General features: G+C 50.5%; 1 protein-coding gene across 3 annotated transcripts; it reads left to right on the top strand.

Annotated features, from left to right (window-relative positions):
* Positions 1–13,706: 13,706 nt before the first annotated feature.
* Positions 13,707–54,569, top strand: TENT4A (terminal nucleotidyltransferase 4A). 3 transcript variants are annotated; one of them, XM_081289306.1, is made up of 13 exons: positions 13,707–14,434; positions 36,438–36,561; positions 37,527–37,573; positions 38,772–38,892; positions 40,409–40,516; positions 41,184–41,312; positions 43,722–43,935; positions 45,884–46,010; positions 47,010–47,110; positions 47,970–48,142; positions 48,844–49,002; positions 50,735–50,899; positions 52,402–54,569. In XM_081289306.1, exons 1-13 carry the CDS (start codon positions 13,728–13,730, stop codon positions 52,591–52,593), a joined length of 2,367 nt encoding a protein of 788 aa, XP_081145432.1. In that variant the 5' UTR covers positions 13,707–13,727; the 3' UTR covers positions 52,594–54,569. The 3 variants fall into 3 exon arrangements, with proteins under 3 accessions (XP_081145432.1, XP_081145431.1, XP_081145433.1); XM_081289305.1 differs by having other exon boundaries at positions 52,399–54,569; XM_081289307.1 differs by lacking the exon at positions 50,735–50,899 and having other exon boundaries at positions 52,399–54,569.
* The last annotated feature ends 15,678 nt before the right edge of the window (positions 54,570–70,247 follow it).

The raw sequence follows: 70,247 nt of genomic DNA, 5'->3' as shown, positions 1-70,247 counted from the left end.
ACACACACAAAAAAAATACATTTAAAAGGCTTTAACATTTTCAATGTAAAAATACAAAAAATAGATATTGGAAATGAATTAGATATTTGGGTGAGAAAATAGTAAGCATGACTTAAGTTAGAAAAAACTAACCTATGAATAGTTCTTCCTTTCAACTTGGTTGATCCTTAAAGTATCATACTATAAAAGCTTCCAGAATCAAAATGTCACTTGTGTCAACTTTAACAGAAAATGAATAAAGTTAAGAGGTTATGAAGGAAAGTTCTTCACAGTTGCCAACAATGACTGTCTGGAAAGTTTCTACCAGAGCCACAGAAATGCACAAAGTCCCTGTAGCCCTGCACAGAGCCCGCCTGCCAGGATGCCTGTCCAGCCACTGTCCAGCCACTGCCATGGACTGGCATCCCCCTTGGGCTTGATCCTTGAGGTCAAGGAGGATTGCATCGGAATGTCTCATGCTGTCGTCCTGGATTTTCCTTGACAGCTTCCCCTTGCCTCAACCTCTTTGAACGTGCCGCTCACCATGGCACTGTGTTCTGGCTGCAATGGACCCTGGATGAACTTGATTCTCCTTGGAGAGTCTCTCTGCCTGTTACTTAGTTTGACAATACTAACCCGTGATCCACCAGTCGGAAACAGTATAAATTGTGCCCCTAAATCATTCTTTTGTAAGAAAAACTCACAAAAGCAGAAGATTTTTCTTATAATTTGTATATATTAACATATAATGTATATTATATTTACGTATAATTTATTTACCATAAATTTCATTTTTTTCTCCCATAAAATATGTCAAATTTTAGACATTGGGAGACAAGATTGGAACTTGAATTTAAACTTGTCTGTTTTTTAAAACCTGTATCAGAATATAAGTGAGTGTCAGTGTTGGCATTATTGTTCACAGTTATTTTGAAAGTCTGAATTCTGGAAATGCCTTTCCCGAGGCAGCATGTTTTGTTTCCTTTGGGCATTTTGCAAATATGTGCCTTTGGAGCAGAGTGTCCCATCACCCCCTGAAATACTATGAGAACATCCCATGGTTGGTCATCTCATTGTTTAGACTGGAGATGCATGTATCTGTCTGTCACTCATCGAGTCTTCATTAACTAACAATGCCGTCACAGCATCTGTGCATACATTTCCTCTGACACTCAGAACTTCCCAAACTCCTTGGAAATCCCTGGCCAAAGAAAGAGGCGAGAATTCCTCCTTTCTCCCTTCTACTGCCCGCGCCTCTGGCAAACGCATGCTCTGTGACCCATGTCTCAGAAACACGCTCAGAGCATTGTCCTGAAGAGCCACCTTCTCCAAAGAAACTCAGCCAAGATCACTCTTTTTTTTTTTTTAGTTGTTGATAGACATTTATTTTTCTTATTTATTTTTATGTGGTGCTGAGGATCGAACACAGTGCCTCACAAATGCTAGGCAAGCCCCCTGCTACTGAGCCACAACCCCAACCCCCAAGATCACTCTTTGTAACTGGATGATAGCAAATAGTGTTTCAGTTGAACTCCATGTTTTCCACTGCAAGAGGAACCGAGTGGACCTTGGAATGAGTATGTGATGGTGCTGGAGATGAAGACAAAATAAAACGAGAGTATCTGTTTTTACTCTAAGTGAAAGCTTCCTTGAAAGTTTTTTGGGTATGGGGATTTAACCCAGGAGCACTTTACCACGGAACCACATCCCCAACCCTTTTTTATTTTATTTTGAGACAGGATCAAACTAAATTGCTGAGGCTGGCTTTGAATTTGGGATCCTCCTGTCTCAGCCTCCCAAGTCACTGGAATTACTGGTGTGTACCACTGGCCCCGGCCCTTGAAAGTTTGAAGCTCATGAACACTACTTTGCCAAATAAGCAACCCATTTCAATCTTTTGATTTTTCCTTAATAACCACAAATGGGTGCAAACACCTGTGCCTCTCATCCCCTCATTCTTCCTGGCAGTGGGCTGGCTCAGGACTGGCACCCAGTTTTGAGTGGTTACTCCTTAAATATTTACAGACTCGAATGCTTTTCTGGTCCTCAGCCTCAACCTTCTGTTATTTGGAGCATTTGCAAAGGAATAAGGTCTCTTCCATTCTAGTTTAGGACTTGCCTAGTTTTTTCAAAGGCCTAATTGCTGTTAGGAAATGTTCCCCTCTGGGAAAGCTGGGATGCCTGCTGCAATCCCAGGAGGCGTCCGCCCACCCCTGAATCCCAAAGGAGCCAAGAAGCACTGGGGCAAATCCAAGCCACACTAACCTTCACTAATTGACTACAGGCCACAAAACTGGGGACAGCAAGGGCTTAGACTCCCAGAGGCAAGGCTCCTGCTGTGACAACTCCTGCAGTCTACTTGGGATAGTGAACAAAAAAGTGAAATATTCACTAGAGTCATGATTTAATTGCACTGTTAATTAAATCATTTGTTTGCAATGAGAGAACAAGTTAATGTAATTCAAGGCAATAAGAGAAGCCCTATCATTCATTTCCCAAGTCACCACAGACATTGTGACACTCACTGTAAATCTCTACCTCCTGATGTCATCTCTTTGGGTGGATGTGGCCAGGAAAGATTTGCAAAGGTTTTGGTTGACCTGGGTCTGGAAGGCTTGAGCTGTATCAGGAGAGGCAAAGACAATATTAGGGAGGCTTCCAGAAAATGGGGCACCTGAACCACAAGTCAGAGAGAGGAAAGCCTGTGGCTTCAAGGCAGGAGTGGCCAGAGCATCAGGAGTAACCAACCAAATGCCCACAGAGTTCAGGCTGCAGCAAGTATGCCAGTGGCTGGAGTCAGCCTGGTCTAGTTTGAGGTCCAATTGGGGAGGATCTCAAATGCCAGGTTTTTTACTCCATGGACAATCATGTATTGGGCATAGCTCTCCACCAGGGCCTCTGCACAGCTGGGACACAGAAGAGTGGACAAGGTGGGCACTGTCCATCTCCTCTGGTGCAGGCAGCCAGTGCAGAAATGTGTGTGAGTAGCCCACGACAAACTGACCATTTACCAAAGGAGCAGGGACCAAGAAGAGGGCTTGAGGATGGCTGAGCCATGGGTGAGTGAGAAGGGGGAGCTGAGTGGCTTATGGATGGCTTTGCCAGGCAGGGGGGACAAGGCTCAGGGCCTGCCTAGTAGAAGCTGAAGGAGTTCAGGGGACCACAGCCGCGTGCCAAAGATGGTGGCAAATCCAGAAGCGAGGAGGGAGGAGGGGGTGGGGGGTGGGGGTGAGGGACCCACAATGTCTGCAGTCAGAGGCTGGACAGCAGCAGTGAGGAAGGAGCTGCGAAGGGAGACACACCCTGCCCTGAAAGAAAGCTGGGTTTACACAGTGTGAAGGCCAGTGTGTGCCGGCGGGTCTGCTTTGCTTTGCTATTTCTACTCTTTAGAAACTCTTACACAGGGCAATTGATGAAGCATGGGAGGTGCAGTCCTCTGAGATGGTTTGCATCCTATTCATTGTGCACATTGTGGGCAGCACTGCAACTTATCACTCAGAACAGTTAGCACCTGTTGGGTAAGGTTTGCCCTTGTGCCTGTCACAGGTACAGGAATGGTGCTGGGACCACTCCTGTCGCTGAGTCCTCATTCCCACACTCTGATGGCAGGTGCCAGAGGGGCCCATTGCTGGGCATCCAGTACCCACCACAAGAGAATTTCACATAGATTTGTTGAGTGAATAATAAGAACAAGAATGGATGCGTTCATCTAACAACCAAGAGGGTGGACCACGAGGACAAGGCAACATTGGGACAGTTTCGACTTGTTCTTGTTTGCAGGTATCTTGAAGTAAAAAATCTGCAAGTCTTAACATTTTTATGATGAAAAGCAATGAGCTTGTTCATGGCTGTTAGCTAGACTGAGGCAAGAAACAGCACTCCATTTATTAACTCAGTGGCTGAAGTGAGAGTACCAGCTCTGACCCTGTGTGTGGACTGGTCAGAGATGAGGTATAGCATCACAGGGACCAGGGCACGGGAGAGGCATCCTTTGCTCACAGACATTGTGGGAGATGCCGCTGGGGTTCCCAGTTGCTCCCTTTGGTCCCTGTTATCTTCTGGCAGAGGACCACACACCCCACCCTCTGCCACACTGCTTGCAGTGCCTCCATAGCTTCGCTGTCACTGATGAGATGCGGTTTGACGTGGCATCCACACAATCCAGCAAAATCTGGAGGGCCACTGTGGGCTTTCAACACAACTCTTTCCCTTGCCGTGTGACTGAGATGGAAGACAGGCGGTGGAGTGGCGTGGGAGGGAAGAGCCCTCAATGTGTTCCTCGTCCTTTCTATCAGCCTCTGAGACCTGGGTGTGGTTTGTTTCTGCAGCAAGTCTGGGCAGAGGCTAACTTAGGAAGAGAGTGATATTTAGAACGTTTAAGCAACATTAAATGGGTGAAACAAAGCATGCCTCGGGCCAGGCATGTCTATGAAATGTGCCATTCACCCTCCCCCCTCCAGAAAGGCTAATGTGACCTGCGCTGCTAGGTGGGCTGCCCCACGCCCCTCCCCCCAGAGGGCCATCCCCCTTCCAGCTGTCTGTGCAGGGAGAGGCCAGTGGAACAGGGGGAGCCCTGGCAGCCCCAGTCCTCCTTCAGGCCCTTTGTGAGGAGACTCGATTTTCCTGGCTACTTTCCTAGAACACCGAGATCTTGCAGTGCACCTGCAGACCAGAGCTCAGACGTGGAACTGAGGCCTCAAACTCCTCCCATGGAATCACTGGGGACTTGCGCTGAGCCAAGGCACGTCACAGCTAGCATCCAACACTCCACCCATCAAGCCAGAGTGTGGACAAGAGCCGCCCACACTGCACTCCCCTGGTGCTTCCTGAACACCGCCCTTGGTCATTCTCTGCTGGCAGTGTGACCACTGGAGTCCTCCGAAGCAGAGTCCTGGGGTCGCTCACTCACTGACAGGCTGCCACCCATGTTCAGGATGTCAGTCCTTGTTCTCCCACCCACCATTTCTTTGTCTCTTGCTGTCCTTCCTGATGTGCGGTTCTAGGCTCCATCTGCATAATGACTGAAATATTCAGAAAAAGGATGGAATTCGGAAGGAAAAACCCAGAAGGAGGCACTTACAGCAAACCGCCCGCTGGCGGACTGGTGGGAGGGAGCACCCTCATCGCCTAGTTCTGGCACATAGAATTCCCTGGAACCGTTGGGCCCAAGGCTCCGTGTCCAGCCTTGTCAGTGGGCCTCTGGAAGGCGGTCCTGCACTCCAGGCTGCCAGCCGGCGGCAGAGGGCGGAGGGGCACAGTCAGGGGAAAAGAATCTGCAGGTCCGTGAACTTGCTATTTTTAGGCCTTGGCGTACTCCTGCTCGCTTCCCCAGTGTCGTGACAGCCACATATTTTATAGAATAGCGCATAGAAATTATAACACGCGTTGGAAACCTGCTTGAAATTTAAACAGGCTTAAAATGTCATGCAGCTAATACACAGAGACGAATGACACCCCTCCCCCACTGCCCTGCCCACCCTGAGGCTGGTCCCACTGCTGCTCTGCCATCCTGGTCCACACCAGCCCCATGTGCTCAGCTCACCCAGGGCCACACTGTCCCCTACCAGCCACGCTGTGTCTGCTCCTGGCCAGGCCTGTGCAGACCAGCTGCTCTTCCAAAGGCAAGTCTGTGCGTGAGCCCCCTCCTGAGACCTCCCGGGGATGCCCAATGGACACCTCACGTGAGGGGATGCTTCCTGCCCCACATGGTGTCCCCCAAACCAGGAAATGAGGCTGTGGTCTGCTGCTCAGGCTTCCCACCTGGATGGGCCTTGGCTCCTCTCTTTTACTCCTCCACGACTCCCAAGGCTCTGCTTCAAAATCCATGGTGCCTCTGACCACTGCTCCGCACCCCCGCCCCTTGAGCTCACCATGGAACTGCCTTGGCCTTTTGACTGGTTCTCCCTCCTGTTCCCTTTCCCCACTACTTGTAGAATACTCCACAGAATGCCCTGGCACTGCCTGGCTCCCAGGGCTCCAGATCTTCACCCCTGAATGGTGCAGGGAAGGCCTGGCCTGTGAAGCAGACACACAAGCTGTGGGTGGCCTCCCCCTGGAGGCCCGGGAGGCTGCTCTCAGCTCTGGTGTTTGGCATCCTGGGTAGAAGCTAATAACTCATGTGAATGGTGTAGCAATGACTGGAAATGGGAGGCCTCCAGCCCACCCCCTAAGTCCAAGCTTGAACATAGGACAGACACAATGGGCTGGGCAGGGACAGAGAACAGTTAGAAAAAACAAAAATAATCAGTTCTTTAGAGCTGGTGAGGCAGGAGAGCTCTTCTCCTCCATTAATGGAAAAGCAGGAACCTAAACCAAGAGCAGAAAGCAGGGAGCAGTCCAGTGACTGCCTTTTGGCTCAATCAGAGGGGGGGGGGGGGAGAGGGGGGAAGGGGGAGGGAGGGAGAGGGAGAGAGAGAGAGTAGGAGAAACTTGGAAGACTTGGAGAAAGTTCACCTTCTTAAAGAATCACAGAGAAATTACAGGTTCTAACACCAGATGATGCTACCGCTACCGCCGTCCTCACTTAATGCTAAGAATGAGTTACAAGCATCACCCCATCCTGAAGATGAGGAATGATAGGCTCACTCATTTGCTGTCAGCCAGGAAATGTCACAGTGATTAACATCAGGTCAGTTGACACCATGGCCCCTGTTCTTAGCAGAAAAACAGGGCTGGGTTTGAGAATGTGCTACATGGCCTGTTATAGACTTGAAAACAGAGGAAGTTCCACAGACTTTCCCTGAGATGGACGAGCTGGTTTGTGCACCCAGCTCTGCTCACCTGTCACCTGTCCTCTGTGCAGAGCCACAGCCTTACTCCCTGAGCTGTAAGAATGGGCCAGTACTGGCACGATGACCCCAGCCAGGGACAGCAGCAAACTTGGCACACTTCTCTGCAGGAAGCACCCAGGGGCTGTGGTGTCTTCAGCAGCTGAGGAGCAGCCCAGTAATTGCTTCCTGTTGTCACCTCAGACCAAAGCCAGAGTGAGGACAGATGAAGAAAGGGAGGTGTCTTCACAGGATGAGGAAGAAATATTGAAAATAGGTATTTTCCTGCTTGCATTCAAGTTATTTTTATGTTTATGTTGTAGATTATAGCCACTTAAAAAAATAAAAGGAGGCATTTCTCCTATGAATGGTGAGCAGATCACACAGTAAAACCAACAGAGAATGCCAAGTGTCCCATGATGCTATAACGGTGACCCATGGCCCTGCTGGGGCGGTGGTTCCTGTGCCCCCCATTGGAGCCATCCCGTCCCACCCTCCTCAGTGGAAACCCGGAAGTGCTCAGAGTCCCTCTCTTTCCACCACACGGGATCAATCATGGAGTACAGGTGATTTCACTTTCCTGAACGTCTGGTGGTGAAGTCAGTGCAGTGTGCTGGCCAGATCCAGTGCCTTTTGTTCTGGGCTCTCAGCTGGACCACGTTTTCCAGCTTCTCTTGGGTTGGATGGAAGCTGTGCCTGAGTTTTGGGGGCACAGGATGTGCTGGCACCGCTAGACTTGGACCCTAAGCCTCCTGAAGGACCCCTCTTCCTACTTTTTTATCCCCAGCTGGTCCTCAGCAGAGAACCAGCAGAGGACCCCAGGCCCTGGGGAATGGCAGAACTTCTTCATGAAAGCACCTGAATGGATCCCCACGACTGTGTCGAGGCCCCTGTCCTGCCCCACACCCAGATGTCATCACAGACCCGCTCTGTGTCACACCACTGTTATCTGATATCAGCTACAACCCTAATTTATCTCCTAATCCTTTCCATGCCTAACCTGGTCTTACTACTAGTTTTCTGCTTCTGTTAGCCTTTATCCCCACCTTCAGTCCTGCCTCTCAACTCCAGCTGTTAAGGCAGAGTGGACTTCTTAAAACAGAGTCCTACCCCTCCTCAGTGGAAATGTTCAAATGGGATCCCCAGAGTGCTGTGATGGGACACCCAGTCTCCCTGTGCCTGACCAGCATCACCCACCTTGTTAGATTTCTGCTGCCATACATGAGCCCTGGATGCAGAGAACCCTGGGCCATTCTGTCCTCAGTTCTCTCACCTGGTATTTAAGTTACCTTTTGTGTCACTGTGATCAACATACCCCCAAATAACCAACAAGAACAACTTAGAGGAAGAAAGTTTACTGAGGACACTGGTTTCAGAGGTCTGTCCATAGATGGCGGACTCCATTGCTCTGCGCCAGAGGTGAGGTAGTCCATCATGGTGGAAGGGTCCAGCTTAGGAAAATTACTCAGTTCATGGTGGTGTCAGGAAGCAGGGTGGGGGGAGTAGGGGCTGCTGGTGCACCCTTCCAGGGTAGGCTCCAGTGACCCACCTCCCCCAGCCATGCCCCACTCATGGGTCCATTCAAACTAGGAGGGACTGATTAGGTCACAGCTCTCACAATCTAATACTTCTACCTCTGAATATTCCTTCATTAACAGGGTTAGGGTACACCTCATATTCAAACTTTAACACCTGAAATGTCCTTCCTCTATCAGATGACTTCTCTGCATCTTCTAGCATCTGTCTGGCAACACCTTCTGGTTCCTTTTTCTTTTGTGCTCCCAGTCACCACATGTTCCCACAAAAAAACACCGTGTCTTCTACACTTCATCCATAGGCACCTGAAACACAGCAATGAGCAAACTCTAGTTCTAATGATCAAGAATGTTTCTAGACATTATCAAGCCCAGTGGGATTAATCAGCCCAACAGAAATCCTGCTTTGGAGTGATGTGGGAGAGGAGGCCCTCTGGCTGTCCTAACAAGAAATCACAGGGCACATGATGGTGGGGACACCCTGTTCAAGGTCAACCTTAAAACTGGGTTTTGGTAGAGCAGGCTCTGGGGAGGAGACTGGTGGCAGACCTCACATCTACAGGATGCCCACCATGAGTGTTTTCAGTTTGTCTTTCAACATGGCCCATGAATGAACAGAGGTGTACAGCTGGCTTCTGCCTCTTTTCCCAGCCTCTCTTGCAGTTAGGAGTGGCATCAGAGCTAGTTCTGGTCAAGGATATTTAAGGAGAAATCTGGAGGGTTCTTGGAAAGGTCTCCCTTTTCCTATCAAAAGGGTCACATACAATGGACACTGTCCACCCTGTTTCCCCTTCCTACTTGAGTGTGGATGTGAGCACTGGGGCAGGGCAGCCATGGGGCAAAGGCCAGATGACCGACAGGTCAGCTTGGACAGTCCAGAGCACTGGACCTCTATTTCTGAATTTCTTACAAGGTGAGCTAAATGACCCTCTGCTTTTGTTTAGGCTTTGGTAGTAGGTTGAATGGTGTCCTCCCCAAAATCAAGTCCAGCCACGATCTCAGAATATGACTTTATTTGGAAATGGGAGTCTTTCCAGATGCAATAAGTTAAAGATCTTAAGATGAAATCATCCTGGTTTTTGGTTGGACCCTAAATCCAATGACTGGCATCCTTACAAGAGGAGAAGACCCAGAGACACGCTGGAAAAATGCCTTATGAAGACAGAGGTTTGGACAATGCAGCCCCAGTTATTCCCTGTCCAGTTTCCCATGCCCCATGCAGTTTCTTCAGTCAGGACATGGAGGCTATTTCCACACCCCATGGCTCTCTTATCAAGGCCTTGCCTCTCACTTGGGCTCAGGGAATGTTGAGGAAGTGAGGGATACCAGCTCTGAGCCTGTGCACATCTGCTTGTTTCTGGAGACCATGTTCAGCCAGGCTAAGAACAAGCTGGGGCTAGCCTTGGGCCCGTCGAACCTGACACCCTAGCTGCCAGCCAGCCATCTGCCAGCCATGTGAGAGTGTGGTAGCTCTAGGGCAGCCCTCTTCTGCGGCCCTGCCAGATGACTGCAACCATGGCCTTGTCCAATCTGAGCAGTAGAACAACTCAGGTGACTGAGGTTGTCTTTGAGAAACAGTAAAGCCATTGCATTTGAGGGTGGCTTGTTACTCAGTAGTAACTAATACACACACACTTTGATTTTTTTCAGATACTTACATTACTGAGTTTGGGAATACTGGTTAAGGCAGAAGTTTTTAAACTTCACTGTACTTAAGAGTCGCTCAGGGAATTTGCTTAAGCTAGACTCCTGAGCTTGCTCCTAACAAGAGTTTTGGTAGATTTTTGGTAGATTGGGTGAACTCCAGACATCTGCATTTTGACCAGTTCGGCTGATTCTGGCATGGGTAGTCCATGGAATATACATTGCAAACCATTTTTCCATGGTAAAAAAATCTCAAAAACCATAGTGTAATGTCTAATCTTATCCTTCCTCCAAAATCAGAGGGAGGGAGGAAGAGAGAGAGAAAGTGTGTGTGTGTGTGTGTGTGTGTGTGTGTGTATTAGCCCTAAGGGCAAACTGCTGGGCTTCTCTGTAGATATTGATAAGCAAAGACCCTTGATCTGGGTCTCAAGAACTGCATTTTACTCTCAATATTGTTTCTTGATTTGCATTCAGAAATATATTGCTCCTTTTACATAAAAAGACTTGTGATTAAATATATAAATAATAAAACTCTGACTATAAATATAAAAAGTTGTCTGGTGGCTGAAGAATCAAATCAAAGGGGTAGGCTGAAGGAAAACTGCAAAGACAGTGCACGAGACAGCAGGGAAGAAGCGCCCAACGTTGGACAAGTGACAATGAGAACCTGTGCAACAGACCCCGGGAGCTTTGTAAGGGCGGCTGCCCGCAGTCATGCCCAGTGGTCCAGCTGGCTGATTGCACCTGGGTATATGGAGGACCTAACCACATGTGCCAGGCAGTCCTGGAGCTGGCACACAGCAGAGAAGGGGAGAAACATTTCTTTTTTGTGGCCCTCACATTTTATTGGAGTTCAGGGAACATAGATAATACATATGATAATAAACTACGAGTTAGTCTCATGGATAGAATTGTATGTCCCCAAAGATATGTTGAAATCCTTAGGCTTGGTGGCTGTGAATGCTTATTTGGAAAAAGGGTCTTCCCATGTGTTATTGGTTAAGATGATGTCATTCTGGTGTGTCCTAATCTAATACAAATGGTGTTCTTAAAAGACAGAGCTGGGGAAAACACGATGCCATGAAGGAGGCAGGGATTGGAATGATGTATCTACAAGCCAAGGAGTGCCATGCTTAGCCAACAACACCAGAGGCTAAGGGGAAAGCATGAACAGATACTTCTATAGAAACTTCAGAAAGTGTGGTCTTGCTGTCACCTTGATTGCAGACTTGTAGTCTCCAGAACTGTGAGGGAACAAATTCATTCTTTTATGCCACTCAATTTGTTTAAGTAGTCCCAGGAAACCAATGGAGATAAATGCTAAGAGAAAAATACAGCAGGAAAGGGAAATAGGAGATGTTAAGTGTGCAGTTTAAATAGAACCACTTGGAAGCCATTATGCTAGAGGGAAGGGAGGGACCCTGAGGATGTCTGGGGAGAACAGCCAGGCAGGGAGAACAGCAAGTGTAATGGCCCTGTAATGGCAGCAGTATGCCCAGCTCGTGACTTCAGGACTGAGTCAGGGAAAGAGCTGGGAGGGGAGGGACCACAGCACAATGTTGCATAGGTAGCAGGAAGACTGTTATATTTTGCTGAGAAAGCAAGCCATGAAAAGGTTTGGAATAGACTTGGGTGATCCAATTTTTAAAAAGAAACACTTTTTCACTCAGGTCCTTGTGTGGGTAAATGCTGAAGTGAGCAAGAATGTAATGTGGGAAATCAGCTGGGAGACACTGTTTTAACACAGGCTACACACAGTGGTAGTTGAAATGGGGAGAGAAGCGGGAGGATAGCAGTTTGGTACTGGATGTTTCTGGCCAGTGGAAGAGTGTGTTGGTTATCAACAGACAAACCAGGTATGACTTCAAGGATTTTGGTTGAAGCTACTGGAAGCAGAGTTCAAAACTAACAAGGAATTTACTGGGTTTCCTGTAGTTCATTTAACTCACATATTTTCCACATGTACAATATGCAGTTGCTTAAAAACTGTCTAAACCGAAACATTCATTTTTAGTAGTAAATAACACCACTCGCCTAAAGTCCTTAGTACCAATACATGGACTTCACGTTGGTGCAATATTTAAAGCGTCCAGCAATTAATAATATCTGTTCATCTGTGATGCAGACAAGGAGGAGAGCTTTTAAGATTTGTTTTTTAAAACGGCCTTACTCCATTATGCTTCCAAAGGATGGAGCCAGGCGCTGTGGGGCCAAGGCAGAGTCAGGGCCCCAGTAGGGGCCCCCTTAGAGGATCTGCGTTGGTGGGAGACCAGGGCCCTTGCGCTCTCTAGGCTTGTCTGCCTGCCACAGCAAATACCAACAGTGACTGGCGTGTGCTTCAGACCTCACAGAACGCATGGTCAGCGTTGCATTCCAAACAATGCCACTGTCAACCTCGCTACCCTCACTCTGGACACCCGCATCACCCGGGAGGCAAACGATGGGGGCAGTTCCCTAAAGAGTGCTGCCAACTCGGTGCTGGCCGGTGTGACCAACTACCGGGTTGGACGCCCAGGCAGGCCCAGGAGTTGCATCTCCAATGCCGAGCACTGTCCACACTGCCTGGGGAACTGACTCGCAAGTTTATTTTTGCACAGTAAAGAATTTTTAAAGGGAATTAAACACCTGCAACAGACCTGCCGGGAAGGCGGCTTGTGCCGCAGCCCTTCTGAGGCGCGTCCCTTCCTGCAGCTCAGCGCACAGGCACTTGCCGGCCAGTCCCGTCGCGGGGTGCACGTGGGAGGGGGCGCCGACAACACTGACCGCAGCGCGACCACCCTGACGGCCCTCTAACGCACACAGGCGGGTAGCCGGGTGATTTCGTTCTTTCCTAGAGGGGACTGGCACTCATTGAGATGATCCACCCGCCACAGGAAAAGCCGAGACTGCATCTGCAGCCCGTGCCCGGCTGCAAAGAACTTCCAGCAGGCGGCGGCGGTCATGCGCACGCGCGGCGCGGCCCACGGCTGCCGGAACCACATTCCTATGCGCGCATGTCCGCACGCCTAGCCTGCGCGCTGCGGCAGCCGTGGCCTCCTCTCCAGCCCAACCCTTCCCCTTCCCCGTCTGGAAGCGACCCGCCGCCGCCGCCGCCCTCCAGCCCTCAGCTCCGCCCAGTCGCGCAGCCTTCCGTCGCCGGCCTCCCTGCCGGGCGGCGGGCGCTCAGTGCGCAGGCGCGGTAACCAAGGCGGCGCTGTCTAGTGAGGATTTGAAATCGGCCGCGCGTGCGCACTGCGCCGCGGCCCGGCGAGGGAGGCTCGCTCCTGCCGCCGCCCCCGCCCCCTCCCCGCCCCTCATTGGAGCGGAGGCGGCGGCCCCCTCCTTCCCCCACGCCGTGTCGCCGCCGACAGTGTCTTTTCGCCGCCGCCGCCGCCGCCGCTGCAGGAGCACCAAGCGCGCGGCGCGGGCGTGACCGAGGGCCCGGCGCTCGGGCGGCGGCGCCTCCGCGGGTCCCGCCGCGGGGCCTGGGCCCGCCCCCTCGGCCGGTCGCCGCCCCTCCGATGGCCTCTCCCCGCGGCCCGAGCGCGACGCCGCCACCGCCGCCGCCGCCGCCGCGGCCCCCGCGCCCGTCCCGCGCCGTGTGAGCGGGAGCCAGAGCCGCAGCCGTCCGCGGCCGCGCTGAACGCCGAGCGCCGCGCCTGTCCGGCCGCCGCCGCACCCGCGGGAGCGCGCCCCAAGCCGGGCCCGCGCGCTCCGAGGCCCGTCCGTCTGTCCGTCCATCCGTCCGCGCGCGGCCCGGGGCGCGGCGGGGGCGGGGCCGCGGCGGCGGCGGCGGCGCGGGCCCCGCGGGGGCGGCGCGTGGATGGATCCGCGCGTGGCCTGGATCCAGCCGGAGCAGAAGGGGCCGGCCAATGCCCTGTGGATGCAGATCTGGGAGACCTCGCAGGGCGTGGGCCGCGGCGGCGCGGGCTTCGCGTCCTACTTCTGCCTCAACTCGCCGGCGCTGGACACGGCGGCCGCGCCGGGGGCGGCCGGGCGGGGCGGCGGCCTGGGCCCCGCTCTGTCCGCCGCGTCGCCCCCGCCGCCGGCGCCCGGGCCCGCCGCTCTGCCCCCTGCACTGCTGACGGCGCTCGGGCCCGCGGCCGAGGGCGCGCGGCGCCTGCACAAGTCGCCGTCGCTGTCGTCCTCGTCCTCGTCCTCGTCCAACGCGGAGTCGGGCACCGAGAGCCCCGGCTGCTCGTCGTCGTCCTCCAGCAGCGCCTCGCTGGGCCGGGCGGGCGGCGGCCGCGGCGGCGCCTTCTTTGGCTTCGCCGACGGCGCGCCCAGCGCTCCCGGCGCGGCTAACGGGCACTCCGGGCCGCGCGGCCCCGCGCCCGCAGGCTCCCCACCGCAGCACCAGTTCCATCCCGGCCGCCGGAAACGCGAGAACAAGGCCAGCACCTACGGCCTCAACTACCTGCTGTCGGGCAGCCGCGCGGCCGCGCTGAGCGGAGGGGGCGGCCCGGGGGCCCAGGCGCCGCGGCCCGGCACGCCGTGGAAGAGCCGCGCGTACAGCCCCGGCATCCAGGGGTGAGTGCGGCCGCCGCGCTGCGTTTCCGGGATGGGGTTGAAGGCCAAGGCCCTGCGGTGCTCTAAAGGCTTTTTAGATTCCCTTAGGAAGGAGTGGCCTGCTGGCCCGGGGCTGTCAGTGCTGGAAAGGGGCTGACTCCCGTGGTGCTGAAGTTTCACTCCTCTGCCCCCAACAGTGGAAGGGGTAACTGGCACTTTCTCATTCTTTTTCCCAGCAGGAAAGTTAGGGACCCTTTGTCCAAGTGGGGCTAGATAGGTTTGGGGTTTCAAGTGAGTTCAATGTTTTAGTATTGTCGGGAAGGTAAATACTTAATTTTTTTTTTTTTCTCTTTTGAGAAAGCTCTTTTAAAGGATGAGGCTTTTGTACTGATGCAATTTAGCCAAAAGTGACTTTAGAAGTGATTTGGGTAGGTGGTGGTGGTGAGATGAAGTTGCAAGTTATGTTTTAATTCTGTGTAGAAATTAACGTAAAGAGTATCATCTGAAGCATTTAAATGCTGGCTACTGGTGGAAAAAAAAAAGGGAAAGAAACGAAAAAAAATGACTTGCTCTGTATACTTGTTCTTTGGAAGATGCTGTCTTTATTTTGAACACCTCACGTCAGCCCAAGAGGGCCTTGAAAGGTCTCTGCAAGTTCAGTGCACCTAAAAACAGCAAGGTGTGGAACAGATCTAAATGAGGGGTACGTGGGCTGGACTCCTCCCAGGTGAAGTTGTTCAGGTGTGATGCTGTTCACCCGGCCACTTTGCCTTGTTTTACTTTCCCAGGTTTCTAGAAACAAAATATTTGTACATACAGTTTTGTGTCTGTGTTTCAAGACTTAAACCGTGAGCTTTGCTGTAACGGTTTCTGCTGATTTAAAATGACTGAAGGATTTCTCAGGGTGTTAGGGTTGTTAGGGATAGTAGAGCCTTATACAAGACACTCATAAATTCTAGGCTTTGGGATTCTTTCTTAAAATGTTTCTTCTTACAGCTCAGTGTATTTCCCACTTGGAGTATGTTGGAAACACCAGTAGATACTACTTTAAAGGGTGGTGTATGCTACATAGTAATAGCTTCACATTCTGCAAATTGTTTCACCTGGTTTGGGCTAGAAATGTTACTTTCTTAAAATTCCTGAAGCTTGAGCATGCACTTTAGACCAAAGTGGAGCCCAGTCTTCTCTGCTTATGCCCCTTCACTTCCTTGTCTTAGAACTCTGAGTATAGTGGTTGTGGCAGGCTCTTCTTGCTGAGGGCAGTAAACCTAGGGTCTCATGTTGGGGGCCTTTGGGTTTCCAGCCTATTACTTCTTTGAAGTAGAAAGTGTTGGAAGACATTGTCTTTGGTTGAAGAGCATGTTTTGGCCCCTTACGGTGTTGCACATATGTCCTTTACAAGCATTGGTGGCATCATGTCATTGTGTGTATTGCCCATGCTCTTAGAGTTTTCTTACTGGTAACCTATAGGCTTCTAGGTGTGTGTGTGGTATTGTTGCTTTCATTGGATGATGAGCCATGTCGGCCAGGTGCCATGCTAAGATCTGGTGTTTGTAACACCCACCCTTATGATCTTGAACCCCAAACTGGGCCCTCTTCTGAGTGCCCCCTGCCTAGTGCATATCAGCACTGGCTGTCCGGCTTTTGCAGATCTGGCTTCTCTCAACCCTGTTGCCCCCCACGTCCAGTCATTGATCAGATGCTGTCTGTTTGGCTCCACTCTCTCTCCATACCTCATCCTCTTTGCCCTCCAGCCACTGTGGTGGAGACTTCCCAAGCAACCCATGGCTGGTGTCTTCCATGCACCAGGCTTGGGCTCTTTCCCCACACTGCCAGTGGGTTGAGATACTCTGTCAGCTGGTGTGATCAGATTCCCTAACCTCCCAGTCCTCTTCTGAATCCTCTTTCCACCCTCACTCCCAGGCTAAATACCAAGGCCGGAAGCTCAGCAATCTACTTGCCCTGCTACCCAGCTTTTCAGCTCAGTTCAGAGACAACATGGTGTAGGGTTTAAGAGTGGGCTCTAAAGCCAGTAGGAGGGCTGGTTTGATTCCCACCTAGGTTGATGCTACCATCATGTGCTATGAAGCTATGAATCCTCCTTTCTCCTTTGCCTGGGGACTCTTCCTTTCCTGTCTCTGGTGGTATGTGCCACGTCCACAGTAGGAATTTTGGAGGTGAATACACTTTCTACCATGTCTGCCTAGAGAAGCCTGCCAGCACTGCATGCCAGGTGCCGAGGAGGGTGGGGTGCTCTCCACTAGGTTGCCTGCTCCAGGCGCCTTTCAGAAGGGACAGGAGAGGAAGTAGTAAATCAAAGCAGTGGTGGGGCCCAGCCTGTGGTCAGAGGAAAGGAGGTAGCACTAGTGATTGTTTCCGTATGGCCTGTTGGTCTTAAGTGAAACAACCTGTGGTGTCAAGATAGAGCCGTGTCTGGTACTTGGCCCTGGACAAGACCAGTACCAGGTCTTCCCTTGTTACTTAGAAAGGAAAAAAAGTGATGTCAGGGTGTGTCTAGCTGTCAAACAGAGAAGGACCTTGTTGATGAGGAGCTGTGTAGAGTTTCTTTGGTTCCAGGGTATGCATTTCTGGAAAGACAGTGTCTGCAGTTCAAGAAAGGAGAAGCCATGGCCTGTGGTAGGAGTCTGAGTAGCACTACTTGGCCCATGTGGGTCTTGGTTTGGTGGCCCACATAGCAATCTGCTCCATTCATCCTTTGCTTGGGAGGAGTTTTATGCCTTGGAAACTTTGTTGTTGACTGGGCTTGTGAGACTGCCAGATTGCTTTCAGCCTCTACTAGGGTGAAGGAGCCGGTGAGAAGACAGGGATTAGTGCAGTTACGTCTCCAGTGAAGAAAGGGTGGTCCTGGTTTAGGAGTTGGCCATTGCCTCTGGTTGTTATCCCATTTCTCTTTGAACACTCAAGAGCCTTTGTTTTGGGAATTAGGTGCATAGTGCAAGACATGCCAGCTTTTTGATTTTCTGGTCTGGAGACATGAAAGGAGTGTGGACTCCAGCCTCTGGCTGCTGCCACTTTTGTGCAGTGCTTTTAGCTGTTACTTCTTTGCACTGGTCAGTCCCAGTAACTTTAGAAGCCTCAGGTTAGTGGTAAAGAAATGTTCTCCATAAGTGAGGTGAGAGAGTGGCCTTCAGATACCTGGCTTCTTCCTCACTAGAATGTTGCAAAGCCCCAGGAAGGTTGCGGGTGGATGACCCAGCAGACACCTATGGATCAGCACTCTGACCAGCTGCACTTCAGTTTGGCATCTGAAGGCTGGCTTACTCAGATGGACAGCGGTTGTACATAGCTTCCTGTGCAGGTCCCTTGACAGTAGTTGGTCTTTTAATGTCTTCTGTACTCCTAACACAAATTCTGTTCCTTGTCTGAAGTCTGTGAGAAGCTGACCAGTGTTGGCATGTATTAGATGTGCCTCCAGGCCCTGGCTGGCTCCTTCCAGCTCCGTGCATGCTCCCTTGGCTCTGTTCTCCTGAGGGAGTCAGTACGTGGTGAGGCAACTGGAATCCCTCTTTTGCCTCCATGACTGTAACCTGATTTTACAGGATGTCCAGTAGAGCCGTGGGACCTCTCGCAGAACATCCCTGGGAGGCCTGAGTGGGAGGCAAGGTGAAGGCGAGGCAAGGTGAAGGCCTGGCAAGGCCTGCTGTCAGCACTCCAGTTGCCTTTTTCCTCTTCTCTGTCTTCCTGTGAACATCATGGGACACGCTGGTGGGCGAACTTATTGTGAGATCTGCCTCCAAGGCTCTCAATGGCACAAGTGGATCTTGCTTTCTGGGTTCCATTCTCGGAGGCCTTTAAGGTAGATTGTTGGAGTGGAAGCGAGAATGACCCCACTCCACAAATGTTTTCTGCCACATGGATCACTTACAAAGTCAGTTTCCCCCAGATCCTTCCCACTTCATAATAGTATCGTTTATTCCTTCCCATCGTACAGTGGCCGTTCTCCACAAAGTGCAGGCTGCTGCCTGGCATAGAGCTGAGGAAAGTCCTGCTGGAGAACTGCTTAAACCCCATGCCCGGTCACTGATGCGCCAGGACCCACATAGGACAGCTGACGCTGGAGAAGGTGCTGCCCACCGGGGTGCTATAGACCCTCTTTTGGGAAAAGGAAGGTTAGAGTTGTCCGTAGGCTGGTCCTCTGGAAAAATGAGACTCCTCAAAGTTTTTGAAAAAAATGGCTTCATACTCATGCTGTGCAAGTGAGAGCAGATTCTGTTCATCTTATTGCTGGGAGCATTCAATGAAAAACCAATGTTATTTCCTTTAATAGGAATAACACATGGTTGTGACTTATTATTTAAAAAAATAATTTTTAGGTTAATATTTTAGAGAAAAAAGTTTTTTATAATGTTAAGATTTGTATTTTAATGTAAGCTCCCAGAATTTGGTCACTGTTTAATATACCTTCCTGGTTCTCATCCTAGCTGGATTCATGCAAGTGGCTAGCAGGAGGAGCGATAATTGTCCACCTTAGTTGAAAATAAAAACATTGTGTTCATTGGTTAGGTCTTATGGTTTGGGATCAGATCTTCTAGTTGTGCAGAAAAAAAAAATGGGGGTATTGTAATTAAAAATGCTCAAGTTTAGGCTGGGAACATAGCTCAGTTGGTAGAGTGCTTGCCTTATATGCACTAGGTCCTGGGTTCTAATCCCCAGCAACACCAAAAAAAAAAAAAAAAAAAAGCTCAAGTTCAGAAACTTAATTTTGATGGGGCAGCCAGTCAGGCCACAGGTGGCGGTACCAGGGACAGAATTGGTCCCCAGGCTCACAGGAGACTGAAGCCACAGTGTTGCTGAGACTTGCCCAGGACTGTGGTGCTGTGGCTGCTCTCCTCTGAAGCAGAGTTGGATGGGAAGGCATGCCTTGCAGAGGGCTTCTGTGAGGGCCAGGCTCTGAGCTTAGGCGCCAGTGATCTAGGTAGGCAGTGATGTGTGCCCCAGACACCCTGTCTCCTCCCCCGGTGTTGAGATGCACAGTAATTCAGCATCTTGTTCTTGAGAGCTCTGTGCTGTTCTAGTTTTCTGTTGCTATATAACAGTTCACCACAAATTCCAGCTTAGAGCAGCACTATTTTGTCTTAGTTAAATTGGGGTGGTGGACTCAGTTCTCTGCTCAGACTTGTAAGGCTAAAGTCGGAGTATGGGCTGGTTGCCTTTTCATCTGGTTCTCAAGGTCCACTTACTTAGTAGCATGTTCTTAGTATGGCAGAGTTCACTTTCTTGCAGTGGTAGTACTAGGTCCCTGATTCTTTGCTGACTGCTAACTGGACCCTCCTCCAGCTTCAGGGCACCTGTATTCTTTGGCTCATGGCCTTGTCCATCTTCAAACCAGCAAGGTGCTTTGAGTCTCTTAGGATGTCCCCTGCCAATGGGAGAAAGCCTTCTGCTTCTCAGGACTCACATGACTAGATGGGACCCGCCAGATACCCGCCTGCTGCGGCCACATACCAGTACAGTACGATCCTGGCATGACAGTCTCATTAGAGACCCAGGTTCTGGGCATTAGGGTGCTGCCTGCTACAGTGCAGATGTCCTTGCCTGGAGACTCCTCTGTCCTCTGGACACTGAGGAGGCTCTGCTTGTCTTGTCCAGCATTTCTGTCTCTTGACTGGACTCCAGTCTGTTGCAGTAACTTGTATATTGCTGGGCCTGTCCTCTAGCTTGATTGTCACCTCTGGAATTGGGCAACTAGAGTGACCATGAGAGCAATGAGAATGTTTCTGTGCCTCTTGTAGATACACTGTTTTTTAAAATAAGTCATTTAAGAAGCATTTACGGGAGACCCATGTGACACTTGAAAACATTGTGATTGAAAAGTCCTGTTGATGAGGTGTCCTGCGTCGGCCAGTTTAGGAAAGTTGTCATTCCTGTGCAGGTGGGGGTTGGTGTTTCACCTCATTGTAGATGTACAACAGTCCATCTTTGCTCTTCAGAAGAGGTGGGCAACACTTGGCCCGCAGCCCGGGATCCAGGGAATGGTGACTTGCTCGGGACCTCAGCACTGTGCTTCCTTCAGGAAGAGCAAGAAGACCCCTCACAGTTCTTTTCCTGTCCTTTCCTCAGCCCTTCCCCGTATTTGTGTGTTCCACTTACGGAGTTCAGTATCCTTCTGAGAAAACAGACCATGGCTCTCCTGGGTCCCTTCGGCCTGCATTCTCAGTGCGCGCGTACACACACACACCCACCCACACCCACACCAGGCACTGGACACATGTCAAATGAAAGACAGGACCTGCCAACTCAGGAAAGTTGGTGAGGGATGGCAAATCTATATGGTATTCATAAACCAAATGCTGAGGAAAACTTTTGTCGTCTTAGACATTTTAAAAGTTTGATTGTCAATTCTGAAGGAATTAAATGCATAATAATTAATTGCCTATAGCAATTTATTTGTGCTTGCCTTCCTGAAGAGAGATTATATTGGTGTTATGTCTTGCAGTATAGAATGCAAAACAGTATTCAGGAAAGTAGGTCTCTGTGCAGACTGTCTCACAGATGACAGGGTGGACTAGAAGGAAGCACTCTTAGGGTTCCCTTGGCTAGGAACGTCCTTGATTATCACAACACATTTTTTTTTTATTGTGGGTTTGTGGTTTTTTTCTTTTCCAAGACAATGGCTCTGCACAACCAAGCATTCTCTCCTGTGGTTTAAGATTGGTGATAGCGTGTTGAGTGTAGGTAGTATCTATCTCTGCATGCTTAAAAGATCCCAGGTTATCATTGTCTTTCTGGAATCCTGTTGATTTGAAGGAATGGCCAGGGTGCAGGAGTTTAAGGAAAATGGAAAGTTAAACTATTTCAAATGGAAAGTAAAATGGATTTTGCCTCAAACCCATTCCCTGGTGTTGGGAAGCATGGCATGGCCTCCGGAGCCCGTGGTTGGCCCAGGACACACATTCTGTAGTCTGGGTTTATTGGGTTCACCTCAGTTCTAACTTCTGAGCCCCCCTTTCCCCTCCCAAGAAGCAGAGTCTAAGATGTCCACTTCACAGAGCATCTCAAAGGAAGACCTGGAAGCGCTTTGTGAATTGCCAGGGGAAGGGTTAATGCCACTCCTTTCCTTCTTTCTCCTCTTCTCAAAGGAAGTTGAAACCCCAAATTAGGGAGTTCTTGTTGCCAGCAGGAAAAGCCTTTCACTTGGTCTTGGAAAATCCAGACAGCTTTCTCTTTTAGGCCAAAATTTTTCTCTTGGAGAACTAGAGACTAAAGTTCCAGTGTTGGAGAGGGGAGGAGGTGTAGGCACCGTCAGACTAAGGTGATGCTGTGGAAATTCTGGAAATCCTTCCTTTGCACTGAGAGATACCTTTGATTTTTATAAACTTAAGTAGTGCAGTAGTGCTTGCTCTGCAGTATGTAAACAAGAACGGTAGCTCCCGGGGTCCTCGGGACTTGCTCAGGTGTGCACATGCTGCTGTGCAGCTGGTTCAGGGTGCAGCTTGTTTCAGGTCGGCTGTGCTTGCTTTCTGTGCTCACGGGGAAGGGCGAGTGGAGAGAAGTGCTGCTGTTTCTCTGGGCCCTCCAGCATGGTGTTCCATAGGTGGCGAAGGAAGACAGAGTATGGGATGGGAGCATTCAGCTGGAAAAACAGGGTACAGCAGTGCTTTGTGAAGAGGGCACGGTAGTGCTTGGACTGTCCAACACAGCAGCCACAGGCCCTACATGGCTAGCCAGCACTTAAAGTATGACTGATGTGACCAAAGAACTGAATTTAAATTTTATTTAATTTCAGGAAAAATACATATGACCATACATTTGGACAGTGCTGAACTGGTGTGACTTTTAAGACTGTATTTGAAACATAGTGCTTGATTTGGTGACAGTTGTTGAAATAAATCACAACTCAAATGGCGGTAAAAAAAAAAAAATGTGTTGCTCAGCAAGTCTCCACTTGGAAAGCTCTAGTAATTGAGTTTCCAATGAAAATCCTTTCAAAAGGCTATTTTAATAACACATGAAGCATAAAATATGTTCAAAGGCAAAGTGTAACTTGGAAGAATCTTTTTTTTTTTTTTTTTTTGGTACGGAGGATTGAACCCAGGGATATATAACCACTGAACCATAACCCCAGCCCTTTTTTATATTTTTATTTAGAGTCAGGATCTCACTGAGTTGCTTAGGGCCTAAGTTGCTGAGGCTGGCTTTGATCCTCCTGCTTCAGCCTTCCAAGCTGCTGGGATTACAGGTGTGCGTCACCACCCCTGTATACTTGGAAAAACTTTTAAGGTGCAGATTGTTGGCTTGTGCACAGTTACTGACAGTAGTCCAGGTGATCTTTTCTCCATCTGGCAGCTTCCTCAGTCACCAGCACCCAGTGCATCAATACATGGGGCTCTTTGGGGCTGTTGCTCTCCTGGATTTTCCTTCATGAATTTGCAGATCATAGCGATGAGATGAGCAGTGTCACTCCCATTCTGCAGATAAAAAGCCTAGCCTAGGGCTGGAGATAAGGCTCAAGCGGTAGCGCGCTCGCCTGGCATGCGTGCGGCCCGGGTTCGATCCTCAGCACCACATACCAACAAAGATGTTGTGTCCGCCGAAAAAACTAAAAAATAAATAAAATTCTCTCTCTCTCTCTCTCTCTCTCTCTCTATCTCTTTAAAAAAAAAAAAAAAAAAAGCCTAGCCTAGACCGCCTAGTGTGATCTGGCAAAGAGTGCAGAATTGGAAATGTCAGCTCAGGACTTATGTCTAAGAACTCTGAAGAGTGTCAGGTGAAAGAAGTATGACCAGGACTGGGGATGACATTTATCTAGTCACTGGCATACCTGATAAGGTATCTTGGGTAAAAGGGCTTTTCCTGTTTCCTAGAGGGAGAGATCAGAGACACAGGCCATGGCATAGTTCTTCTGGTGAGGATTCGTTGAAGGTCACCCAGTCAGGAAGGTGCTGGATCTGGAGAGGGGAGTGTGAGGAGAGTCCTCTGCTGCAACACACTGGACCCAAACTTTCTTCAGCTTTGCACAGTTGGCTTGAAGGAGGCAGTAGGGAGGGCGGGAGCTGGAGTGTTCTGAGCAGTTGCATTCTGCCGGGTGGATCACCTGATGAGCTATTGACTTGCAGACTGTTGTTCTGTGCAAGGACTCTGGAAGATCTGAGGTGGGAATAGCAGTGGAGTGCACATCAGACCCTCAGGCAGGGGGCGTGACCTGCATCCCACAGACCTCCACAGCAGCTCCTGCTAGAGAGAGGTTAATCCTCAGGAGGTGGAAGCATTTTGGCCAAGGGCACCTAGAAATAGAACTGGGGACCACATGCAGGCCCTTAGTAGGGATAGCCAGGTTCCTTTCCACTGCCTCCCAGAAAGGGAGCTGAACTTGGTGAATTGGCAGAGATGGGAGCTGTAGGACAGCACTGTAAAGATGTCTATTTTGGTAATGGACATCTTTAACGTTAAGCAACATGGATTTTCAAAAAGAGGAGAACAGGTAGGAGATGATAACCTGGAATATAAAAGAAGATACTTTGCATGGTCTGTGAAATTCAAGGAAATTCTAAAGTACAGCCATGAGTTACTCTATAAAAGAAGGCAAAAGGTGATCTGCCTGGAGTTCATGTTCCATCAAAGCCTGACTTGCAGGATACTGATGTATACACTGAAGTACAGTCAGGATGGACAGAAAGAAATGCAGAGATACTAAAGAATGGAAATTTGAGATAACTGTCAAGTGAGGTGAAGCCTTGGAATGAACTCAGGCTTGGGGAATTGTTAAGGATAAAAGGGTCTTTCAGGAGCAATTTTAGAGTAAAACCATAGAAATTGAAAGGTCTGTGGTGGGGCTGGGGTTATGGCTTAGTGGTAGAGTGCTTGCCTAGCATGTGTGAGGCACTGGGTTTGATCCTCAGCACTGCATATAAATATGTAAATAGAATAAAGGTATTATGTCCATCTACAACTAAAAAATTAAAAATAAAAAAGAAAGGTCTGTGGTTGAGGAAGGTAACTTACTGTTCACAGACCTCCTTTACCAGGTGGGTGCTGCTGCTTTCCCCCTGTTCCCATCTGGCTGTGACGTTCAAAACTAGCTACAGTAGTGACCATTGCTGGCCTTCCTGAGTCTGTTCCCACACCCTGGGCCAGGCTCTGTTCTTGCTCCTTTATGTGGCCTCTCCTGAGGCCTCCCTGGAGAGACTCTGGTGCACATTTCCAAAACAGAAATTGAGGCTTAGAAGCTAAGCAGAGGGCTCACTGGGGTCACAGCTGGTATGTGCAGAGGCAGTGTTGGAGCCCAGTCACTCTGAGTCATTGTCCATCATCTTAAGTCACTGGAAATGCATAGCAGAAAGGGAATTGTCCAAAGAGGTAAGACTATAGGAAGAAGACAGTTACGTTGAATTCCAGTTTCTGGGTCCAGAAAAGTGACACTGACTTCTAAGGAGGAATTGCAGATTCTCATGAAGCTCTACCTAGCCTAGTCCCTGAAGTGGTCAGGTGCCCCAGAGGCAAACAGCTAGTGCCCTCATTTCCCCCAAAAGGAATCTGAGAGTAGATTTGTACAGACCAGACGGGAGGACCTGGCACTGTCTCCTGCTGGTGAGAGTGGCTACTTTACAAGGCTGGTGACAACACTGCTGTGTGACACTGTGTCGCTTATGTTGCTAATCACTTTAGAGATTATTTCTAAGAATGCTTTATGCTAATTTATAAACAATAACATTGCTTTTATAAAACTGATTCTTTTTTTTTTTTTTTTTTAATCTCACCACCCAGAAATAACCAACGTACAATTAGGTGACTCTGGTTGTAGATCCTTCTTTCTCAACTTATGTGCCTATCAATCCATAGACACATGAAAAAATAGACACAGAAAAGCTTTCATTAAAATCGTGTTGTCTTTATTTAAAATTTGATAAATTATTAATTTTGCTTAAAAGTGAGAGATGTACAACTTCAGATAGAAATACTAGATTCTAAGAGGTATAGCTGAGACTAAGAACATGAAACATGGTGGAAATCTTAGGTGGCTAAGTGCAAAAAAGTCATTTTCATGAAACATTGATTTGCCTGCCACTTTGCAGTTTGTAGAAATCAGTTCTTTATGAATATATAAACCTCTCAATTTGTATTACATTATTTACGTAATAATGGCACATTTAATTTACACATAATAATTTACACATTGCCATAATTTTTAAGCATTTGTATTTTGTTCTCTAGTTATACTCACTAATATTTATTGCTCTGAGTTCCAAGTCCTTTTCTCAAAACTTTACTGTGGGTTTATTAAGTCCCCATAGCAGTCCTTGTGGTGTACCAGGATGCCCCTGTTCCACAAGAGGGGATCCAGGCACAGAGTGTCTGAGGGTCTTGCAAGGTTGGTGGGAAAAGCAGCAGGGCGCACGCTGACCCAGGCAGTCCAGGCCTCCCTCCTTGGTGCGTCTTGGTCCTGTGTGCAGACTGATGCTGGCCTGTAGGACTCCCAGGGCTCCTGGAGGTCTCCGCCTTCTCACTAGTTCTCAAGGCTGGTGCTGCCCCTTTGTGCCTGCTGGCCTGTTCCACTCAGCTTTGTAGGGCCTTGTTTTCCCTGTGAAGCGTCACAGTGTTCCCAGCTGTGACGTGGTGAGTTGCTCTGCCGTGACCCTGGCATCTTGTCCTTGTCCTGAGGCCCAGCCCTGTGCTTCTTTGCTCCATCTGCACATGGGAGCCACTGCCAGTGCTGCTTTGTTGTATGTGCTGAATGGCCAGGGTTTGAAGGAAGAGCCGGTGGGGCTGCATTCCCTGAAGTCTGCTGTACCTCACCGCCAGTTGAATGGCCTCTGTGGCCCTGAGCCATGTGTGCTGCCCTCATTTCTGGCTTACAGTTGTGGCCGGTGACTGATGGCCACTGTCTGGACCACGCCTCCATCTGCATGTGGTCCTCTGGAGAGCGTAGTCTGCTCAGACCCTGTTGGTGTGCCTTTGGTGTAGGAGGCAGACCTCCTGGAGTCCTGCTGCCTTGTTGCTGTGGTGACCATTTGTGGGTGGGAACACCTGGATGGCTGCCATCACTTGCTTGACTGCTTGCCCTGGTCTTCTTTTACTGGGGTGCAGTAGCTTCTTGTAGCCTCTTCCTCCGCCTGTCTCCTTTCTAGCTTGTTGACACCCCCCCCCCCCCCCCCCCGGTCTTTCTACAGCACCAGGCACTGTACTGGTTTCTTTCTGATTCTCAAGTCTTTTTTTCCTGCATGGTCACTAGTTTTACTGTGTGTAGGGCTCTGACCCCTCTCCTGCTCCCTCCCTCCTACTTATGGCACATTTTTGTGGTATGGTCGCCAGTATTTACCATGCGGTGCTGTCCCGTGCCGTGCCCTGCCCGTGGGTACAGTACGTTCTTAGGAAGCCCCTCCACCATACCTGGAACTTCCTCTTTTTGCCCAGGCTGCAGGCCTGAAAGTCAGGCCGTGTTTTTGGCTGTCTTTGGCCTGCTGGCGCTGTGTGGTGGAGAGTGGAGGTTGGAGTGGGCGGTGGGCTGCCCTCATTGGGGTCTGGACTGTATGCCCTGAATAATTTCGACTTTCTGATGACTCATTTCTCTTGGTCAAGTCTTGTCTTTTGTGGAACTGGGTTTTCTCGACTGCCTTGTGGCCTCCTGTTTGCCCTATAGTCAGTGCACTGGGGACAGGGAGGGGCTCACTCTGAACTGTAACATTAGCTCAGGCATTTGCCTGCTGTAGGCTGGGCTCCTCCCTCTCTTTCTGGACTCACTTGGGGTCCTTGTCCCACTATACTTGTCTGGCTACTTCTCTTCCTACCCAGCCTTAACACCAGCTCTTGGGAGGCTGTCCCTGGCCACTCATCCTGAAGTAGCCTTGCTCATGGCTGTGTGCCACCAGGCTAAATTTATACATGTGTGTTTTGGGTATGTTTTGATTATTCACTTATCTTTCCCTCTCCTTGTCGAGAGCAGGGCCTGGCGTGGCTCTGTCTTGTTCCTGCTCTGCCGGCTCTCAGGGCAGAGCCTGCAACGTGGTAGGTTTGCAGTGAGAGAGCCGCTTCTGTTTTCTCAACTATAGAACTGAGGTAAGTGTGCGCGCCCATTAGGTTCTCTTCTCTCATTTTCTCTCTTGATTTTTTTTCCTTCTGTCTGTAAGTTCTATTAACTGTTGAACCTGTCCGGTTGCCCTTTTTCTTTCTGTCATTTGGCAGGGCCCCAGAAGGTTGAGTGCTGGGGAAGAAGGCAGGTGCTGCTACTGCCCCTGTCCAGGGTCGCATGCTGGCTGTGTGACTGAGGCCAGTTAGCGTGCAGAATGGATGGCTGTGGTGGTTATTGGGGTCACACAGAGTGACGTGTGTCATACAGTGAGTGCCTGGGCAGAGAGGCAGATGGCAGCTAGGAAGAATAGTAGTGTGGTATCACTGCTAGTGAACGGGAGTATTTCTTTCCATGGGTCTGAATGCGTCCTGGAGTCCTGTCTGGTCCAGATGCAGTGCCTCTGGTGAGAACCCTGGGACCTCTGGAGCTTGTTGGCTGTACTGCCCTGGGCAGGTGCTCCCTTAGCACATAGTTGTCCTGGTGCTCAGCTTCCACATTGGCACAGGTTTCCTGGGATTGTGGGGTAGCTTTCAGGAGAATGGATTTGCAGATGGGGTGGGATGGGTGCTGCTGTCTCAGGTGGTTTCTAAAACTGGTGACTTGGGGTGGCATCTAATCTTTGATCTTTGTGATAGGTGAGTGTGGATTAGTAAAGCTGAAGTGCTGGTACCTGTTCTGGTTGCTATAAAAGCAATAATAAAGTCACTGAGAAAAATTTGGAAAATACAAAGTAGCTATTCATGATTTTGCTATAATTAACATTTGAGCATATTTGTTTTCATTATTTTCAGTGTTGCTTTAATTATGTAACGAATGTTTCATTTTGTATTTGTTAGAATCTAATTCTGGAGGAGAGTTTTGACCAGTATTTCTCCTGTCATGGACAAGCTCTTTCACACAATTAAAAAATATTGTATAATGCTACATTTTTTACTGAGTAATTGGAGGATTATGTTTATACTTTTCCCTCTTGGTTAGAGTACCACAGTGACCTCTTGTTTCTGTGTCTGGTCACTTCCTGGGTGCGGCACGGGTTGGATAAGGGTTCAAATTGAAGAGCTGCTCAACTCTGCCCTCAAGTCCTGGCTCTGTAGTCTCAGGCCAGTCCACCACCTGTCTAGTGAGTCCTGACTTAACTTTCTCATCTGTAAAATGGAGACAGTATTATCTGCTTCAGGAACTGTTTGGGAGATCTAAGGAAATACTGGTGAGTGAGGTAGCTGTGGTATACCCAGAATACTGAGTTTGGGGATTTCTGCCTTTTATTACACATTTTTGTTCCAAATAGTAACCCTCACTTATCTTTCATCCAGAGTAAGGATGTCTGGAAGGATAATAGGGAGGAAAGCTGTTTCCATTTCAAAAATGATCTCACTGCCTGAGCTACCAAGCTGGGCTTGGGGACTGTGGCTTCCAGATACTTCTGCAGTTTCACAGTGGTGGGGGGTTCCTTCAGAACAGCCCAGAGTGGTCTGCAGTGGTCAGTGGTTGTAATGTGACTGTGCTGTAAGACTGGCCGGCCTGCCAGCCAGGGAAGCCAGAAGGTGAGGCTCTGTGGCAGCCCCTCTGGGCCTCTTTGATCCCCAGCTGCTCCCCTGGCTGCCAGTGTTTGCAGAGTCTGCAGGTCCCCAGCTGTGAGTTCTCACAGTGTGTTAGGAGACGACCCCTCAAGCTCGTGGGGGGCTTTGCTCTCAGCTGGTCCAGTCTGTGCTAAGCAAGGTGGGGTGCCCATCCCTGGGTTTGCCACCTCTGTGCCTGAGACTCAGTGCTTCTCAGGCTTGTGATAGAGTGACTAGTAATGGTTTTTAGTAGTGGGACATGGGTACCCTGGGTTGGTGGATTGCAGGTGTTGGCTTCGTCTTGGTCCTCAACAGAGTTCTCTTTGTAGATCTCTTCATTGGTATGGGGCTTAGCCAGAGTGTGGACTCCCCCGTTAAATACTTACTCCATGGCTTTACTCCTCTAAGCTGCTTCTTGTACCTAAGATCTAGCTCTCTCTTCTGAGGAGAGGAAAGGCTTGTTGTGGTTTGTGCTCCACTGAGTGGCCCCAGGGCCTTTGCTTGAAACTTGCAGTGTGGTTCGTTTTGCTCTGCTAGGGGAGATGAGTGTTGGTGTTTCCCATGCTACACAAAGGTATCTCTGTTCACCAGACTAGGCTCTGAAAGGCCCTTGGATGTCCACCTGCTGCAGTGTCCGTGTGACTGACCCCAGAAGGAAATCTGAAAGGGAAGATGAGAGAAGGCTTCTTTTCCCTGGAAGCTGAGCTTGTGTGGACCAGAGTCCCATATTGACTTCAGAGCAGTGGAGCCCTTCTGTCCTGGTGTGTTGTTGGCCTTGACCTATCTAACCTATCACTTGAGCAGACTCAGCTGCCCCAGGGAGTGTACTGCATGGACGACGCACCTCTCGGTCCAGCTGCTGCTCCTGCTGCTCTCCAGGGCTGTGCCTCTCTGGTGCCCAGCCGTCAGCCCTCCTCCTACGTGAACTCTCCCGGGGCCTTGCCTGCTCTCCATTCATATTTGAAAACACCCACAGCTTCATTCAGAGCTCTGTGTGCAGGGAAGCCGGGGCAGGCTCTGACAGCAGTGGTGGGTGCCCTAGAAACACTGATGGTTCTCATTTAACGTGTCAGTCTATTTTCTTTCACTTGTTCTGAGCCTAGATTTAAAAAACAAAAAAATCACGTTCAAAGCCCGCTTCAAGATTTACTAATTTGTGCAGATACTAGTTGCCTTATAACATAGTTAAAGATAAGTAAAAATGCTTTCTAAATAGCCCATTAATTGCATCAGTAAAGGGATTCTTTGAAGAGGATCATCACCCCTCTGATTAGTAGAAGCAATTCAGTCATTCCCTTGTGGGTGTTGGGACTTGTCATTTGCTTAGCAACCTGCGCTTTCCAGACCCTGTCCGTGCAACAGAGCAGGTTCGGAGGCGTTGTTTTACTTTGATTGCATCAAAGCATGTCATAACATCTATAAAACTGCTGTAGTTAAGGCCTCGTATTTTTACTGAGCCATTGTTTTCTGGCAAAATGCAGGCAGCAACCTTGTGGAGTTGGAGTGAAGGAGCCCAGATTTCTGAGAAGGCTTTTGAAGGAAGAGTGAGAAGAGGGAGAGAGGGAATAAAGTAATGGTTGACAAGAGTTTCCAGCATTTTCAGTTGCATTTTACAACATAAAAGGAAGGACTGGGAACTGAGGTCAAGTACAATTCATAAAATCACCTTTCCCCCTAGGACCTGGAATTCACAGGAGTCACGGGCTGTTCAGTGTAAGCCAAGGCAGGTGAATAGGTAGCAAGGACCATGGACCCAGGGGTGCCAGAGCCTCGGTGAGCTGGGAGCCGCAGCGCGGCCTTTGGGGGCACCTGCTCCTGGCTGTGGGTTTAGGGCTGACGTGTCTGTGGCCACTCTGGAGGATGGTGCACCTTTCTTTCTGACCTTTCTTTTCCCTGAAGGAAATGTTGAGTGAATCCTGACCTTTGACCAGTAGTTTGCTTAGAGAACCCTTGGGATGCAGAATTTCAGGAGCTGCCCCAGGGAGCAGAGCCACATGTGTCCCCATGCAGGATGCTCCACTCACCATCTGGGTGTCCTTCCGCCCCGTTCTCTCCATAGCCATTTAATCTCAGTCCTTCCTGGGGCTGTGGGCTCTGGTCTGTCCCCTGTTTCTCTGCATGCTGACTTAACCACAGCGCAGCTGCCAGCCAGTCTTTATTGGGTCGAATACAGAGAAATCACCTTTGAACAAGATGCACATTGTGCTTGGTCTGAGTGGAGGTCAGAGCCACAGGGGCTGGGAGTTGGGCACAAGGCAGCTTAGCCCAGGGCAGAATGTGTTCTTCCCTGTGCGGGTAGTGGGGGAAGGATGCTGCCCCACCACTCCCATCACTCCATATCTGTGGCAGAACCAACCAGTCATCCTTGGCTTTGATTCAGACCTGGACAGTTGGGAACCACTTAATCCAAGCAGCTGAGCTTCTGCAGGTGAAGGTCATCCTGGGGTGGTCATCTGTTTTCGTCAATAGTTGTATTATCTGTTAAGTGGTTTAGTTTGGTTCTCTGTGGTCCTTCCTTTGCTCTTAAAATAGCACAGAGATTTGGGCTTCCTCAGTACGTACGGTGAGTGTGCACTTGATACCGAGACATCAGAGGCTATCAATCTTGCTTTTGGGTATTAGAAACAGAAATTTGTGAAACTTATTAACATTGTGAAAAGTCAGGGTTGAATGGGTTTGGACCCTTAAGGAAGTGATTGTAAATGAGAGCTATCTTTTTTGTTGGTTTGTTTTTCAATTTTTAGTACAAAAGTATACTGGAAAATAATGTTTTTGTATTGTTCTCTAATAGTTTCATGATAAAAACTAAAATTCACCCAAAACCTCTGGTCTCATCATTTCCATCCTTAAAATAACCAGACTGTGAAGCGCTGGGCTCGCTCCACTGTGAGGTGTCTGCAGGCTTCCTGCAGAGGAGTCTCCAAGCTCACCTGGTCTGTGTGGGCAGGGCTGTTGCTGGAGCTCAGGATTCACTTCTCCAGGATGAGCCATCAGAATCTTGCTGCCTTATATGTCCATTGCTTGCAGGGTTCCTTTTCTACACGACAGAAACCCCAAACTGAAGACAAAACCTAGGACTCCACAGGAAGCTCCAGCCCATTGCAGAGCAGCATAGCTCTGCTCCTGGTGGGTGCTGCGGCCCATGTGTTCTGCCCTGCAGCATCTGCAGCTGGCCTGCAGCTTGGTGCCTCTTGGAGAAGGCATCTGTGAGACACAGAACCTTCCTGGGTCATTCGCCAGAGCTGGGGGATGTCAGGCCACAGTGTATGGAGATGAGATTAACGCAGTAAACACCAGGGCTCCAGTGCACCTTTCTGCCCCACTTACCTCACTCCACACCTGGCTGTCTTTCTCAGGGCTACCCGGATGTCCCCATTCCTGGAGCCCCAACCATCAGTCGGTGCTCCACAACTCAGGAGAGAGGAAAGGGCAGGCATGAGTGACTTAGGAAGTCCTCCCAGGGGCTCCACCGGGGGCTCCACCAGGGCCTCCACCAGGCTCCCTGGCCCCTGAGGCTGTGGAGGAGGCGGTCAGCCTAGGCCCTCTTTCTTGGCGCTGCTGTCTGCCACAGGAAGCTTCTCCTTGGGAGCAGCCTGGGTGCAGATCTGGAGGCCAGCAGTGTCCTCCAGATCTTGATTTTGAGACTGAATGTCAGTGAGCTGACTGGAGCTTGAACTCCAGGAGGTCTTGATGCCTGCATTGTCTGCAGATAGGAGGCCTGGTGTGGTTTCATGCCGATGTCACCTCACTGAAATTCCCTGGGGCTTTTGTTAAGTGGGAAGAAGAAGCAAAAGATTAAAACTTTTCATTAACACAGTTCTGTGGACCATCTTGGAGAATGGAACCTGTGCGTATGTCCAGTATTGAGGTGTAGCCTGGTAAAAGTGCACTTGTTGCCTGGCTGATGGCACCTCAGTGTGGAAGTGGCTGGCTTTGTGTGTTCCACATCTGTGGAGTCAGGCATCTGCAGATTGAGAGCATTCAGAAGATTGTGTGTCTATTGAGCGTGGAAGATTGTGTGTCTATTGAGCGTGGATGGACATGTGTTTGTGGTCTTAGCAGTGTTTGTGTGGTGCTGTGAGCACCTGGGAGGATGTATGTGGGCACATGCAGGCACCACACCATTCTATATAAGCCACTTGGGCCGCCATGGGCTTTGGTGTCCTGGGTTCTGCAGCCAGGCTCTGACAGATACTGAGGGACAGCACAGTGTCATGCCCTAAAAACTACTGGTACTGTCAGTATGGAGTAAAATAATTCCCAGCATTTTATTTTGTGGTTCTGGAGATGGAAACCAGGAGCACTCTTCCACTGAGCTACATCCCCAGGCCTTTATTTGTGTATTTTTTATTTTGAGACAGGGACTAAGTTGCTGAGATAGGTCTTGAATTTGTGATTCTTCTGCCTCAGCCTCCCAAATTGCTGGGATTACATGAGCAGGCCTCTTGCCTGGGTAATTTCCCATATTTTATTTAGTACTGGTCACATTTTTATAAAAGGGTTCTTGCTGTGGGGGTCTCCTGTTGACAAGTCATCCTGTGGAGGGATAGAAAGAATTTCCGTTGTGATAGTCCATTGCAAGCAGCGTGGAGCAGCAGCCACAAGGCCACACGGGAGACCTGGTACTTCACTGCACACTGCAGCCTGTCACTGTCTGGTGCGAGCCCTCCTGCTGGAGGTCGCCTCCCGGGGCAGGTGGACCCAGCCTGTCAGCCTGTGCTGGCAAGGAAGCGAGGGCCCGGGTAGGGATCTGGCGGCTCGGGCAGAGGTGTAGTTTTGTTCGATTGCTTCGGTTCCATGCTGCTTCTCCACTGTGCCACTGGCCACCTGGGTCTCCACCCAGCAGCCCTCCAGGTTTCACAAAGAACGGGAGGCTGAGGCAGTCAGACAGCCCTTCAGACTCTCCAGTCCCTTCTCTGTCTTGGCTGTCAGCGTAAGTCCTTGGTGTCCCAGTAAACAGCGCCCAGTCCTCTTGCCTGGCTCCCTCATCCTACAGACAACACGAGGCAGGCCCCCAGTGTTGTCCATTCTATTCTGAGAACACCAAACAAATATTCTTGACTCTGCCTCATATTCCTTACAGCAGTCGCTCATGTCTAGGCTTCATTTATTGCAGATTTCAAAAAGGTGTGGTGATTGTCATATCTTATTGGGAGGACACAACACTTGAAGTCAGGCGGCCTCTGTTCCTCTGGGCACGTGGGCAGGCTGGGTCTTGCTGTCGCACAAGTGCTAGGCCACCTGTTCTTGGCCCAGCAAGCAAGCAGACATCTGATCAAACACACCCAGGGCAGCATCAATCCGTCATGTCTGCTGTGGAGGGTAGCAGGTGTCAGTCACCTTGCGCACTTCCCTCTCCCGAGTGTCAGGGATGGGGCTGATGGTGGGGGCTGCGTCTGAGGAGGCCTGGGCAGCACGGAGGGGAGGCCTGGGCAGCACGGAGGAGAGACTGTTTGACATTGTTGTGATTTCAGACACAACTTAAAAGAAGGTTGATAGCACATTCTGCTTCGCAGGTGGAGACCTGGAGGGGTGCTTTGGCCTGTTGGGGTGCCCTGTTTACTGGCTGTTTTGATGCGGTAAATCCCTGGGATATGGATAGAATTTAGCACACTGGACTCTGGGCCAGGTGTTTGATTATTTTTAGCCTGTGTCTTTCTAACATGCCTCTAGATTCCTTAGTCCTGTGGTCCTTAGCATGGGGCTGAAAGGCACAGGAGAGATGTGCCTGTTGATGGCCCTGGTTGTGCTATTCTCATGGAGAGCCCAGGGCTGCCTCCCTGCTGAGCTCTGCAGTGACAATGAGTCTGAAGTGGAAGGGCACCTCGCCAGAACCTTGCTGACAGAGATGGTGGCCTGCAGCTCCTCCAGCTATGGCTGTTGGCCTTCTGGCTGGACATAGCTGTCCTGCTAACATTTCTAAATGGCAGGAATTAGGAACACTTCCAATTGAGGTGGCACTGCTTTTGTGGAGTATGCCATGGAGGAGGAAGACCAGGGCCTACTGTGTGGTTGGTACTCAGTAGCTGTGAGAAGATGGAAGCTCTACTCTGAGGGTTTACAGTTTGACATATAACTTGGAAAACATGGTTTAATGTTGTATGAGTTCTACCTTTCTGGATTTATTAAAAATGGCTTGTGGCTTTGCATCAAGAATGTGCCTGGGTGAGGGTTTCTTTCCATTTTTTTTTTAAGTTAAATGAGATGGAATCAGGTCTCAGGATGGCCTAGCACTATGGCCCTGCAGTGAAGAAGGGCCTCCAGTATTTGCATTCCTTCTCATGGAGTAGGCCTGACCAGCCTGTAAGCTTCCTTTGGGGTCTTTGGAGGGATGACTTCAAAGGGTGTTTTCAGGGGCGGAGGATACTTGGGTGAGAGATGGTTGAAATTAACCTTGAATAAGCATCGGACTGTGAAACAAGGTGATGTCAGTCAGTTGCCTGTCTAGCTTGGCTTAATAGGTTCTGTCAAAAACTATTCCCTGCTCTATGCAGACTGTTTTTCTAGCTGTGGAGCTGATCACATTTTATTTTTGTCTTTTACCATTTGCTTTGTTAATCAAACAGAAGCAGGTGGATTTGATTTGCTGTAAGTCCTCAGATTGGATTGCTTTGCCTCTTCCCATCTCTAATTAGTCTCTTAAAGTTGAAAAGGTCGATAGTCCTGTCTTTCTGCCAGCTTGCCCCTTACCTCACTCCACAGGCTGGTGCCATCCACTGCGGGGCTGGCTCCTTGAAGTCCACTGTGGAGGTGCGAGGTGGTCCTCGAATCTCACTTCTCATGGTGTGGAGCTGGCTACTCCCGCTGGGTTGTCCCCTCCTCACTCAAGCCTGAGGAGCAAATGCTGGGTGTGCGTTAGACCAAGTGCTTGCCACCTCCGGTGTCTGCTGATCTGTGACGGGAGGTGATGTATCGACACACGACTCAGCAGAGTGTCAGCAGGTTCTGGCAAACCGTGTCTGCTGTGATGGGCTCAAGGGCTCCCAGGGACACATGTGCTGTTCTTCTCTCAGGCCTTCGATGCTCCTTAGTGTGCAGCACCTAGGGAGGTGCTGATGGGGCCTGGGGCTGGGTCCCACCTTTGGCCATCTCCTGTGCTGCCCTGCATACCTTGTAAGCCTCTCATTTTTTTGTATATGTAATTCTTTCGTTTTTAATGTAAAGTCGTTAACATGTTTTTTTTTTTTTAATGTATCTTTTAAAGGCCAATTGGAAATGTATTGATATTTGGTATTGACCCAATTCCCGTGTCTTAAGCTGAGGTACTGAATCATTCAGTGTAATTTCATCCACCAGAGTTTCACTTCATTAGATTTTCAGGGGAGGAAAGAAACAGGGTTGTGACCAGAAATATGTGTTCATGCCATACTGATCTAATGCAATGGGAAACATTTGAGTGTAATTGTAACTCTAGGATGTTTTCTCTTTTATTCACCAGACTTCATGAGGAAATAATTGACTTTTATAACTTCATGTCCCCTTGTCCTGAAGAAGCAGCCATGAGAAGGGAGGTGGTGAAGCGGATCGAAACTGTAGTCAAAGACCTCTGGCCAACGGCTGATGTGGGTATCTTGGGTGTCACACAGCACATTCAGGTCCACCGCAGCTGTTCCTGTCAGCTGGCTGCACAGACCAGGGTTTCTCACAGCCAGGTGGCCCTCCAGGCTGTCCAGGGAGGGTGCGTTTCACTGTTCCTGCTCCAGCACCAGCCCTCTGTCCTGCAGCTCACTGGTGCACAAACAGGACCCGTGGCCTGAGGGATTGTTTTTTTAAACTGTGTGAAGGTTGTTCTTGCATTAAATTCACCTAGAGGCTGGAGAGCTTATCCCCTTCCCCAACCCAGCCTCTGTCCCATCAACCTGAAGGCATATGGCACAGTTTGTGACCACTGCAAGTATTTCTCACCTGTTGCTTTCCCGTGAACGTCCAGGTGTTGATTAAAGGAAGATTGTGGGTGATGGGAGAGCTTGTGCCCCTGACCAGGTTGCTGATGACCCTCAGGCCTCCTGTTCTGACCATCAGCCTGGCCTGCCAATGACCTGACCTGCACAGGGAAGGGTGACCGTCTGCTGGTCGGAGCCCTGCTGCCAAGCTGCATACATGCTTAGTGGGCAAGGGCAGCATCTCTTTTAAAGCAATACAATTGCTTAAATAAGGCTGTAAGCTTCAGTGCCCTAGAACAGAGCCCTGCCCGGTACTGTAACTGTGGCTTTGAGAAATTACTGGAAGGTTGGAAACAGGCTTTGGGGAAGTCCGCATCTGTGAGTTGATATATATATAATGTGGTTTTTTTTCAAGGACCATAGTGATTTCATCTCTTTAATATTGAATCCTAAAAATATTTCTGGGGCTGGTCTTTAGTACAAAGACATAAGGAATTTTCTTGTTGGTTGTAGGATTTTCACTTATTCACTCTCCTCAATTTCCAAGGTGGCTTTACTATTTACCTAGAGGATAGTGAGGCCTTTTGGGAAGTCTGCCTACTGAATTGTGGTGCCTGTTTTAACAGAGCCCCACTTTCTTTCAGGTGCAGATATTTGGCAGCTTTAGCACAGGTCTCTACCTTCCAACAAGGTGAGTAGCAGATCGCACTGCACGGGTTAGTGTTCGTGCTTCTGGGGGCAGATGGTGTCCGTGTGCACATGAAGGCTGAAACATGGTTCCTGGTAGTCAATCGAAGTCTAAAAATGGCAGCCAAAGGAAAAGTTTGGAGGCCCAAGGAGAAAATGGACAGAAAGTAAAATTTAATTTCCTCTTACACTTAATGTGTTGGGGAACAAAAATGCTGGATGTGAGAAGCAGAAGAAAAATGAGAGGTTTTAGTCCATTTTCTGCTGCTGTTACAAAATCCCAGAGATGCAGTAAGTTATAATCAACAGGTTCATTTGCTTTTGATTGTAGAGGCTGTGGAGTCTGAGCTCCAGAGGCCATATCTGCAAGCACCATCTCTATGCATCATCACGTGGGGTGGGGGGCAGACCGCTTCACACGGCAACCCTTAATCCACTCCTGAAGGCCCTGCCTCAGCACAGGCAGGTTTCCCGTCCCATGACAGCGTAGGTTCTGGAGGGACTGCAGGGACTATGGGAGTAAACACAGTGGAGAATGTTCTGCTGATGGTTTGGGGGGATGTTTTTGAAATACTGCTTTATGAAGTGGTAATGAAGGACTGGGTGTGTAGCTCAGTATAGAGCAGCGTACCTGGCATGCAGAAGGCCCTGTGTTTGACCCCCAGCACCAGTAAATAAATAAGTAAATAAATAAAGTCTTAAGAAACAAAATTCTACTTAATATTTTTTGAGGATTTTTTTTATGATAGAAAAATGTAAAGTTCACATTATTTTCAGTGTCTTCTCATTAAGGTCTCATGATATTTAAATAAATGTCATGTGATTGTTTCTGTTACCCATGGCTGATTAGCATCTGGAGGCTGAGAGGCTGTGATGGCATAATTTTGGGGTTGGTGTTGGCAGGGACAGTGGGGTACTGAGCAGATCCAGGGCACTCAGAGATCCCTGGGCCAGGAAGCATGGTCTGGTGTGGGCAGCCCAGGAGTGGGTGCTGGGAAGTATGGGCACAGTGTGGTTTGGAGGGAGTTTTCTTTGTAACCCCCTGGGTAACTTTGTGCTGTTGGGAAAAGCTTTCCATCCTCTGCTCTCCGTCATGACACATAGTCGTAAGCTGTGCCGCACGTTCCCAAGGGAGGTGCGTGTCATGGGATTGTGTTGTGGCTCGGGAGGCGTAGTTGATATGTGCTTTCTCATCTGCCCAGTGACATAGATCTGGTGGTCTTTGGAAAATGGGAACGCCCTCCTTTACAGCTGTTGGAACAAGCCCTGCGGAAGCACAACGTGGCTGAGCCGTGTTCCATCAAAGTCCTTGACAAAGCTACAGTGAGTGTATGGGCTCTGCCTGGGGGGGGAGCCTCCTCACCCTGCAGGAGCCTCTGGTTCCCTGAATGACTAACCCATGCTGTGTTTCCCATAGTTCTCTATTTCTGGAGTAAATGTGATTACTATGTTTATGGTTATTAGCTGAGAAAAGGTTTAGTGACAGTCTGAACTGTGGAAATTTGTGAATCTTCAGACTGAATACATCCCTTGTGAGTGTGGATAAGAAAAGGAGAGACATGTCTACAGAGGGAACATCAGCACTGGGTGCTGCCCATTTTTGAGTGTATATCTCGGTGATCACACTGACATTTATGATTGACTTGGAAGAGATTGCCGTCTGCTAATTTATATTCCAGAAAGTAAACTTCTGTACTTTTTGCTGCTAACACTGCATGTGGAAAGCCTCTTGCCCTGGGGAGAAATTGGAATGGACACTGCTTCCCATGTGTGCTTGTTCAGGAATAGCAGTTCAACATGGAAGCAGCTTAGGGCCTGGAGGGCACTCACCTGTGATGTGACAGTCATCAGCTGAGCTGAGCTGTGCTGTGCACTGGGATTTCAGTCTTGAGCTGGAGCGTCCACTCATTCTCAGTGTGGTGATGTCCCACAGCGCTGGCAGATTGTCAGAGTTAAGGCTGGGTTGTATTCCTTCTCACTATGATGTGGGGTCAAGGTACTCCACTTCCCTCCAGCGTCCGCTCTGTCAGATGTTTTCCCTGGGCAGAGAGGGAGTCTAAATAAAAACCAGGTGAACATCTTGATGCATTTTCACTCTGTGCATGCCATATCACTAGCATCTGAAGAAAGGCAGTGCTTTGAGTCGTTGTTGTAATAATTTCTCTGTCTCAGTGGCCCTGCTGCTATAGCAGATTGGTTACTGAGTACCTTTCTCTCTGCTGTCTGAGGGCCAGTTTCTGATGTTGACTGGCAGCTCTTCTCTGCTGTATACCCTCCAATAAAGCCATCATGGGCAGGAGCCTATGGGTGAAAGCTCTATTTAAGGCACAGTCTATTTGGAACAAGCATCCAAACATCAGTACTGTAGAGTTACTGCTCATTGCCAGAAGTTGACTGTGTCTATTAACGTATTCAAAAACTCAGCAGAAGTGGGGGACCTCACCAGGCCTGTGGTGTGGCATCTCCTCGGGGTGTATTCATGTGGGTTTGGGCCTTCCCACCTGCCTCCTCCTTCCATCAGACACCTGTTCTACTTGAGCTGCCCCCTCCCTTTTTTCTGTAAAGTCATCATTGGTGGGGTGGAGAGTGGGACGCAGAGCAAGAGTGCCACTGTGTGACCATTAGATGCTGGGGCTTGTTATAGTTTTCAGGGACCACTGAGGTTAAATCCTGACAAAGGCCTCTTTTCCTTTTAAAAACTGGTATTCATGATGTCTAAGCTCTTCTGGGGAATAAGAAAGGAAACTAAAACTTCTGTACAACTTTGGAGACATTTTGAAGCCTGACTATGGAGGATGTTGCATATTAAAGTATAGTTTTTAAAATTAAATCTTTACAGGTACCGATAATAAAACTCACAGATCAGGAGACTGAAGTTAAAGTCGACATCAGCTTTAACATGGAGACTGGTGTCCGGGCAGCAGAGTTCATCAAGAATTACATGAAGGTATTGTCATTGGCAGGGCACAATCCAGACAAGGGAGTCAAGGCCTGACATTGGGTGTCCTTGCTCTTTCACATGTTAAAAACCTTCACCTGAATGTAGGCCTCTTTACAATGTAGACCACACGCTGCAGCAATTTTCCTATGGATGCTCTGAAAGCATAGCTGATTTTCAGATTTGCTTTTCTTACATCACCATTTCCTGAAATTGATCTTATTTTGGAGAGCTTGTTGAAGTGTGCTTTCCTGTTCCTGCAAAGTGATGTTACCTGAGGTTGGTGTGCCACATTGACACATCTAATCCCAGGGTCCTAGGAGGTTGGAATAATCATGAGGAAGTTTAGAGTGACTCACTTTGGAGGCCCCAGTGCCCACGGGGTGACGGCGTTCCCTGCTCACCTTATGGCACAAACGTACTTAACCCTCTGTGCCTGGAGCTCCTCAGGCAGGTCCCCCTCTGCCCTGGCATCACTGCCTGGGAAGGGTCTTCACTTGCAGATGCTCACAGCCCATTGGGAAATGTGTTCTTAGGTCCCTAAAATTGAGACCGATCAACTCACACTCTTGATGAGGATCAGTGGAACTTTGCTTTCTCTCATGAAATTTGCTGTCTGAAATTTCCTTAAAGGTATATCAACTAACCAGTCGATCTTCTTCTTTGGAATTTCCAGAAGTATTCACTGCTGCCTTACTTGATCTTAGTGTTGAAGCAGTTCCTCCTGCAGAGGGACCTGAATGAAGTCTTCACAGGTGGAATCAGCTCGTACAGCCTGATTTTAATGGCCATCAGCTTTCTGCAGGTGCGTATGCGCTGTCCTTGAGAAGATGGTGAGAGGCAGGCTCTGAGGCTCTGACCAGTTGCTTCCTGAGTTGCCCACAGGTCTGGCCTTCCCTTCCCAGTTCTGTTCTGATTTGAGGAGGAGATTTCTGGCTGTGGTACATTCCCTCCAGGTCAGCACTGCTTCCTGCCCCATGGCAGCTTGTTTCCTGGCTAACCCACTGTATGGGTACAGGGTGCTCTTCCAGATCCAAAGTCGAGTCACGTCAGTCCGAGCCCAGGAAAACACTCTCAGTCATCAGCATTAAGAAAGTGTTCATTCCTTTATTTAAAAAAAAAAAAAAAAAGTGTTTTTCATGGTACTCAAATGTGATTTATAATGAAAAAAAAAATGTCAGAATCAAGTCCAGTACCAATATCTAAAGAAAAAATATCTGGGGAAAAAAATTTGAGAGCAAGTCTTCTAGCATTGATAAAACATCAATTTTTTGCCTTAAATTATACATGGTCCTTATTTTGTTGAGTAACGAACGTGATAGAAAATATAATTATCAAAGCTCATGGATATGTCATAGGATTTATCTTTGATTTTTAATGCATGGCAGAGTCTTCATTAAAGCATTGATTGTTTCGCTTATAGTTTCTTGAGTGGGAGTTTCGTTCTTTTTTTAAAAATTTTTTTAGATGTTGATAGACCTTCATTTTATTCATTTATTTATATGCAGTGCTCAGAATTGAACCCAGTGCCTCATACTTGCTAGGCAAGTGCTCTACCACTGCCCACAACCCCACCCAGGGTTTCGTTCTCGACCCTTTCTTGCCTGTGTCTTAGTCACACTGCTGTGCCCCCGTAGCCACACGTTTTACATGTGTGATGTGTGCAGTGAGGACTGTCTGCCTGGGCTTGGTGTCTCCCATTGCCGCTGACCAGTGGAGAACAGGACTGACTGCAGTGTTACTGCCTGTGGCCCCTGTAGCTTCCAGCATATCCACAGAGGCTGGGTTGAGACAGTCCCACTGTTGCCTGCACATACAACTAGTCTGGCTGTCCTTGTAATGTGGCCCTCAGCCGTCCCTCCCTAGTGCTTGGACATGTTGAGCTGAACTCAGCCTTCTGTCCTGTCTCTGGTCTTGACTGGGGCTGGTTCAGTGGCCATGTTGTAATGACAGCCCAGACTTGCACTGTGTGTTGTGTGGGGCCTGTCAGGCCTCTTGTTACAGCTTTGTGGCCCTCGCCCCTTCACCCAGTGCCTTGCCTGTGCCCCCAGCCTGGCCTGCCTCGGGGCGGGGCCATGTAGCACCCATGATCATTTTCCAGCTGATGGGCATGGTGTCTAAACCCTGTGCCAGGCTGGCTCTCAGATATTTGACTTCACTGACAGGAGGGACTAAGGGTGGGGCAGAAGTGAGACAACTTGGCTTGCACTGTGGAAATAAGCAAATCTTCAGAAGCTACAGCCATTCAGATTCTTGTTTTCACCTCATGGAGCTCTGAGCCTCAGGTGTTTTCATCCCCTCCTCTGCCACAACTTTTTCTTGGAGGTAACCTAACCATTGTTGGTAGGACGGTTGCTGCCCAGCAGAGTTTTCTGTTCAGATGATAGTGCTCTATGTCCGCACAGCTCACACAGGAAGGCCACAGGCCACGTGACTCCTAAGTGCTTAGAGTGTGGCTGGACTTTTCATCAGCGTCTAAATTCATTCAGATAGCAGTTGCTGCATGTAGGCAATGCAGGCTGGGGGCAGCTGAGAACTCTGGGTCTGTTAATTTGGTGTACTCAGGAGTTGCCAGCCGACAGTAGTTTAGGTAGGGACAGATCAGCTTGAAGACAGGGTGGGGCAACACCAGCACTGGCGCTCTTCTGCATGACAATCAGGGTGTGAGTATGGCATGAATATTATGATACAATACTCCTTACCTATGCACAGCTTAAATCCATCGTTGTACCTTCTAGTTTTATGTGATATGATACTGTTCTATCTAATACTGCCACCTAATGGTCCTCTTTCAGAATGATGACATTAAGATGACTGGAATCTATCAAGGTACATCCACCATCTAGATGACTAAATTATGCAGAATGTGGTCAATGTTTTTATCGATATTTGGCAACGTGAGGCCAATCAGATGTCTGTGTTTATAGGATGTTGCTTGTATGGATTACCAATTTCGAAACTTCAAAGTAATGAAATGTTCATAGCAGGGTATCTGATCTCTTTTCAACGTCCTTTATTGACAGTTGGTCCCGGTTGTGTTCAGGCTCTGGGTGCCTCCTCCCTGGCGCTCTGACCTCCTCCTGGCTGATGTGTGAGCGAGTGCCCCGGAGTGGGGTTCCCTGCAGAGGCTGCTAGGCAGCCTGCTCCATCATCTGCCGCCTTTTTTCCAGCCCTGCTTGAATCCACACAAATTGTGGCTGCCTTGCTTTTACAGTTGCATCCAAGAATTGATGCCCGGAGAGCTGATGAAAACCTTGGAATGCTTCTCGTAGAATTTTTTGAACTCTACGGAAGAAATTTTAATTACTTGAAAACTGGTATTAGAATAAAAGAAGGAGGTGCCTATATCGCCAAAGAAGAGATCATGAAAGCCATGACCAGCGGGTACAGACCATCGATGCTATGTATCGAGGACCCCCTGCTGCCTGGTAAGAGCACCTTGCTCCACACAGCAGGGGGCCGGGAGGCCTCGTGGGTGCCCTGGCAAGTGGGGGTGACAAGTTGGGCCCTGAGAGCCCAGGGTAGGTAGTCTGCTCTAGATGCAGGTTCCTCCCGCTATCAACATAGTTAATAGTCACACTTTGAGGATTCCTTTAATTCTTATGATTAGCTTCCTGACTTCTAAACTTCTTACATTCTGTAATCAGCCAGAATTAAGAAAAAGTTTTTTTGTTGTTTTTTTTGTTGTTTGTTTGTTTTTAGATTACAAAAGCATTACATATTCACCACAAGCATTCACTTCACAGGGGTATCTAATAGAAAAGCAGAGTTTTCTTTGACCTCCTCCCCTGTAGGTGTCCGTTTCTCCAGTTTTCCCTGTGTGAAGAGCAGTATTCACCATTACGAGTTCAGGGGTAGATTCCATAACAACAAGACTGCACTTGGCTTTGGACTTGACAGGCCCGGACCCCACTCTGCCTATAGGTCATGATCCAGTTTAGGGATGGCCACGTGGAAGACCTGGGGCTGGGCCTCCGCCCCTCCCAGCCTTGGTCCCCTTGGTGTGTTGAGGGTGCTTATTGTCTCCATTCCTTTGGCAACAGTTTTTTAATCTTTGCCAACCTGATAAAATCATGTGATGTACATTTTTATTTAATTTACATTTCTTTAATGACAGTGGGTTTGATACATTGTTATTTGTCAATTCCACAAATATTTTTTGAAATGGTGTTCTTATTGAAGCAGTGCCGACAGGTGACAGAAAGGGTGGTGGAGACACCAGCTGCAGGCACACCGCCCCTTTGTGCTCCTTTCGTGTGCTCGTTCTTTCTGCTGGGCTGTCTTCTCACTGGCTGTGTGTGCTAGGGAGACCTTTCTGACCCACATACCACACTTCCCTCCAGTTTGTTCTTCCTCTGTATTGGCTGTTTTTATTGTTCTGCTCCTGTACAGTTGTTGTTTTAACATCTTCAGATTTAGTAATTATTTACATTTTGTTTTATGGTTTCTAGGATGTGAGATTTATTTCCTAAAAATCATTTGAAAGAAAATACACTATTGCCTTTGGTTGTGATTTTGGAGTGTGTGGCTTGTACTATGGTCTGGAGAACTGATTTTCTTGGTGGCATGGTGACAATGGTGGCTGTGTCTGTTGGATCTGTCACTGGAGACGCCATTGTCTTCAAGTGTCCACTTAAATTGTACAGGAAAAACACAAACCTGCATTATCACTAGGTTAATTTAAATTTAGAAAAGGTAAAATTTTAATACTTGGAACACATCTCCTTAAAAGTCTATACTTGGCCTGGGCTGCGAAGAGGATGGTTCTGAGGTTGAACTGCTTTCCCTGGGAACGTGGAGCTCCTTGCAGCTGGTTTCAGTGGTGGCCTTGTTTGAGTTAGCTATTTGCCCTCTTTCCAACACCTGAGGATTCATATCTGGAATGTTCTGTCCTAAGGATTGCTTCCTTCACGTTCCACTACCCTTTACTGAATCCCAAGGTCCTTGGGGTGAAGTGCCCATGTGCACAGCTGGAGCCATCGATCATAGCAGGTCAGTGCAGCTGGTCTGTTTCAGTGGCCTTTGGCTTCTTTGTGTATTTACCACCTGGGAAATGAGCAGAATTTTTAGGAACTGTCACACCTCCTGAGGCTGACGCCTGCCTCCCTGTTGGCGGTAGGCTGCAACCACACGGACGCTGATTCATGCTGTGCCCTGGGCACTTGGCTGCCGAGAGCCGCACTCTGTGATTGACGGGCATCCACAGATCTGGTTTCCAGGAGTGCTGTTGTTAGCCCAACTCCACTTTGCTGGTAGAGGCTGGAAGTGTTTTGGTGGCTTGGGCCTGACTTCAAATAACACTGTGAGAAGCTCAGAGACATTTCTGGAAACTGGCTCAAGTCTGTGGTGAGTTTGACATTTACCTTTGTTTTACAGGAAATGATGTTGGCCGGAGCTCCTACGGGGCCATGCAGGTGAAACAGGTGTTTGACTACGCCTACATTGTGCTCAGTCATGCTGTGTCACCGCTTGCCAGATCCTATCCCAACAGGGACTCCGAAAGGTAGCTGATGTCCTGTGTTTGTGTCCCTCAGCTCCTACAGGATGGCAGCTATGCCCTTCCTGTGTCTTGTACTTCCGTGACCTTTATTAGTGGATGCACACTCCTGTTTAGTTGAACTTGCCCGTGTTTGTGAAGGGAGACCTTTGCAGGAACTCAGGGCGGCTGTCGATTTGCCTGTGGATAATGTTTGGGGAACTGACGTTTATTGGGGTATACTGTTTTGGGAGGTGATAGTAGGCTTTTAAAGCTTTGGACTGGTGCCTCCCCTCCGGGCAGTCCTTAGGCGTGCACGTGCGGTTTCTAAGTGAAGGTATCTGAACACTTGCCTCAGTTGCCTTCCGCACGTCTGGATGTCCCTTGTGCTACATTGTGGAACACTTTTGCCACGTACACTTTATTGGCAGCCAGAAATATTTTTTCTGATGCTGGTTCCTGCTGCCATGGTGGAGGGAGGAAAACAAGTGGTCATAGAAAGGAGGAAGAATGTGGTTCTCGAGCTTAGTAGCTCACAGCATCCTTACTTCCATTCCTGGGGAGGGTGATGGAGTGGATGGACTTGGAGGCCTGTCCCAGGAGCATCTCCCTGCCCTGGTGGTGGTAGAGACCATGGGGTTACATGTACTTGGGTCAGTCCTGGGCCCAGTGACAGGCACTCAGTGTCTCTTGGCACTGTCCCTCCACTGACAGTGCCCCAGCACAAATGGAAGTGTTAGATGTGTGTTGCCCTGTGGGTGGGAAGCAGCTCCCCTGGGTTCGAGTAGCTGTCTTACTTAGCAGATGAAGGGTCAAGGATGTCACCTGTGTGGACCCACTTTTCTGCACTGTGGTCTCAGTGCATTTGAGCTACTCTTGCAGTCTTCATGCTTCTGGAAGTCACCTTTGCTCTTCCCCACCATCTCTGCTTTACTGAGATGGCACACTGTTCTTGAGATGAAGAAGCTACTCAAGGGGCCATGGCTGCCTGTTGTACCATGTTGATGTCCACCTTGTCCCTTACAGTACTCTAGGAAGAATCATCAAAGTGACTCAGGAAGTGATCGACTACCGGAGGTGGATCAAGGAGAAGTGGGGCAGCAGAGTCCACGCAGCACCAGATCTCGGTGAGAAGCGATTCCACGTGCTCGTGCACAAGTACTTCTTTGTTTCTTTGTGGTCAGTTCTTTGGACTAAGAAAATAGCTAGGTCTTTTTCTGTAATCATTAATACGCTCTAGACAACACTCCCCAGTAGAAATACGGTGTGTGCCACATGTAGAATTTAAAACTTTTAATGGCTGCATTAAAAATATAAAAAGAAACAGATGAAATTAATTTCAATAATTTTATTCAACTTATCTTAAAATATTAACATTTCAATGTAATCAAAATAAAATTATTGAATTGTTATATAGCCTTTTTTTTGCATTAACTCTTTGAAATACAGCATTATTTATACTTATAGCACATCCTAGTTCAGGCGCTAAATATCACCATTGTGTACATCTAGAAGAAATTAATTAAAAACATAACTTTGGGTGAATGGCAGAAAGATGAGGGAAGGGGGCAGAGGTGGGGAGGGGACTGAATCAGAACAAGGTTTAGTCCATGCTTTATAATTATATCAAAATGGAGTCTGCCGTCGTGTATAAACAGAAAGAACCAATAAAAATAAAATTCTCATGATGACATGAAAAAAACAAACCCTTCATAACAGTTTAAAAAAAGAGAAATAACTTGATCTGTATTTAGAATTCAGAAAAGCTGCAGTTGGAGATGATTTATTACATTATTAGAACATTTTAATGTTTTCTAGTAACTAATCAAATATAGTTGTTAAGATTAGATTTATGAAAACGTGGAATGGACTCTGTCAGTCACACTGGCAGCTCTCCTGGGCTTACCGGCACCAGGGCCTGATGCTGCCCTTCGGGACGGTGTGCATCTGCTCTTCTCATAACCCGTCCTTTGTGCCCTGCGACAGAAAACAGGATCAAGATAAAGGAGCGAGTCACTACGTGCAACGGGGAGCAGACTCAGAGCCGAGAGCCCGGGTCACCCTATAGCCAGCGCCTGACTTTGTCCCTGTCTAGTCCCCAGCTTCTCTCTTCAGGCTCCTCTGCTTCCTCTGTGTCTTCACTTTCTGGAAGTGACATTGTGAGTATAACCTTGCCCTCCACCACCTCCTGATGTGTCTGCTGGATGATTTGTGTTCTTGGTAGGCACCTGCCCCAGCTAGTCCAAAACCCATTCCTCAGTTTTAGGAATTTTTGGTTTTTCTGTGTGTGCGCGCACACACGCATGCACCCTGAGACTTCATCTCCTTGTGCGTGTGTGTATGTATGTGTGCACCTGAGTCTGCATCCCCTTGTGTGTGTATGTATGTACACCCTGAGTCTGCATCCCCCTGTGTGCGTGTATGTATGTGTGTGTGCGCACCCCAAGTCTGGATCTCCTTGTGCGTGTGTGTATGTGTGTGTGCACCCTGAGTCTGCATCCCTCTTTGTGTGTGTACGTACCCTGAGTCTGCATCCCCTTGAGAACCTGGGGTCCTGGTCACTCATGTGACCTCTTGGTCAAGAGCAGTGATACTGTTCCAGTCAATTCAATGGAATTTCTTAAACAGTTTTTAAAAAGTCTGTATAGAAATGAAAATAGTAGGAACCCAGCTGTGTCCTCTGTGTTTCACGAGGCCTCTCTAGTCCTGAGACCCCCAGAGGGCAGTGTGGCCTACTGCATTCTCCTGTTGTTCAGAGCAGGGCTTACTTATTCCCAGAGCAGACCCTGTGTCCCACCTGTACCAGGCAGTGCTCCTCCGTGAGCAGCAATCCTTGTTGTTTTTTTGTGTCGGACTCCAGGACTCCGACACGCCACCCTGTACCACACCCAACGTTTACCAGTTCAGCCTGCAGGCGCCAGCAGCTCTGATGGCCAGCCTACCCGCTGCCTTGCCAGTGCCCAGTGGCAAGCCTCAGTCCACTCCCTCCAGAGCACTGATCATGACAACCAACAGTCAGGTATGGCTTTACTTCCAGGATGCAGCCCAGCTGTGAGGGGCACTAGAGGAGATACGAGACGCTTTTGAATTAGAAGAGCGTTCTCAGATTTCAACTTGGTCAGCATTTTTATCTTTTCATAGAAATTCTCTCATTGTATCTCTGTCCCATTATATATAAATTGAATGTGTACAAACCAACATACTGATTTCCTTAGAAGGAAAGGCAGGCCAGTTTCTGAAAGACCACGTTGGTGTGTGCAGATGTGCTTCTTGGAGGTTTGGCTCTACAGGGGTCTGTTTTCACAGGAGGAACTCCTAGGCTCCCAGTCACTCAAAGCCCAGCTCCATGGTCTCACCTGTTACTGAGCGTGACATGCCTTGCTCAAGATGTGTCACATAGCCTGCCATCCTTCACTGACCCAGCGTACAGGACCGCAGCATGTGCCTAAGCTATCAAAGGGAATTCTGCCCCGCATGTTCAGTTGCCTTTTCCTGGTCATGACATTGGCCCTGGCATCTGACCTTCTTGTGTCACAAGGCATTTGTTCAGCCTCTTCAGGGCTCTGAGAGCCCCTGGCAGCCACTGAGCTTCAGCCTCATGCTGCTGTTGCTGCTTGGTCCTCATATAGCCTATGTCGTCTAACCGAACGTCAGACCGTGGTCCAGTTTGCCATTTACCCATCTGTCCCAGGCCAGTAGAGTGAGGCCAAGTGTGCAGCTTGTTGCAGTGTCCACACAGGCTGAGGCCTCCCTCCTTCCAGTGGAATATTGAGCAAAGCATTGTCTTGAAGCACTTGTATGCGTTGTCTGTCCTGTGCAGCTCAAAAAACCAGGATGTCCAAATCTGGGGACTAAGCCAGATGATGTTAGAGCTGGGCGCAGTGGCTCTCGCCTGTAATCCCAGCAATTTGGGAGGTTGAGGCAAGAGGATTGAGAGTTCCAACCAGCCTCAACAACTTAGCAGAGACCTTGTCTCAAAATAAAAAAGGGCCGTGGATGTTGCTCAGTGGTTAAAGCTGCTTGGATCAAGCCTTGGTAACAAAAAGGAAAAAGAAAAAAGATGCTAGAGTTGGTGCACATTAAGTTGTCAGAGAGACCCCTGGGGATAGAGCTTGCTGTCCTGGTGACCCGTTTCCCCAGGGGGTGAAGCCCCTGCAGAGGAGAGAACGTGGGTCTATTGTAGGGCCATGCCAGAAGCCAGACTCCGGGTGAGAGTCCCCTGTCTGTGCTTACAGTGAGGTGTAGCCAGTGTCATGGGGGTGTCTGCTGGCTTGTGGCTGCTGGTCCCCTGCACTGGAGGGCTGCCTGCGTCTGTGATGCCTGACGGTTAGGTGGTGGCAGTTGGGGAGTGCTTCCCACCAGCATGCCTCTGAGGTGGAGGGGCAAGGGCCATATAGAGTAGTCCAGAGCTGGGGAGGGGCCAAGGCAGGGACTGTTTTGTCCTGTCCTGTGTTCAGCCAGATTGGAGCAGGGGATTTACCAGGGATCTGAGTGGCAGTTTTCTGAGGACTAATTTTTTTGAATCTTGGTTTGGTCTTCAATGAGTTTTAAAACTTACGAGTTATATTATTGGGCATACTTCATATTGTTGCTATTTCAGAATATAAGATCTTTCTAATTCAAAGGAAATGCTGACAGCTTATAACAGACACAGCTGCTCTGTCGAGCCTGGGTGCAGCTATTGTCTTTGCTGTGGTACTGGGACTTGGTGCTTCCACTTGGACATGGGGATGTTTCTGTTTTGTTCCTAGACCAGGTTCACTATCCCTCCGCCGACCCTTGGGGTTGCTCCTGTTCCTTGCAGACAGGCAGGTGTTGAAGGAACTGTGTCCTTGAAAGCCGTCCACCACGTGTCTTCCCCAGCCATTCCCTCGGCGTCCCCCAACCCACTGTCGAGTCCTCACCTGTATCACAAGGTACGTGCCACACAGGGCCCACATGCCCATGGCCTATGACGCCTACCGGCTGCGTCTGCTCTGAGAGGCTAGTGCGTGCATCCTCTCTCAAGAGAATCCCAGGGAGATTGTTTTAAAAGGGAATTTGTTGGCTGTCGTTCAGTTTCACGTTTGCTTTCTTTTCTAAACAAAACTTTTAAAATATTATTTTAAAATGTAATATAGTGTAATTATTCACCCAAAGCATCCTTCTTTTGTTGAACTGATTAGTATAAAACAGAAACTTGAAGAAGGCAAGTTCAAAATGAAGACTGTTTTCCCACTTACTTTTTAAGTTCATTTTATTGCTAAATATTTTGGTTTTCAAGAAACAAAAGACAAAGTTAAGAACCACTGTTGCCACACTCTGCACAGTGCTGTTTTAATCTCGTAGTTTAATCTTCCCTGTCCCCAGTGGAGGTCAGTAGGGGTAGTTGGATGGCCCAGCCCTGTTTGGTGTGCTCAGCTCACTTGGTCTCCATGGGCCAGAGTGCTTCTTGCACACCCCTGGCCGCTTGCCTCTCAGGCCCAAGGAATTGGAAGTGTGCACTGAGAAAACAGGTCTTCTTTGTTCCTGTGCCCTTGATGCACCTGAGTGTTGGAGGACAGCCTTCCAGGGACCTCTGCAGGGTCTGAGGCCTTCCCCTGGATGCTGGTGATGCTTGGTGCCTTTGCTAGTCCTCATGCCTCTTCCTCAGTCCCTCTTAGCTCATCTAATGCTGTTTTGCTGGTAAATTCTTTATTCTTGGCCCTGTGTCATTCATTCCTGATTATTAGTTTTCTTTAAGTAATTCAGTAACGAGCACTCCTTGGCTGTGTCCACCCCATTACAGCGGGCCTTTTTCCCCTCATGGCTGTGGGACCTGTCAGACGAGGGAAAGCAGCTGTGTCACTCCCGTGTGTGTTGCTTTCCTTCTTTCCCAATGAACAACTGTTCGTTTTGCTCAGAGTTGCCCTGAGACCAGCTCCATGAGCCGTGCAGTGCAGGGAATGTGCCTTGGAAGGCCCTGGATGTGCATGTACTAGTGAGCAGGCCTGAGGGCGGGGGTGTGCCAGCTTGGCGGGTGATGCCAGGTGGCAGACAGGGAAGACGTGGCCAAGACCTTGCTCCTGTGTGCAGACCAGCTGGAAGTGAGTCTGATGAATTTGTGTAGTTGGACATGGGCCCTCCATACTTCCCTCAGCTCAGTGGAAGTAAAGCTGTTTTTCTCTTCAAGGTGTGAGAGTGCAGGTGTCTGTCACTCCTGCCTGGGTGATGTCACATCAGTGTTTCCATGTGGGCAGCATGGCAGGGTGGTGCATTAGGCATTGTATATTCTCCCTTTCTACTTGGTGACTTCCTGCCACTGGAGATGGAGGGTGCTCGTGGGCGCTCGAGTGTGCTGTCTGAGGACTGGGCCTGGCGGGGCTCCACTGGGAGGGTCTCAGTGGGCCTGTGTGTGTGCTGTGCTCCCACACTGCTTTCCTCTTTTTCCCTCCAGCAGCACAACGGAATGAAACTGTCCATGAAAGGCTCCCACAGCCATGCCCAAGGTGGTGGCTACAGCTCTGTGGGCAGCGGAGGCGTGCGGCCCCCTGTGGGCAACCGGGGACACCACCAGTATAACCGCACTGGCTGGAGGAGGAAAAAGCATGCGCACACCAGGGACAGCCTGCCCGTGAGTCTCAGCAGATAATGGCTCCTGGCTGTGCGCCCACCCCCAGACTGCCCAGTGGCCTCGGCACCACGGGGAGCTGAGACCAACATCTAGCACCTGTGACATGGCTGCCCAGCACCCGGCTGATCACTCTGCATGTCTTTGTGTGGTGGTCGCGCCCATTTTAAAGAACAGCCCCTGTGGCGCCCGCGGAGCCTCACCAGAGAGGGGTGCACCTCGCCTTCCAGGAGTCCCCGCCCAGCCCAGCAGCACCGGCTCAGGCCCGCTGGGATGCGGGCCACTCTCGTGTCTGCAGTAGCCGTGTGGGTCCTTTGCGGGTGGGGTTTTCGTTTCCTGTCGTCAGCCGAGAGCCGCCGTTCAGTCTTCCCCAGCACGCAGGGCTGGAGGCCGTGTTTTACTGCCCTCAAGTTTTGTTTGAAACTTCAGAACTGTTTTTCTATGTAAATATCGAAAACTTATGATTTGTGCAATAACTCAAATATTTTTTATTTAATTTCATATTTTCACATAAGTTATATTTAAGGGAAGAGGGAATTTTTTAAAACAAGCTTAGATCCTTTCCCAAGTTACATTTTCTAAGTTGGGTTCATCGTGTTGGCTGGTTGTCTGATGAGCATCATTACGAACACCACAGAGGGTTTGGAGTTTTACTTTTACGTCTTCCTCTTGGTCAGGTGCAGGGGAAACCGCCTCTGACCAGCACCCCAGGGGCCCTCCTCAAGGCCCCAGGTGCTGCCTGCTCTGACCAGGAGTTCTAACATTTTTGCTTTTGGTTCTTTTAAACTAGACAACAAACCCAGCATTTAAAGTGCCAGAAGTATAACTTTCTAAGGAGTGAAAAGGTTGTCACATTATAAAATCTTAGATGTGAACGTGGGAAGCGTCAGTCAGTTTCAGTGGCATGGCCTGTAATGGTGGGTTGGTGGATATCATTACAGACAATGGCACCCAGTTTTAGGAATGTGGAGAAAGGAATTCCGTTGATTCCGTGGAGGAATCTGCATAGCAGTATGCATTCGTTCTGTTAAGAGCAAATACCTGAGAAGCACCTGCGCTGCCAGCGCGCCAGGGGAGCACCTAACGTATCACAGGAGAGCACAGCCAGGGTGGCCGGGCGGCTGGGGCCGCTGTCAGAAGCATACAGGTATACTATGCAAGTGTATTCTGCCACAACCACTGTCTTTGTTACCTTTTTTTGAACAAGATTATATCCATTCTGCCTGACCCTGAGTTTTGGGAGCACCACAGTTGTCCTGGGAGTTGGTTTGTGTCCTGTAGGCCCTCTGACTTCCTGTTTTTAAAATGGGTTCTGGCCCTGCTAAATAAACACTAAGGTAGGTTGGTCTTTGAAGCCCACTAGTGGAGAGTGTCGAGGAAAGAAGCTAACGGCCATGACATCTGATCGATACCTGGTGGTGGGGAGTTCTAGACTGATGTCTGACCGCAGTGACAACTGACGAGGACCAGCTCCACGGGTCAGGGTCTGCCTCTGAAGCAGGACTGGCCCTGTCGTCAGTGCTGCCGCCTGCTGCTACGGTGTCCAGGAAGCCTTCCAGAGCAGCAGCTCGTGATCTGCAGCTCGTGATCTGCAGCTCGTGACGATCGGAATCACCCAGAATATTTAAAAATATTTAAATTGTGAACCTATTGATAGAGAATATTTATAAACACTGATCTATAGGCCTGTACTAATCTCTACGCGTTAGCAATACTGACTGTAAACCTACATTAAGGAAACCATTGTGGGGACAGTGAGTGTCCCGTAGGTGCGTGTTTTAAAGCTCCATTCGGAGACACAGGTACCATGTCCGTTCCCGTCATGGTGAACCAAATGAATTGGTCTGGCTGCCACTGTGGTCATGTGCTGCAGGTTAACAAAAAGATATCATGTTTTGATTTTCTTTTGTGTGTGGACAACAATGTGGAAGCTAAAATTGACATATTTTTATGTAAAGTTTTTCTATTCTTTGATTTTTAATAAACTTTGGAAACCAGTTTTGTGTGTTAGTAGATACATGGGTGAGGTGGTGATATGTTAGCTCATGACCTGGTTAAGCAGGATTATCCAGCCTGGAATAGCGAAAGAGGTGACTGGGCTTATTTTATCATTGGCACATTGAGGCCTTGGGTTCCAGCCTTCTGCGTGAGTCCAAAGTGAGAGGAAAGTAACAGAAGCTCGCTCTGTGCCAACATGCTAAGGGGGTTCCCAGCGGTGTCCACAGTGCAGTGGTGGTCTAGCTCAGCAGTGCCCCAGGGTTCCAGCCACCCAGCAGTCACAGTGGAGCTACTATCCCTTGGGTGTGGCTCTTAGGACGCTTCCTAGGGTGCTTATGGCCAGCAGTGGCAAAACTCTGCCCAGGTTGTCTGGCCCCTGCAGTGTGTGCTCTGAGACCACTAGCCTCAGCACCCTGGCTTGGCACAGGTGGACATTGGGGTGAAAATCACCCTCCTCAAGGGGTTCACAAGGGCTCCCAGCAGTGCTGCCGGGAGAAGACAGCCCCACCCCTGCAGCACGCCATTCTAATGAGTGTGTGGAGGCAGAAGTACCTGGTGGTGCTGGTTAGGAAAGCACAGGAGCGGGAGGGCCAGTGTGGCTCTGGGAAAGTCTCAGGCAGTGAGGCCTCCAGCACTGGCATGGACGACAGAGGGAGCCGGCCCCGTGCAGAGGCCGCAATGGCCGTGCCAGCAGAGGCTGGCAGCAGATGAGCCGGGTCATGGGGGCCACTGGAGGTTGGGTGCTGTAGGACGACGCTACAGCAAGTAAGACTTGGCTGCAGGTGTTCTGAGTGGAGATGGAGCCGTAAGACCATCTGATGGGCTGGTGGGGGAGAGGGGACTTGCCTTGTCCTGCCCCTGGGTCTCACTGAGGGGCCTGCCTGCAGGACAGCTTGAGGGAGCCAGAGAGTAGGGACTGCAGTCTCCTACGGGGGAGGTTGACTGTGCTCTCTTGGGAAGCTGGGGGCACAGACGTGTTGTGCCAGGGGCTTCTGAGGGACGGAGGGGTCCTATCCAAGCAGGTGCTGTGCGCCCCTGTCCATACCTGGTAGGCATCAGCACACTGGAGGCTGCTCCCACCGGCCAGGGTATGCAGGGTGGCCGTGCCTCCTTTTGATCACTGGCAAGGTCCCCTCATCTCGAGACCCTATTGGCTCTCCATCCGATCCACATTCCAGGATTCCTCCCGAGTTGTCACAGGATGGCGAGTGGGAAGCTGTGTCCCTGTGCTTGTTGTCACAGGATGGAGAGTGGCAAGCTATGTCCCCATGCCCAGTGTCACAGGATGGAGATGGCAAGTTGTGTCCCCATGCCTGATGTCACAAGATGGAGCATGGCAAGTTGTGTCCCCATGCCTGATGTCACAAGTGGAGCATGGCAAGTTGTGTCCCCATGCCTGATGTCACAGGATGGCAAGTGGTAAACTGTGTCCCGATGCCCGATGTCACAGGATGGTGTCCCTGTGCCCGATGTCACAGGATAGCGAGTGGCAAGCTGTTCCCCGTACCCGATGTCACAGGATGGCGAGTGGCAAGTTATATCTCCGTGCCTGACGCCTAGTGGTACCAATGAGTGGAGGCGCCCAACCCATAGATGCATGGCACATGGTGACATCTGTGATCCACACGCACCTGTCCCCACAATGCATGGCTTTAATCACCCCTCCCCCCTCCCGTGGTGTTACCAAGATGTGTAGGGCCACATGTGGCTCACCCGTGTGCTATACCACTGTGAGGTGCTTGCCTGCTCACAGGCTTTGATGACAAAGGGTGCTGGTTTAGAAAGGGCCACGCCAACATTGAACAGACATCCAGGACACCCCACACTGAGGGCTGTCCTCATTGCCTGAGAACTGCTCAAGGTGTTTTATTTGCTGTCTCCAAGGCCTGTGGGGAGGTGCTGGGTCCTGCCAGCCCTGGGCATGAGGGGTGAGCACATGGTAGCCTCGTTCACCTTTAACTCCAGCACATGACTCAGTCTTAGAGAAGGACAGTCCATGACATTAGATGCATGAGGATGAATCTCAAGTGATGTCAAGAAACCAGACTTAGAGGGAAAGGGGCTGTGCATGAGTCACCCAGAGTCTGAACCTGTCTTAGGGGCCCTCTGCCATGGAGTACCACCACTCGGGGTCCTCCAAGGCTGTACCCTTGCAACAAGTGTGGACCCTCCTCCAAGATGAACTTCAAAGCTGTGGTGATACTTAGGACTGTAACCAGGTGAGTGTTCATTATTAGCATTTTTGGTAAGAAGTGTGTTACTTGATGCAGATTTCTAGGATCGCAGCCTGTGTTTCAAGTCCCAAGTGAGTTGTGGGTGCAGATGGGGGGGGGCCAATTCCCATCTCAGGAGACTGCAACCCCTGCCCCATAACCCAGAGCAGGCTAGAGTTCCCGAGTCTGCTCTGTCCTCGGTGAGAAGCAGCAGCCAGGCCATGTGCAGAGCGGGGCCACACGGGCTGTTGGTCACACAACGTGGCACCCCTCCTCTTTCTCTGATGGCAGCTGTGTCTTCCGCTGGGAGCTGGCCGACGTTATTATTGAGCCCCACTGAATTCCACACTGGCCTGTGTCCATGCTTTGCTGTGCGTCCGTGGTGCTGCCTGGTGACACCGTGTTCTCTTCAGCTTGGTGAGACTGTTGAAGTGTCTGTGATAAAACTACTCAGGCTCACAAAGTGTTGGAGATTTCCTGCTGGGCTTGGTTGTAATGGTGGTTTTTATAGGTACAAGATTCTGCCCTCTGAAAAAGTGGATTCTGGAGACGAGACGTTTGCTCTGACTGTTGAGCATGCTGCCTCCCGCTCTGGGTCGCTGCAGCTTGTCCGTCTGCTCTCACTGGGTCGCTACGGTGCTGCCTCCTCCCTCGTCTCCTGGCTGACTGGCTGTGCACCTGCTTCAGGATACGTGGCCCACGGGGTGAAAGTCCTCATCCCCTGTCTTTCCATAGTGTCCTCCTGGCAAAAGCTCCATGTGGACTCACTGACTCCCAGTGCCCTCAGCCCTGTGCCCAGCACAGGGAAAGCCGTAGAGTCCAGCCTAGGTGGCACAGGTGACTTGGCTGAAGTAGAGGGTTCCAGGGCCTCAGCCAGGATCGTATGACCTGTGTCAGAGGGAACCCTACTGCCCTGAGCAGCCCTTTCTCCTGATCCTTTTCCCTTCCCTGACCTCCCCCAGCTCTCCTTCCATGTCCTCTAGAGGGCCTCACCTCCCTGTCAGAGAGCTCTCCAGAGTGACCCCCTTCCTGCCTGCCTCCCTGACCAGCAGATCACACAATCACAGGCGCCTGCTTTCTAGGGACAGGGCCTCTTTGCAGGACACCTGCTCATCCTTGTCCTCTGTCCCACCAACCCTTAACCCCATCCAGGCATCTCCTGTCCTGAAAGCGCTCTTCACCCTCTGGGGGCTCCTCCCCTCCCCTCACCCCTTCAGCCCACTCGTGCTGTCAGAGCCATGGGACTGCTGGGGGGAACCAAGCCGCCCCCTCAGAAGGGAGTGCAACGAGGAGCCGATTTCCCTGAGACGCAAAGGGAAAGTGTTTTAATAAATGGCCGTGCGTTTTTCTTTCCCTTTCTTCTTGCATTCAAGTTTATAACGTTGCTCATTTCATATTTAAAATTCCTAGTCTGGGGCTTTGAGCAATTTCAGAGAAAAGTGGTATGGTTTAATTCTGTCATTGGACATTCCAGTACAGTGGTTTTCAAATTATTCTAACACACCATAGTAGATGCTGCCGATTACTAGCCCAGTATCTATTTACTTTTATTACTTCCTAGGATTTCTAGATTTTGAAAAAATTAAGTGCAAAAATCCAAGTTAAATTTGAATTTAAATAGATAAATGTTGACCACCTCTGAGGCAGGTCCATGACTGTGGCCTTCTGACCGTGGCCCATCTGGGATGACTTTGCCAGCTGATCATCATAGGCTGAGGATGAGCTGGAGCCACAGTGAGGCAGGTCATTATCAGTGTTTCATCTCAGTCATTTCCATGTCTTAATCCCCGATGGGTTGGCCTTACTGCTGTGCTCCTGCACAGAGGGGAACTGGCATGGTGAGCCAGCTCCAGGTGGGTACCACTGTCCCCCTGGAATCCCTGAGTACCATCCGACTGGGGCTGCCTCCCCCTGCCAGGCTGACCTCTCTGCAGGCCTTCCTGAAGTTCTGGCTGCAGGAGCAGTCTCACCGTGAGAAGACAGGGGGCACTCTAGCCTCCGCCTGCAGATTTTCTCCTCCACACTCCTGCGGTCCCCCTCCCAGGCTTCTTGTGGGCTGGGCTGGCATCTCACCTCCAGGCGGGTTGTTCCCTAAGGTAGGCTGGGCATTAAGCTAGTTTTAAGGAGAAACCTATACAGCACTCAGACTTAGAAATCCCAGGGAAATGAGGCTGGAATGTTTTTCTCTATTGAAAAAAAGAAAGATCTGTAAAATCCTAACAGTGACAAAGAGGATGAGGCTGGGGACAGTGACTCTGGGGAGGTGGTCCTGATGTGCTGGGAGGGAGATCCTGGCTTGAGGAGTTGAGGGACTGTTTCCCACATTGCTGCCTGTCCTTCCAAGGAGTCTGGCCCCTCTCAGACTCAGAGGCCTGGGAGTTGGGAAGGAGCAGGAAGACCCGTGGGAGGCTGAGGCTGGCTCCAGGTTCCAGGTCTCTGTCTTGCTGTGTCAGCCCTGGCAAGCGATGGTGTGTGTCCAGCCCCTTCGCCCTGGGGGAGATGACGTCTACCACCTGGAGGTGAGGCCTGTAGCAGCCAGTGTGCAGAGCGCTTTGTAAACCACCAGATACCCCGCCAACTCCTGCCCTGCACCTGCTCCTCCAACCCTAGCCTGCAGGTCAGGGCTCTGGCTATTAGATTCTTGCCCTTCTCCCTCCTCCTTCCTGGTGCTCTTGGCCTGCCTGCCCTGGCCGCCAGCTGCTTGGGGCCTGGAGGCCCATCCCCAGCATGCTCTTCAGGTACCACCTGAGGGCTGAGGAGGCGGAGCACAGGGCAGCTGCAGGAGGCCGGGGCTGGGTGGGACCTCTGGGGTGGCCCCACACGTGCCTCAGAAGTCTGGGGAGTCACCAAGACCTGGTTCTGCAGGAGCAGAACCCTTCTGGGCAGAGAAGACCCCTAATCACAAGGCTACTGTGTCCTATTTTGGATATTAGTTTATGGCTGCATTAAGAGAATAGCAGTTTGGTGAAAGCCCTATAGACAGGCACAACCTAGTAGGTGGTTAATAAATTATTATCAGTTAAAAAAACCAAAAAAACACTCAAACTTGCTTTTCTGTCTCTTGCCATTTTTAGTAATGTCTGCCTCTTTTCTGCCTGTTATTTCACATTCAGGCAGTGTTGGTGGGTCTGGCTGGGTCTGAGCAGCCTCTGGTCTTCACAAGCTGTGCTGGCACCCACCAGCTGTCCCCTCAGTGCTGGGGTTCAGACAAAGACTCCACCATGGTGGCAGGCACACATTTCCATATCACCCTTGCTTGTCCTTCACAGGGTGGCCTGGCCCTGTCACCAGTGGGTGAGGCTCAGGAAGCGCACCCCACGGGGTCTGTAGAGTCCTGCATCTTCCTTGGAAACCTGACTCCTCTGCCCTAGGATTCAGTGTTTGGTGTATTAGGTGGTTTGACCACACAATCATGGGACTGTTTTACTTCCTAAGTGTCTATCTCCTTGTTCTTGGTGACATTATTAAGTCACAAGTCTTATAGGATTCCAAGACCCCTACCTGACTCTTGCCTCACCCTTTTCCACTCTAAGGAGTTCAGGCAGGGGTCAGCATGGCCATTTTAAGGGATGCCCACTCCCAAGGGCAGCCTTTACAACCTCATCAAGATTTCATTTACAGGGTTTTGATAGAGACCACACAGAGAGGCCAACACCATTGAAGGAAGAATTTGTCACTTACATTTCCCCAGAGGAAGGGACAGGCCATACCATCGAGGGCTTCAGGAGACTCTTGGGGTGGTCAGGAGGCAGAAGGCAAGAGCAGGGGAATGTGCAGGCGTGGTCTGTACTGGGCTGTCCTTGGGAAAGGGGAGGCCCCGAGTGTGTATGGTCTAGGATGGGCTGGTCTGAGTAGCTCTGTGGGCTCCGGGCTGTAGGGGTAGTTGTGGACTCTAGTTGCCTGGTGCCTTGGGGAGACTTAGATGGGAGGAATGCTGGCTTGGGGGACAGTCAGCTAAAGAGCTGGGCAGCTAGGTGCAGGCAAGGTGACTTTCAGGATGAGGTAAGCACTGTGGTTGATGGTGGCCCAGTGAGGGGTGATACCAAACACTAAGGAAACACTAAGCAGGCAGACAGGAGGAAGTCCTTTCACACAGGAGGGGGCTTTTCCTTGACATCAGGGAAGGGAGGTGACGGGGATTTCCATAGGAGATGTTGTGTTCCCGGTCCCTCGTTCTGGGAGTATGTGTGGCCTGACCCTCGTGGGAGCTGTGTGGTTCTCAGGCTTGTCGTCCTGTTGGCTGGTTGGACAAGGTGCTGGGGGACACAGATCCCCTGGGCATGGGGCCTCTGGGCACTTGGACGTTCAGCTCACGTGAGGCTCCTGAGGCAGGATGTGGTCCCTCAGATGCCTGTCCACTGGGGCAATGAACTTCAGTGACCCTGGAATGCACCCGGGGGAGACTCCTGGATTTGCATGTCCTCCTTTACACCTTGCATGTCCTCCCTTTCCCCCTCCCTGTTTGATTGGTTCAAAGGAGGATATCCGAACCAGATGGAGGGGGGGGGAGCACATGTGAGCTGGTGTGAGGTTGTCTAAATTAAATGCAAACTTGCAGCACATCCTGAGTGGTGGCAGAGCCGCATCCTCTAGAGATATTTTTTCCTACCTCACAGAAACTGCCTACAACTTAACAGCATCCACCAGCGACATTGATTTTTCTTGGCCCCAGTTGACAGGAAAGAGGAGCCGGCACAGGGCTGCACCTCCCGGAACTGCGCCTCAGACAGTGCCTGGGTGCCCTGGACTTCACCTGGCCTGCACCCACCTCCTTTCCCTAGTTTGCCCGACTTCTGCACACCCTCAGGAGCTTTGCAGGACCTTGTAGGTGGAAGGCTCTCAGTGTATCTGTGCAGGCAGGCGAGTACTCCAGGAGCCAGGACAGGGCTGGGTGCATACCGTGACCTGCACACAGAGCAAGGAACTTCCTGTGTGTCTTGAGTAGCCCTCTCCTTGGGTTTGAAAAATGCTCCCTATACGTGGCGGGGTGGGTATGGGTCTGTTCTGTGGCCTCAGCACTGCTCAGCATGCATGTGCCTGTGAATGGAGCCCCTCGCCCCTCTGGCTACACTGCGGGGAAAGGGCAGTCTTGCTATGTCCTCTCCTGCTTGGTGGATGCTCCTGTGCTCCAGCAAGGTGGCTTTGGCATAGCAGGTCTGAGGGTTGCTTTCATCTGCAGTTGGGAGCCCCCTGGGGGGCTGGGCCTGACCGGGCCTGGAGGGAGGAGCCAGGTCCCCTGCCCTGCCATTCAGGGTGGAGCACTGGGCATTGACTTTCCGAGCACACTCTGGAAACCAGATTCTCAGCTGGCGTGGGCCCCTCGTATTTGAAGTTTGCTTTGGGATTTATTGAACTGTTTGGCTTAGGGGATTGTGTTGGGGGTCCCAAGACCACCCTGAATTTCACTGATTTTCTTAGGAGTCATAGGAATGGAGGTGTAGACATGTACTTATGGGCGTGGCTTATTGCAGCCAAAGGAAAAGGCATGTGGGCGGAGTCAGGGGCACATGGGCGGAGTCAGGTGGAGTCATCCAGGACATGCTTAAATTCCTCTGGCAGGTGTGACATCTCATGTGAAGTGCTGTCACTAAGGGAAGGGCATAAGGGCTCCAGCGTCTCAGTGTTTATTGGGGCTGGTCCCATCGGCACCCAGGGACTGGGATGTACCCAGGTTCTGGAAGGAGAGTGGGTTCAGCATGAGCCACACTGTCCCTACAGACAGTAAAGGCACAGAGAGCCACACTTCTTAACTGGGAGTCTTTGGAGCCCAGAAGTCACAGCTCAGAGAAGAGCAGGTGGGGCCTCACCCCACGTGGGAGGGTGCTTGGTTGGGGACTGTGCTGTGGGGAAGGGTCTCCACGTGGCAAGCTCTCTTGAGGTTCAGGTGTTCAGCTAGCACTTCCCGTGGAATCTAATTTTGGATTTTGCACTGACACAAGGCGGTGCTCAGCCGATGTTTGCTGAGGGAGTCAAGGAATGAAAGAAAGCATGGGCAGGGGGTGCTTCTAGAACCTTCCTTGGAGACTGCTTTATGCTAAGTGCTGCCTGGGAAGATTCCCACGACCCTTCAAAGACCTACTCTGGCAACCTGGCTGGATGGGGAGTTCCAGACACATCCCTGAGGGGAGCGGAGGGCCCAGCTTTCTTCCTGCTCCTCTTCCCTGGCTGGATACACAGGTGTTGGTGAGTGTCTGCATGTGGAGAAGGGCCAAGTCTCAAAAAGCCACGTGGCTGGGGTGTGTGTGCCATTGGCCTAGCTGGCCCCACTGTCTTTGGGGCTTGAAGGTGAAGGGAACTTCCCTCCTTGCCTGAGATGCTGTTCCTCCATTTGGAAAACTCTACTCTAGCCCCATGTCACCTCCTCAGAGAAGCTGGCCTGCCCCCAGCCCCACACTCCCAGCAAGTCAGTGACTTTAGGGGAACATCACTGCCCCGCCCTCCTGGGGCAGCATCCTGGTACAAAGACTCCATCTGGCATAGCCTGGAGAGCGTGGTGATCCAATGGAGTGGCTCTTGGTACGGCGTGCTCACTCTCGTGTGTGCACGTGTGGGTGTGTGTGCTTGCAGGCGTGTGTGCATGGTGTGCACCCACATGGGAAAGTCTGTGGTTGGACTCCGATCCAGAACCTGTTGGACGACCTCCCAAGGTGGGCCTGTTCATTTCGTCTTCTCACAGTTCTGTGTTGGCCTGAGACAGTTTTCAGGTAGACTTTGTTTGATGAGGACCAAGTGACCTGGAAAATGGCAGCAAAGCTTTTCATCTTTGCAACTCACCCTTTTCATCCTGAATTAACCTTTCCATGCTGGACGTAATGGAGACAGTGGGCCTCGACTGTATGTAAGGGATCACAGAGGTGACTGGGAGCTTGGTTCCCTGTGGCTGGTGGGAGAAGGTGTTCCCTAGTCCCAGCCTGGGACACCTGAGTCCACAGAGCCCACAGCCCTGTTCTTGATCCAAGTGAGAACTTATCAGCTGGCCTTATGCAGGGCTCACTGTGTGCCCAGTGCTGCCCCGAGCACTGGCAGGTGTCCATCTATTTAATCCTGACCACTGTCCTAGGGAATGGGTGAGGAGACAGGGTGGCGGATGTGAGTAAACTTCCCAAGAGTCATCAGTGAGCAATGGGCAGGCGGGGACTCCTGCTCAGCAGCTGGCTCCAGGCCTGCATGTCCAGCTGCACCTGCAGCCTCGCAGACCAATGGCCGAGCACCTGCAGGTGGGGGCTGCTGCAAGTGTCCACAGGTGCACCTAGCTTCGAGGTCTGGGAGGACGCATGGCACAGATGGATGAGACCGAGCTCTACAGCAGCTTTGCAACCCCCTGGGTGCCAGACCTCTGCCGACGAGCAGCACACTGGGCCTGCCCTGGTGCCCAGGGCTGTAACGGAGGACCACCACCAGGAGGGCTCAGGCAGCAGTTGTTCTCAGATCCCTGGGGCAGAGGCCCACGCCCAGCGTTGCATGGCCAGGCTGTCTCTGAAGGACCCTTCCTGCTGCTTCCAGCTCCTCGTCCTTTCTTGACTGCAGTTGCTGCGACTGCTGCCTTCATCTTCATGGGACTCTTCCTCCCTGTGCCTCCAGAATTCCCTCCGTTATCAGGACACCAGGCATTGCATCGGGGCTCACGTCTGGTATGACCTCATCCTACGTTAACTAACGACACCTGCAAAGCCCGAGTTCCACAGTGTCACGTTCTGAGGTTCCCAGTGGATGTGGAGTTTTGGAGGACACTGTCTGACCCAGTAAGCCAGCAGCCAGTCCCCAGTCCACCGTCCTGCAGAGAAGGTGGCAGTGGCTTGTCAGCGGATCCCGTGCTAGCCACCCCCGACTGTTGTAAAGGAGGTGCCTGCTGAGCTGTAGGGGCCGAGGTAGCGAGGGTGTGAGCCTCAGGGTCGGGCTCGTCTCTGCAGCAGCTCACTCCTTCTGACATCTGCAAGGTGACGGCTTGATGTGCTGGCCTCCTGGAGAACCGGAACAACCTGCGGGTACAAATTAACCCCTTGGACCCTCCCCGCCCCCTCAGCTCCTGTGGCATCCCAACGTTCTGTCTCCCCGAGAGTGTGAGGTGGTTGTGGTAAAGAGCACTGTCATGGCCCCAGCCACGCAGACCCGTGGGCTCACAAGTGGGCACCTTTCCACGCTCTCCCTGGGGCGCAGGAGTCTGTGTGGGAGGCGGGTGGGGAGGACTTGGATTTGGGAGCTGGATGGCAGGAGGAACTCCACCGTTGTTTCTCCGCTCTGCAGCCTGGTCCTGCGTCTCATCTGTAAATCAGGCCCCGTGGTAGATGATCTCCCTGTGTGGGCTAGCGTAGGGGTTCTGAGCAGTCAGAGGCAAGCAGGCCATGCAGTGAGCTCAGAGGTCAGCTGCATTCAGTGCGCTTTGACCTAACAGTGCTTTTGATGCATCGCCTTCCCAAGCAGAAGAGCATCTGCACTGACTGCAGCTGTTTGTTTGTTTGTTTTTTTTCAGTACCAGGGGTTGGAACCACTGAGCCACATCTAAACCACTAAAGCTAAGCCACTGGGCCACATCCAAACCACTAAAGCTAAGCCACTGAGCCACATCTCCGGCCCTTTTTATTTTTTCTTTACAGACATGGTCTTGATAAGCTGCTTACGGCCTCACTAAGTTGCTGAGGCCGGCTTTGAACTTGCAATCCTCCTACCTCAGCCTCCTGAGCTGCTAGGATTACAGGCGTGTGCCACGTGGCCCAACTGAATGCAGCTATTTTAACCGCATGGCCGTTTCCCCACGCCCTCAGTCTGCCCACACACTAGCCTCCTAGTGGGACTCTGCAGTCCTTGGCCTTCCGTCTGGCCTGTCGCCCTTAGCACGGTGCCTGCGAGGTCGCTCCCACGCTGCAGTCCCGTGGGTGCCCCCTTCCTCCCTTCTCATGGCTGTGTAGTGTGGGGGCGGGCGGAGATTTGGGTTGTTTCCACCTTTCAGCTATTTTAGGTCATGCGCTATCAACATTCTTAGGCAGGATTTTGCGTGACGTATCTTTCCATTTCTCTCGGACATGTACGTGGGAGCGGAGTCAGCAGCCACAGGGAGACCATGAGAGACTTAGGGAGCTCTGATTCCTCACATCCCCCGAGGTTTGTGTTATCCGCCTTTCGATGGTAGCCGTCCCTCATGGGCACGAAGAGTGTCCATCGTGGTTTCTGTTTCTGTTTCCTGGTAGGCAGATCCATACGGACATGAACAGGGCAGTGGCTTTGGGGGTGCAGGGAGGAAGAGAGAACATTCTGGAACTGGTGGTGACGGCTGCACAGCGTGGTGAATGGAGTGTACTAAACAGGTACATGTTAAAGTGGCAGATTTTAGCTCAGGGAAGAGACGTGCTGTTCCCCTGTGAGACACAGTACCCTCTCACCTCCTTGGAGGACCGCCCTCTGCCTCACGTGTCCTGGGGGACCCTCATCTCTGGATGTGGTCAGAGGGTACTCCTCAGGTTGACTTACAGCTGTGTCCTCAGCTGGTCAGAGGTCCCCGCTGTCCACCAAACGGCGGCAGTGTAGTTTCCGCAGGTGTGACTCTTGCCAGCGTTTGGGGATGGGCAGGAGGAATGGGCTGGTGTTTGGAGCTGGCCCTTGCCCGTGCCCCCTCCACACTCTGAGCTCTTTCTGAAGTTTCCCAGGAAAGAATCCACCAGCTGGATGTGGCAGGAACCGGGTTTCTTTGTAATGAAGTTCTGAAGGTCAGCCAATCATTCTTGACCATGTTGGATGTGCTATAAGAAAGTGAAGGTTCTTGGTCAGAAAAGGAATTTTTTTTTACCTCCCCTTTACTTTGGACTAGCTACCATATATCGGAGAAAACATTCAGGCTTCGACTTTGTGGGACTGGATTACTTCACTTAGCATGATGCTCTCCAGTTTCATACTTTTTTTGGCAAGTGCCATAAAACCAGTCTTCTTTATGACTGACTAATATTCCATTAGGTATGTACATCACATTTTCTTAAACACTACAGCAAATCTGACCATTGTGAGCATCCATAAAGCATTAATTAAAAAAAAAAGCTACAAGTAAATAGCAGAAAGATCAGCAGAGGGAAGGAAATAGGGAAGAAGGGAGGAGAGGGACTGAATGAGAGCAAATTATATTTTATGCTTTTGTAATTATGTGAAAATGAATTCTATTGTGACTATGTAGTATCCCCAGATGGTGACTCAGCCCACCTGACTGAATTGTCAGAAGCTCAGTGTTGGGATCCACCCTGTTCCTATGGCCACCCGAGCAACTCCATCGAGGAGTTTTCCCATTGGGACTTGTCAGGACTCATCTTCACCTCCCGTCACTGCTGGCCTCATCGAGTGACACTTCAGAGGAACCCGCTGCGTGTCTCCCATCTCCTGGCTTCTTGTACCTAAAACAGACTGTGGGGTCTGGAGGCTCGGAGTGCCTTTGGTTCTGGCCAGCAGTGGGGCAGCTCCTCAGGTCGTGCTAGTGCTGCTTCAGGGTGGCCGTGCCCACTGGTCCCGCGTGAGCTTGGACAAGGCTGTGTTTCAGGCCTGGTCGCGGCTGCCTATGGGGTGAGGCGCCTCCCCGGAGAACACACTCTCCCCAGAACCTCGACCAGGGAGAGCCCCACCTGCGGCAGTGCTGCTTCAAAGGCAGGTCTTGTCCCTCACAGCATGCACGGGCCACCGGAATGCTGCGCAGCTCGGGCCAGGAGGCTGCCCGGTGCTGAGCTCTCTGCGCGGTGGATCACAGACTCTTCAGAAGGTGGAACGCCGAGGCAGGGACAGTGGCTCAGCGGGAGGACTGCTCCAGGGCTGCTCAGGTATTCGAGGAGACTGCGTCAAACCACCCTTTGGGTATCTTCTAAAAAGTTAGAAGATCAAAATCTGTGCCACCTGCCCAAGTGATTCTTCCACAGCAGGCTGATACCTCCTCAGACCCAGGACACAGGCTTGTGATCTGGTCTGCTTTAGGGCTGAAGAGTGAGATCTGCCCTTGTCCCTCTCATAGGCCATCTTGGTGAGGGTGGGCCCACGTTGCCCTCTCCCAGCCTGCGCTCACCCCAGGACAGTCGGCCACACACGTCAGAAGGGGGCTATCCTGTGAAGCATGAGGGTCACAGCATGGAAGGAAGGGGTCTGCAGGTGACGTAGTCACCTCCTTCCTCCACTCTCCACTGGAGGGAACGCAGCGACTCGGCCCCACTTTAGGCAGAATGCTGTGCTACGAAGGAATGCCTCGGCCTGTTGGTGGCCTCAGGGCAGCAGACTGCCCCAGCCCCAGCCCCAGCCCCAGCCCCTGCCCCTGCCCCAGCACCTGCCTTAGCCCCAGCCCCTGCCTCAGCCCCTGCCCTAGCCCCTGGCCCAGCCTCTGCCCCTGCCCCTGGCCCAGCCCCAGCCCCTGCCCCTGCCCCAGCACCTGCCTTAGCCCCAGCCCCTGCCCCTGCCCCAGCCCCTGCCCCTGCCCAGCCCCAGCCCCAGCCCCAGCCCCAGCCCCTGCCCCTGCCCAGCCCCAGCCCCTGCAGGTGTTAGAGTGGAGACTGCAGCAAGGCTTTGCCTGGGCAGCAGCTGCAGCCCACAGAAAGCTACAGTTGGGTGTTTGTGACTGTGCAGGTTCTTAGGTGGCTACTCGATTCACTGAGTAAGTCTGATTTCAAACCAGGGTCAGATCCTGACCTATGGCAACATAAGAAACTCTGTCAAGGACTTTTCCCGCTGGGAATTGCCAAGACTCATCTTCACCAAGACCATTAGCTCTCCCTGCTGCCCTGGCCCCCTAAAGTGGGCTCCCTGGGCTGGGCCCTGACTCCTCTCAGGTTAGCCCTCCGGCATTGCTGCCTCATCCCTGACAGTTCAGAAGATGGGCCAATGAGCAGTTCTGGAAGCCTGACCCACTCCTCTGGTTGGCCACTCAGATATGAGAACCAGGGAAGTAGCTAAGTTTATAGGTGGGTGTTCAAGGGAGGGGCCTGTGATGTTCAAGACACACAGGGACCCGGGGGCCGAGAATGACCTCCTGCTCCTAGTATCTGTTAGAGCTCTCTGCAGGTCTTTTGCTCAGTATGCCATCAAACTGGAGTCTGTGGGCTGCAGTCTCCTCACTGGGAACAGAATGGCAGAGACTGAATGTGTCCCCCAAATTAGTATTTGAAACATAACTCCCAAGGTGATGGAATTAGGGGGTGAGCCCTCTGGGAGGTGATTGGGCCCTAAGGATGGCGCTCTCATGAGTGGGACTGGGTCCTGATAGGAGAGGCCCGTGAGGGCTGCCTCACCACTTCTGCTGCGGAGGACACAGCCTCCTCAGAATGGAGCCTCACCTGGCAGGTCTGCCACACCTTGGGCACGGACTTACCAACCTCCAGAAATGTGGGGAGGAGTTCTGTGGGTAGAAGCATGGATATATGGTGTTTTGTTACAGCACCTCAAATAGACTGAGGCACTGAACAGAGCTCTTTCAGTTTGTTCAGGATCCTTCTGGGTCCAAAGTGGAGCTAAGATGGGCTTTCTGCCTAATATTGGGCCACCCTCTACCTGTCTCTTAAGATCAGTGGACTGTCCATTTCAGTGGCACTGGCCAACTGACATTAACCTGTTGGGCACGGCTGCTCTCTTATCTCCAAGTTCAAGGCTGTGCTGGTCAGGTCCTGTTAGGCACATTCCTCAGGTCTGACTGGTGCATAGCTCAGTCTTGTGTTCCTTCAAGGTATGTGTTGAAGTCCTACCTACCCCCTGGAACTTGTGACTGTGATCTCATCTGGAAACAGGTCTTTGCAGACATAATCAAATTAAGAGGAAGTCAAAGGGGATTGAGGTACACACAAACCTAATGAATGGTATCATACAAAGAGAAATTTGGGCTGGGGATGTGGCTCAGTGACAGAGCACTTGCCTGGATTGTACGTGGCCCTGGATTTGATCCCCAGCATCAGGAACAAAAACAACCACAACAACAACAACAACAATAAACAAACAAACAGAAGCAAAATACTAAACAACAATAATGAAAGAGAAAGAGAGAGAAAAAAATTGGTGCAGAGAGATACGGCGAGAAGAAGACCCCCTGAAGGTGAGGCTGGGACTGAAGAATCTGGAGTCATTCCTACCAGGCGAGGAATACAGGCCGGCTGGCAGCCGCAGTGTGGAAGGGATGTGCCCTGGGAGCCTCCGGAAGGCACCAGCCTTGCTGGCATTTTGCTTTGGACTTCTGGCCTACAGAACTGTGAGGGAGCAAAGGTCCATTGTTCTAAGCCACTTAATGGGTGGTATTTTGTTTCAGAAGCTCTTGGAAAGGAATCCAGACCTTAATAGCCAGGCCGGAGGCTTTCCTGTGGGCTCGAGAGAGGGTGGTCTTAAGGAACACAGGGCTATGGTTACAGGTGCTGGGGATAATAGTGGAGGTGGCGAATGGTGTGTGGGCATAATCATTTATATTCTCTAAACCAGTAAACTTTGATTCGACTACAGTTTAAGTGTCTGTGCCTGAGGACCCTGAAG

The sequence above is a fragment of the Spermophilus citellus genome, assembly GCF_964194105.1.
Source record: "Spermophilus citellus genome assembly, chromosome: 1".
Taxonomy (NCBI): domain Eukaryota; kingdom Metazoa; phylum Chordata; class Mammalia; order Rodentia; family Sciuridae; genus Spermophilus; species Spermophilus citellus.
Note: the sequence above shows the minus strand (reverse complement) of the source record. Positions and strands in the feature narration are given on the sequence as shown.

What these genes read in the sequence shown, in the direction of transcription:
- TENT4A (XM_081289305.1), top strand. Translation starts at nt 13,728, where the DNA reads ATGGATCCGCGCGTGGCCTGGATCCAGCCGGAGCAGAAGGGGCCGGCC. An exon ending in TACAGCCCCGGCATCCAGGG is followed by an intron (nt 14,435 to 36,437) that starts GTGAGTGCGGCC and finishes TTTATTCACCAG; the next exon opens with ACTTCATGAGGAAATAATTG. An exon ending in CCCAACAGGGACTCCGAAAG is followed by an intron (nt 46,011 to 47,009) that starts GTAGCTGATGTC and finishes TGTCCCTTACAG; the next exon opens with TACTCTAGGAAGAATCATCA.